This window comes from Microchirus variegatus (assembly GCF_963457635.1).
Source record: "Microchirus variegatus genome assembly, chromosome: 11".
NCBI classification, from domain to species: domain Eukaryota; kingdom Metazoa; phylum Chordata; class Actinopteri; order Pleuronectiformes; family Soleidae; genus Microchirus; species Microchirus variegatus.
The window spans coordinates 336,793-408,881 of record NC_139812.1 but is presented as its reverse complement, the minus strand read 5'-3'; the positions used below and the strand labels follow the sequence as shown (position 1 = coordinate 408,881).

General features: G+C 39.5%; 6 protein-coding genes across 7 annotated transcripts; 4 read left to right on the top strand and 2 right to left on the bottom strand.

Annotated features, from left to right (window-relative positions):
- Window positions 1–3,193: 3,193 nt before the first annotated feature.
- Window positions 3,194–8,112, top strand: sdhaf4 (succinate dehydrogenase complex assembly factor 4; the record flags this gene model as incomplete). Its single annotated transcript, XM_083897975.1, has 3 exons — window positions 3,194–3,314; window positions 6,601–6,714; window positions 7,889–8,112. 3 exons carry the CDS (start codon window positions 3,194–3,196, stop codon window positions 7,996–7,998), a joined length of 345 nt encoding a protein of 114 aa, XP_083754101.1. The 3' UTR covers window positions 7,999–8,112.
- Window positions 8,113–26,441: 18,329 nt separating this feature from the next.
- On the bottom strand, window positions 26,442–29,897 carry LOC310934280 (zinc finger protein SNAI3-like; the record flags this gene model as incomplete). Its single annotated transcript, XM_083897974.1, has 3 exons — window positions 26,442–26,653; window positions 27,457–28,056; window positions 29,822–29,897. 3 exons carry the CDS (start codon window positions 29,895–29,897, stop codon window positions 26,442–26,444), a joined length of 888 nt encoding a protein of 295 aa, XP_083754100.1.
- A 2,570-nt stretch (window positions 29,898–32,467) lies between these two features.
- Window positions 32,468–37,391, bottom strand: gh1 (growth hormone 1; the record flags this gene model as incomplete). Its single annotated transcript, XM_083897973.1, has 6 exons — window positions 32,468–32,530; window positions 33,157–33,294; window positions 33,860–34,003; window positions 35,728–35,847; window positions 37,181–37,311; window positions 37,382–37,391. The coding sequence occupies 6 exons, from the start codon at window positions 37,389–37,391 to the stop codon at window positions 32,468–32,470; spliced, it is 606 nt and encodes a 201-aa protein (XP_083754099.1).
- Window positions 37,392–38,644: 1,253 nt separating this feature from the next.
- LOC310934483 (NACHT, LRR and PYD domains-containing protein 12-like) lies at window positions 38,645–49,043 on the top strand. Of its 2 annotated transcripts, none has more exons than XM_083898216.1 (8): window positions 38,645–38,718; window positions 41,314–41,463; window positions 42,085–42,287; window positions 42,691–44,494; window positions 45,916–46,092; window positions 46,218–46,394; window positions 46,758–46,934; window positions 47,024–49,043. In XM_083898216.1, exons 2-8 carry the CDS (start codon window positions 41,333–41,335, stop codon window positions 47,199–47,201), a joined length of 2,847 nt encoding a protein of 948 aa, XP_083754342.1. In that variant the 5' UTR covers window positions 38,645–38,718; window positions 41,314–41,332; the 3' UTR covers window positions 47,202–49,043. The 2 variants fall into 2 exon arrangements, with proteins under 2 accessions (XP_083754342.1, XP_083754341.1); XM_083898215.1 differs by having other exon boundaries at window positions 42,688–44,494.
- A 2,135-nt stretch (window positions 49,044–51,178) lies between these two features.
- hells (helicase, lymphoid specific) lies at window positions 51,179–66,473 on the top strand (the record flags this gene model as incomplete). The annotated part of the gene is made up of 23 exons (XM_083897972.1): window positions 51,179–51,315; window positions 51,625–51,722; window positions 52,529–52,647; window positions 53,043–53,165; window positions 53,254–53,295; window positions 53,380–53,407; window positions 53,530–53,588; window positions 53,857–53,898; window positions 53,978–54,205; window positions 54,507–54,689; window positions 54,893–55,036; window positions 55,259–55,455; window positions 57,990–58,083; window positions 59,116–59,277; window positions 60,689–60,831; window positions 61,018–61,162; window positions 62,069–62,152; window positions 63,801–63,920; window positions 64,231–64,347; window positions 64,451–64,610; window positions 64,752–64,848; window positions 64,931–65,007; window positions 66,385–66,473. 23 exons carry the CDS (start codon window positions 51,179–51,181, stop codon window positions 66,471–66,473), a joined length of 2,688 nt encoding a protein of 895 aa, XP_083754098.1.
- Window positions 66,474–67,335: 862 nt separating this feature from the next.
- On the top strand, window positions 67,336–71,602 carry calhm3 (calcium homeostasis modulator 3; the record flags this gene model as incomplete). Its single annotated transcript, XM_083897971.1, has 4 exons — window positions 67,336–67,622; window positions 69,531–69,658; window positions 69,779–69,906; window positions 71,153–71,602. 4 exons carry the CDS (start codon window positions 67,336–67,338, stop codon window positions 71,600–71,602), a joined length of 993 nt encoding a protein of 330 aa, XP_083754097.1.
- Window positions 71,603–72,089: the final 487 nt, after the last annotated feature.

The window sequence follows — 72,089 nt, the reverse complement described above, 5'->3', positions numbered from 1 at the left end:
ATTTCATCATTCCCTCTCAGTACTTTCAACCAGGAAGTGGTTAGGTTAGATTAAGGTTAGGGTTGGGATATGATCAGTGCTTCTTTCTTCGGTCTACAGGGTTTTCATTTATTTTCTATTCATAAATAAACATCATTTGAAGTTAATATCTGTCATTTTATTGCTACTATATTATTATTATTATTATTATTGCGCATTCTCCATCAGATGACAGAGAAATCTGCATCTTTATCTGTGTTCAGCACTTTATTTGAAATAGTGCATAAGTTATTGATGCTGTGAGATCTTCAAAATATCTATTTTCAGCTAAATAATCAACACAATCAGCTGCTCTCTCACATCATGTCCTCACCCATACCCTTGATACGAAATATCATATATAATAATAATAATAATAATAATAATAATAAAAATTACAATTATAATTATTTTTTTTCATGTTTGTTTGTCTGTTTTTTCTTCTTAATTATAAATATGATTTATGGAACTGAGGTAATATACTTTTTGTCAGATTGTGACAAGACTTTGTTTTGTTATAAAATGTCATGTGTTTTTTATATGTGAAAGTGAAAAGACATGTGATCTGTCTTTTACCAGCTTGTTTCCATCTGTTGAACATTGTTTAAGACACAGCAAAATAAAATGCTTTTTTAAATGAATTATTTCTTGCAATTGTGTCCTGGAATGTAAAATAGTCTTGAGGAGGCTGTGAGAGCAGATATCAACATCTAGATTCTTGACTTTGGTTCACAGAGAATTTACAAATCTTACCACTGAAGACTGTTTAAACGTAGGCCTCTCCATAAACACATTTGATATTCAACCACTGAGATACATTATTAAACAAGTGTACCTGTTTCATCCATCATATTAACTTCAGTACATGGGGGACTGGTAAACCTGCTGTATCATTATTACGCTGTTTGAATTAATTAAAACTCAATTACTGTCTGGTTATATTGGATTCTGCACCAATGTGAAAAGTAATTGAGACTCAAAAAATACTTACGAGTGGAATAAGTATATACTATAGGTATAAGTATATACTATAGGTATAAGTATATGTCTACCCTGTGCAAGAGAAAATGATTATGTTTAAAAGTCCCTTATTGAAAAGATATTCAAAGAGATTTAATCTTTCAGAAACAAACTGTAATGGACAGAGAATTTAAACTAACCCTGAATGATAATTCATGAAAATACTAGGTGACAGTCAGGTTAGTTTAAGTTTATTTGTATAGCACCATTCTTACACAAGGCAATTCATAGTGCTTTACAGGCAGGAAATACATTTGAAATGAAAACACAATCAATTAAAAAATCAAGTCAAGAAATTAAAACCATTTAAAACATCAAACAATTTAAAATCAAGCAGAAATGAGTGTAATATAAAATCATTTGAAATTTAAGGACAATAAATACAAAAATCAATTATGAGATTAAAACAATTTAAAACATTAAACAATTTAAGATCAACAATTTAAAACATTTAACAACTTAAACTCAAGCAAAAATTTAAAATCATTATTTTAAAATTATTAAAATCATTAAAAAGGAAAGTTAAAGTGGTTAAAATGTGTAATATTAGAAAGCTGCAGTAAACAATAATGTTTTTAACCCTGATTTAAACAAGCCTCAGGTGTTCAGAGAGCTTGTTCCACAGGTGAGGATCATAGAAGCTAAAGCAGCTTCGCCCTGTTTGGTTCTGACCGTGGAGACGCTGAGTAAACCTGTCCCTGATGACCTGAGGGGTCTGGACGCTTCTTAATCAATGAGCAGCTCTGACATGTATTTAGGCCCAAGACTATTCAGAGACTTGTAGACTAGTAGCAGGATTTTAAACTCGATCCTGTGACTCACAGGGAGCCAGTGCAATGATTTAAGGACAGGTGTGATATGGTCCATTTTCTTACTGTTGGTCAGGACTCTGGCAGCAGCATTCTGGATAAGCTGCAGCTGCTTGGTTGATTTTTTACTAAGACCTGTGAAGACACCATTACAATAATCTATCCTACTAAGAATAAATGCATGAACAAGTTAAGTCCATGTCTTGTTGAGACAGAAATCCTTTGATTGGTGCAATGTTTTTGAGATGATAATAGGCTGATTTAGTGATGGTCTTTATGTGGCTGTTAAAGTTCAGGTCTGAGTCCATAACTAAACCAAGATTTCTGGCTTGATCAGTGGTTTTTAGTGTCATTGAGTCAAGTTGGTCACTGACCTCAAGCCTCGCATTTTTGGCACCAAAAACAATAACTTGTGTCTTTTCTGCATTGAGCTGGAGAACAATCTGGCCCATCCACTGATTGACTTGTTGGAAACAGAGGAGGACATTATCCAGACTGTCCTTCATCATGGACAACACACTCCACCCACTGCACCTGACTGTGGAGGGTCTCAGCAGCTCCTTCAGCAGCTCCTTCAGCAGCAGCTCCAGCACCTCAGTGTAAGACAGAGCGCTACCGAAAGTCCTTCATCCCCACTGCTGTTTGGATATTTAACTCCTCGTTTTAAATGTCCGCCCATTTACATACTAACCTCTGCTTATGGTGTAAAATTCAAATTCAGTTTCTTTATTCAGGATTTCTCTTCTGTACTGAGTTCACATCTCGGTTTAGTTCCTTTCTACACTGTGTGTACTACTTGGATATTGTGCACTCTTGTCTTATTTTTATTCTTATCTCTACTGAATTACTTACCCTACATTAGAGTGTGTAATTTAATTTTTTTTTTTTTTTTTACCATATTGTATTTTATTTTTATTCTATTTTTTACTCTTATCTTACATTTTACTTCTTTTTACTTATATTAGAGCATATTGTATTTTATTTTATTCTATTTCTTACTCTATCTTACATTTTACTTCTTTTTACTTATATTAGAGCGTATTTTTACCTTATTGTATTTTATTTTATTAGAGTCTTACTTATATTAAGAGTGTGATTTGTTTACCATATTGTATTTTATTTTTATTCTTTTTTTACTCTTATCTTTACGTTGTCTTTCTTCTTATTATGCCCTTTGCACATTTCTGCACCTCTTGTCGCCTTAATTGAGCTGTTGTAAATGTGAGGAATAAAGTCATTCAATTCAATTCAAATACACTCCAACAAAAAAAGTGAGATAGTGAGGTGTTGTGTCACCCTCTACTGGCCGCTTGTAAGTGTTGCACTGTAATCTCTGTCGCTACATGATGACGACATCAACTACGTCACTGAAGATCGACAAACACAAGGACAACAACATGTCTGCTGTGATGTTTCTCTGTAGAAGCAGAAGAGTTTGTTCTCTGTCGCTGAACCTCGTCCTCACAGGTTTTTATCTCTCTTTACATGTTTTACTCTGGTGTGATCATCTGAACCATAGACATATAACAGTAGACGCCGCATCGACCGCTTCTGCCTATTGGCGCTGACGAGCCGTGGGGCCGCCATCTTGGACAGGTCGCCCGCTCCACTCTGTCTGTTTGACAGCTCAATGCGCACTTTATCAATCGTAACTCTGAATTCAAAACTTATTTTTTTGCTGCAAACGTCATACATGTGTCTGTGATACAGAACACATGGTTCGGCGTATTTTAATAGTCATAGTGGGATTAACAGTTATAGAATATTCAGATGTATGATATATGTGATATGTAGGTATTTTGCAAACACTATATACACTTGAGTAATCATATATAAATGTGTTAATATATATATGTGTGTGTGTGTGTATGTATATAAATACACACACATATATGTATATATACATACACACACACACACATATATATATACATACATATATATATATACACACACACACACGGTATATATCAGAGAAAATGTAAATATATATAATTCATATACAGAGAGAGATACCAAATACCAGGCTCTGAGAAATGAACACTTTCCCAAAATAATACAAATACACTCTGAATTTGAACACACTACAGACACAAAGAAACTCTCATATTTACTTGGGGAGATCACAACACAGTGTTTATTGTTTTTTCACTATTATCTTGATTTTACAAATGATATCTTTCCTTTTTCCTTTTAAATTTTATGGAATCTCAATATTACTTAACAGAACAGATGCCTCTGGAGGCTGAATCGTTAACTGCAGCCCACACCAGAGACACTGGATGGAACTGTAATAAACAACTGACAAAATCAGTTTTAGGTTCAATTAATCACCTGTTCTGGATAATGTTCAATCCTACTTGTGAAAAGTAATCCCTCGAGCCCTGTTTTCAAACGTCCGTCTATTAACGCAGGAATATGCTGCACAATGTTCTGGCATCGTTTTGCTTCTGCTGCTCAACTAATAGTAGAACGACCGGTCCAAGATGGCGGCCGCATTTCTCGCACCCCAGCAGCCAATGCAGCGTCTACTGTTATATGTCTATGATCTGAACTGTGCAGCTGCTTTACGGTTATTCGATTATATTTACGGTTCAAACCGATGAATCGATTATCAAAGTAGTTGACGATGAATAATTGATTAATCGAGTCATTGTTTTAGCTCTAGTATAAGCTATTAAACAATGACTTGAAATCAGTGCAGGACCATAATACTTGTTCCATTTTAGTACTCATATTTTTTTAAGTGTTTATGTAAATGTTAGCATTTTAGCTCAATAGCTTCCATGTCATGTGACCTAATGACTTGAAATGAGTGTAAGGCCATAGTACTATATTATTACCTCATCAGGAAACACTGTGTGTGTGTGTGTGTGTGTGTGTGTGTGTGTGTGTGTGTGTGTGTGTGTGTGTGTGTGTGTGTGTGTGTGTGTGTGTGTGTGTGTGTGTGTGTGTGCGCGTGTGTTTGCGTGCGTGTGTGTGCATGGCTGTTCATCTCTATATAGTGTACCCTGCCTTTCACCTTATGCCAGCAATGATTGGCACCAGCAAACCCACAACCTTCATGTAGAGAATAAAGCAGTTGATAATGGATGGATAAATTGCTTAGGACAGGATCAGCCTGTTACTGGCCTTTTATTTTGCATTATATGAAATAAAAATCTCGACTTTTTCTTAAACTCATCACAACAATCAAAAGAAGAAACCCTTGAAAGTCCCCTTGGACGGACTGAGATGCAAACGAATCTACTTAACCTCTTCTTCACGGTTGCCCCTGGTACAGAGGGCAGCGTCACACGCACTGACAAAAGCGTCTGTCTAACTTTAACAAACACAGACATGCTGCATACTCACAGGAAGGTCAGAAACTCATATGTTATGTTCACCAAACACAGTTAAAACAGAGATGGATCAAACCAGCAGGAGCAGGAAAAAACGTTAAAGCACACACATTGAAAAGCGGCACCAGAGCGCGATTATGAAAACAAAAAAACTATTTTTATCACTCTACGACCAAGATTCACGGATCCAGCTCCAAAATAAGAGTAAAACAACAACTGACTGTCAAGAAATACAAGCAGAAATGTCGTCTTACCTTTGCTGTTTATCAAAACAAGTTATTTCCACAGGAACAAAACAGCTTCTAATGAAGAACTACACTTTCCAGCATGCTTTGGGGACAAATCCCGGTCTGATTGATCATTACAGAGCGACATTAGATCGTTCTGATTACAGAAGGGCGAATATCTGCATAAATGCGTCATATGCATTTATGTCCTTTTGACTCTCTAATGAAGTGATTCACACGCATTTGGAGACCAGGGTCTGATTCTACTGGTTTAGAGGTTTAAAATGAGCTGTCAATCACCCTAATTGACCAAGGTAAGCCAGAGCTATGGCGTTGAGTAACTGAAGACGCTGCAGAGTCACAGAGTTGTTATTACTCACCGCACAGGAAGCATCGATTTACAGCGAGTTATCTTTTTTAATCGCTAACCCTAACCCTTAACAATCGAGTTACCTTTTTTTTCCAAAACAAGTTCTTTTTAGACAAATAGTGACATGTAAATGAAATGAAATTGGTTTTTAATAATTTGGTACCTAAGAAATCTCAAATGGCACAGATGGTGCCAAACTGTGCCAAAAGAGAGAACCTCCTAGACATCCCTTTACTAAAACCTCTGTAATTTCACTCTGCTTCATTTCAGCAGCATCAGACTTTGCACAGCTCATGTCCACATGTTGTTACATGACCTCCATGTGTTTTTAAGCACCTGCTGATTTTAAAGGTGATATTTGCTTTAAAATGCAATATTTTTAGGCGAGAGAAAAAAATCCTTAATTTATTCTGTGTTCCATGTACATTTACTCTGACACAGTGGCATCTACAGTGAAACTTACACCTCTGGTGGAATCTCACAAGTGTTCTCTTCTTCATTTTGATGCCAAGATAATCCACATAGAGCTTGTAACTGCAGAGATTTACTCTATTTAGTTTGTGCATGTCATTTTCAAGCAGGGACTCCAAAAAGAGGGTCAGGGAAGAAGAGGTTAAAAATATTCACTCAGTAATAGAGTTGACAAAATTCAGTTGCAGTCAGATTACAACCTTCAACTGGAACGTACATTTAATTTTATATTGATAAACAACTTTGTCATGTCACTATTATGTCACCCAATTACCCAAAGGCCATTGACAATTATTCTGTCTTCAATCGTCCTTTCTTATCAATGTCTTCTCATGTCCTTTCAGATTGTTCTCGAGCAGCCAGTGGAGACGTCAAGGACAAGGAGACACTGAAGAAATACAAGACTCCACAGGGACGCTTTGATCATCCTGAAGAGAAGAGCAAAGATGCTCTGTCAAGTGAGTATGATGCAGCATTAGACTTTGTTTTTCTTCATACAGGCTACACAGATGTTTTTATTCCGTGTAAGTGTGTCTCCATTAGTATCATTAAGCATGTTAGTCATCATTACTTGCCCTGACATTCTCCATCAGTTCACCCTGTGCTAAAGACCTTTAATCAATTCATCTGATCAGGGTTTGAAAATGTATGAGGTTGACTTGTCTGTTTAAACATGTGCTAATCATCTTTACAGTAAATACACTGCGGAAACAAAATCCCTTTAACCCAGTAATCCTGTGGTTAATCTTTATAAAGACACCAGTGTTTACTCTGTGATTAATATTGTTCTGTTAAACCATTGGTTCTCAAAGTGCGGCCCGGGGGCCAATGGCGGCCCGCAAAAACATTTCTGGCGGCCCCGCAATGAATTACAGTTGATAGTTTTAATCCAGGAGCTACTAAGCTTGTTAAATGTTTATTGGACATTACTGGATACAGACCAATAAGTGTAAACAAAAATACTGGGTATTTACCTGGTTTCTATATGGTGAATTTTAGTGTATTATTGTGTTATAAGCTGGTAATAAGCAGGTAGCTACAGCCCCCAATTACTAGCTATTTACCCAGTAAATATATGGTAACAGAAATGTGTTACTTGGTATTAACCTGTAATTAGAAGGTAAGAACAATGGCCAAAATACTGGGTAATTACCCATTAAATTATAAAGTGTTATTATATTAATGCTTAAATAACATTATATTAACGCTTATATTACTTAACGCTAAACTGTAGAACTGCAATCTGGTCATTAAAATTATTACAAATTGGAATTTTTTCAGTTTTTTTCCCTATGGTGGCCCTCAGTCCAATGTTGGGTTCCTAAATTGGCCTCAGGTATCAAAACTTTGAGAACCCCTGTATTAAACCATATCTCACTGCGTTTCATTTAAATGTTTATATTTTAGATAAGTTTGCAAAAACCGCACAGGACTATATTATCTTTAGACTATATTTATCTCTCCACAGATTACGAGTACAATTCTGACAAAGTCTCAGTTTGATCATTCCTTTCCAAAATAATTTGAGCAGAGATGCAACACCTTTGCACTTTACTGTCATTATGTTTGTTGTTGTTGTTGTTGTTTTGATCTTCTACATTGAATCAGAAACCAGTTTAAATGTCTCCTCAGAGTTCCCTGATGATGTGAACCCTGTCACCAAAGAGCAGGGAGGCCCGAAGGGTCCAGAACCAACACGTTATGGAGACTGGGAGAGAAAGGGACGCTGTGTGGATTTCTAGTTCATTACTCATGTGTATCATAATGATGTTGTAAAACTCTGTTGGATTATTACGCCTGAATGTGTCCTGTCAGCGATGGCAGTTTTGTTAAATAAATGTAAATAAATTGGGTGACGTATTTGTATTATCACTTCACTCCTTGTTGTAGCAATAGCAGAACTTTGAAGTTCCTACTCCATCAAATTGTGTGCAGACTCTGTTGCCTTCAGAGGAAGCTGCACATTTGCAATGATGAATGTTTCTAACCCCCAACAGTTTTGAGGGGAAAAAAGAAGCAAAAATTTGAAATAATTGTATGAATCATTAACATCATGTAACAGTTTGTATATATCGCTCCACTGGCAAAACCAGCATCTATAGACATAATAATTAGAGGCTCTGTCACTTTGTAGTTACCTCAAATTCTGGACTACTTTTGGATTTCAAAATAAAGTATAACGTGGGTTTTCATTCCAAGTTGTAGCAACATTTATTGGTGTAGTTGCAGCTGATCTTTCCTCATCTCACCCTAACCCTCCCAAGTGTGTTGGGCAACGTATTTAGTCTTCACTGAGCAAAAGTGAAGGCAAAAACAATGGATGTTTTACTTTGTTCACTGTGGGCTGTTGTGGTTCAAAATGTAGCAGTCAACTGGTATTAATAGAAAAGGCGCATTCTGGGGTAATTATAAACAACAATTCATAAAATGAAGTGAATATACACACACATATATATTATATATATATATATGTATGTATCTATATATGTATGTATATGTATATATATATTCCCACAGTTTCTACATCCTATTTATTGACCCATTTATATATATATATGTATGTATATATGTATGTATATATATATATATATACATATTCCCACAGTTTCTACATCCTATTTATTGACCTATTTATATATATGTATATATATATATATATTCCCACAGTTTCTACATCCTATTTAGTGACCTATTTATATATATATATATATATGTATATATATATATATATGTATGTGTATATATATATATACATATTCCCACAGTTTCTACATCCTATTTATTGACCTATTTATATATATATATATATATGTATGTGTATATATATATATACATATTCCCACAGTTTCTACATCCTATTTATTGACCTATTTATATATATATATGTATATATATATATATATATATGTATGTGTATATATATATATACATATTCCCACAGTTTCTACATCCTATTTATTGACCTATTTATATATATATATATATGTATGTGTATATATATATATATATATTCCCACAGTTTCTACATCCTATTTAGTGACCTATTTATATATATATATATATATATATGTATATATATATATATGTATATATATATATATATATATATATATATATATATATATATGTATATATATATATATATATATATATATGTATGTGTATATATATATATATACATATTCCCACAGTTTCTACATCCTATTTATTGACCTATTTATATATATATATATATGTATATATATATATATATATATATATATGTATGTGTATATATATATATATATATATTCCCACAGTTTCTACATCCTGTTTATTGACACTTTATTTTGAAAGGCGAACCTAACTTCCTGTCACATCCACGTCATGACGCTTGAACGGCTCCTCTTGTAGCAGAGTGTGATGATAAACGTGTAAATGAGCCGCTGATTTGACCACAGTGTTCTGTGGGTGTGAGGACAGGTCCGTGAAGGCAACACGGTTAAAGGGAGAACCCTGAGACTGCAGATGAGGACATTTACAACCAAATCCGGGCGTCATCGTGTGCGGTAAAAAATAAATAAATAAATAACAGCCTTGTTTGTCATGTTTGTCCCTCTGTGATTGAAAGGGAATCTGTTTGTGGTCATGGTTGCGTTTACCGTGAACATGTGAACATGACTGACTTCTTCGTCTGTGTCTGTTATAAGTTTGATAAATGTGTGTGAAGACAGTGAGGAAGAGGATCGCCGCTGCTTTCACTGTGAGGGCGGAAGTGACGATGGTGTGGGCGGAAGTGAAAGCAGCACTCAGACGGTCTGTCGTCTGTGTTTGCTGCCATGGCGACATGAACTGTGTCAGCTCAGCTCATGAAGCTCATTACACTAGGAACATGATTATAATGCTTTATTCATCTATAGTCTAACTGTTGTCATAGTCACACACACACTCATGGTCGTTTATCCTTTTTCATAAATCTTTATTTTTTTGCAGATCCTTACAGAGACAGAATGTTTGATGATAAAAAGAAAAGACTTTGCTCAGGAAACAATGCCTTGTTGTTAACTTTGTTATTTGCTATATGGTTGTATTTGACAGGACCTGCCATCATTTCCTACAACAGAGGACACATTTCAGAAGATGCTTGAGTCCAGTTACCAAAGACAATGAACCAAACAGGACAGACTGAGAGAAACAGAGGAGAATCACACAAACATGTTTATCTGTCACCTGCATCCAGGCGTCTGACAGACAGACAGTATGTGATCAGGAAGCTGCTCTCATCCACTAAACCACATGCGTCTATTTTAAAGACGCCACAGCCAAAGATGGACACACAGGTGAGGAAGATGAAAATAAAACACTATATAGTTGACACAATAGTTGAAATACTGCAAAGAAGTGTTTTACGCTTACATTTACATTATATTATACATTTGTTTCAAGAAGCAAGGTTGTCCCAAAGTTGTAGTATAAAAAAACGTACATTTGATTTCTTTTGTATAACGCCAAATCACAACATACATTATCTCAAGGCTCTGTACATAGATCATCATGGAGCACAGAGAAACCCAACAGTTCACACAATGAGCAAACACTAGGGGTCAGTGGAGAGAAAAATAAAACTCCCTTTTAACAGAAGAAGAAATCTCTGACAGATATAAATAAATTGTGTTTATTACATCATTGCTTCATGTTATTTCCATTCACAATCATCATGGATTTATATCAGTATGTGGATGTGTTATAAATGAATATGCTAAATTATCTGAATGAATGTATTTACCTTTAACAGATACAACCAACACTGATACACTATCATTCTATTGTTCTGCCTTGTAGGTGAATAAATGTGATGTTTACAGAAGAGAGTCCAGTGATATGAGCTTCTTGACCAGACCAAGAGAGGAGCTGACTCACCAATGTTTCCACAGAGATGTCTCACCTCCCTCAGTCTCTAATAAACCCTGTGGCTCCTCTATGGTCTCAGAGCTCAGGGGAAGTCGAAGCCACGAAGAACATACTTTTAAATTACCTTTGTTTTCTAGCAGATCAAGTGAGCAAAGCCTCTCAGGTTCCATAGCAGAGTTTGAGCCGCTAAACCGTCCTCTTAGACAGTCACTGACCTCCACTGTCCTAAATCCTACATATACTCCTCAACCAGCGGACTTGAAGTCAGGCCAGAAAGAGGGCAGAGTTTGGGGGCGTTGGGGACTATGTTCCACTGGAGAACCTTCAGAGAGAGAGCTAACATCTCCTCATAAGGCAAACTACTGGGCCTGTGCCATCCCTAAAGATTTGCCTCAATCTCCAGACAGGCACTCTGCAGGATGGGACCCAGACAAGGAGTACGAGGCACTGCTGGATTACACCTACCCTCTAAGAACACATCATTTGACCTGTGAATGTGACAGTTCTGAGCACCAGAAACACTCCTTCCTACAGACAGACATGCAAGACTCGGGGATTGAAGTGAACATTTGCAGTTGGACTAGTCCGTCAGGGTTGGACTTCTCTGTGAACAGCACAAGGCAGACAGAAGAAAGAAATCATCATACTCTGGATCATGGCTTAACTGACCTGCAGGGGTTTTCCAGTTGTTCTCCCTCTGATGACCTACTCTTTCTAACAGACCCTGTGAGTTTGTACTTGAAAGATTTGGACAGCACTAAGGTCAAAGGTGAACTGAACTCCAATAGTGACGATGATCACCACCTTCAATGCCACAAATGGCCCTTTTCCATCTCCACCAGGATACTTCATCAGCCAATGTGTGCATGTGTGGAGGAAGACGATGAGTTCAGGTCTCTTCCAGAGCGTCTGAATGAGCTGCAGCTGCTGTCAACTCAGGTATGTGCTGTAGACCACACTAGTGCTTTTGCATGTTAAAACTCACCTTCAATCAGCCAGACAGACAGAGAGCCAGGGAGACAAATGTGAAATATATACATCTCTGAAGCATGATTTTTTTTTAAGATCATTCCAATTCATTTTAATCATCATTCATCCTCATTTTAAACATAATACTGCATGTGCCATGTTTGGGTAAAGAGCCGAGATTCAGTATTTACTTCACTGTACAGCTGTGTAAACTGTGCTAAAACATTTGAAGCAGAAGTTTAAATGATACTAATTTTATTTATTCAGTTCAATCAAACTGATCTGAGGTGAAAAGTGGCTCAATTTAAGACTGCAAACATGTCCCTGTGTGCAGGTCAGGGTGATCGCAGCACAGTTAAGTCAACCCGTCACAGGCAGCTGGTCAATGGATCCAGGAACATCCTCCATCTTCTCATCTGTCACGTCGCCTGAAAAGCATGAGGCCAAAAACAAAACAAGGCAGGAGAAGAGTCAGGATGACATGAACAAAGAGGAGTGGAATGTTACTCAGTCAGGTATTCATTAAGTACAAGTATACGCTGGATGGATAACGTCATGGTTTTACTTTTACTGCTTTAAGGTGTTAAGTGTTGTGCGTCCAGAGATGGTCTTCCACATTCCTAGGTTGTATTCAGTTCCCAGGAGGTGGTTTGAGTTAAAGTTGTCTTTTTTATCATCATGAACCAGTCTGATCATCCTCCTCTGAACTGCAGCTCACTGGATATTTTCTGCCATCAACCCATTCTCTGTAAATTCTAAGTCTCAGTACACAGCTGCAGTTTCTGATGTACTCAGACACGTTTATTTTAAGAAATAAAGTAAGTAAAGTACATTTTATTTACTAAAATAAATGTGTTGATCAGCAGCAGCTTCTCACAGGGACTTTGTGTCACTGAGGAGTAACGGACGCTGTGTGGAGGCAGCTGGAGGCAGATCAAGTGTGTCTGGACTTAAAGTAGAAGCTTTGCTGAAGCAGCTGTGTGACCTCACTCTGCATAAGAGCAGCCAGGAAGAACAGGAGCAAAGTCATTCGTTACTACAACACATCCAGGTAGAAACACCTTCTGACTGTTTTCATCCTGACTCACAGCAGTTTGACTCTGTGCTAAATTTAAAATCTTTATCAGTTCAGGTTGTGACATGACTGCCACATATTGTGCGTGTTGTAGGTCTTCTGTTCACACCTGGAGCAGCTCATCCACTATCTGTACGAAGTGTCAGTAAAGATGGAGCTCCTGGCTCAACCAGCTGTGGACATTACCAGACTGAAATTATCTCTGGATGAGTATCAGGTAAGAACTGGACTGCAGCACATACTCCAGCATCATGCAGAAAAGTAGACTCAAAAGCTTTCCTTTCACTGATGGTTAGTGGTTGGGTGAAGCCATTTATTGTCAAATAACTGTTTACTCTTTTTAAATCATAATTACAACACAAACTATCCAAATGACTTTGATCAAAAGTTTACATACCCCAGTTCTCACAGGTGGAAAGTAACAAAATACATTTACTCAAGTTACTGTATTGAATACTTTTTGTGTGTATTTTGTATTTTTTAAGTACAATTTAAAATCAGGATTTTTTTATTTTACTTGAGTACGTATTGACTCAACTATTGTACTTAGTTACTTTATAAATCCTATCTGTTACTGAGTAAAAATAAACATTCAGCACAATGAAGACCTACAGAGGGAAAATATACACCAGAACCAGACCAATGATGATGTGATTATCACATAGTGAACATAGAGGGCGTGGCCAAAAGTGACGTAATATCCAGTGTCGTGCCGGGCGCGTGAGCTCCAAAATAGTTTTGGATTTCTGACCCTTGTCATATTTCTACTACACTCACACCCCACACAAAGTAACTTAGTAACTTTTACTTAAAGTACATTTCAAATGAACTACTTTTTACTTCTACTTGAGTACATTTTCAGATGACTACTTTTACTTCAGTCCACAGCACCTTATTCCAAATGTGCTTTAACATACCTCAAGTGACTCTGTTTGTGACGGGTGCAGAGAAAAGGCTTTTTCTGCATTACTCTTCCATACAGCATCTCCTTGTGTAAAGTGTGGTGAATAGTTGAACGATGCACAGTGACACCATCTGCAGTAAGATGATGTTGTAGGTCTTTGGAGCTGGTCTGTGGGTTGACTGTGACTGTTCTCACCATCCTTCACCTCTGATTATCTGACATTTTCTCTTGTTCTGCCACTTCAGGCCTTAACTAGAACTGTTCCTGTGGTCTTCACATTCCTCACAATGTTCCTCACAGTGTAAACTGAGAGCTTAAATCTCTGAGATATCTTTCTGTATCCTTCCCCTAAACCATGATGTTGAACAATCATTGTTTTCAGGTCATTAGAGAGTTGTTTTGAGGCTCCCATGTTGTCACTCTTCAGAGAAGATGATAAAGAGGAGAAACATTTACAATTGACCTCCTTAAATACACTTTCTCATGATTGGATTCACCTGTGTATGGAGGTCAAGGGTCACTGAGGTTACTGAACCAATTTGGAGTTCCAATAATTAGTGCTAAAGGTATAGAAATCAATAAAATGACAAGGGTGACTAACCGTAACAGCCAACCTCATGCTTATATTTGTTCCTTGTTAGATTAGTACATTCTGACAGTATCACAGGATTGTTTCCTTGTTTTCAGAGAGAAGTTAAAAACCATCTGCCTCTGACCTCCTGTGTCATTCACAGTGGACAGATTCTACTCAGTTGCATCAACACCATGTCTCCATGTGAGTGTCTCTCTCTCTCTCACTCAATCTCAACACACACACGCACACACACAAATGAATGAAAAGCAAAACAATCATCTAATAGTGTTGTCACCAGGTCTGTGTATTCTGTTTTCCAGTTTTAAGAGACACACTGCAGCTGGTTGCGAAGGAATCTGAAGCTCTGCAGAGTTACAATCAGCACTTCTCCTCCATCCTGTCTGACATGGACAACCTGGTGCAGCAAAGCAAAGAGGAGGAGACTCTGGGAATCTAATGACCATATTTGTTGCAGAGTTTCAGACTCCTGTGACTTGTTTTTCTCAATTGTTTACACACAAATTCTGGTACTTGAGACACAATGAACACATTGGAGAAGGTAGTGAACTGTAGAGACCAGGAGGCTCAAAGCAGAAGAAGACAAATAAGTGAAGGAGAAGAGGATGTGAGGGATGAAGAGGAGGAGACTGATGCTGAGGCAGAGAGTGACAGAGAGGAAGAGGCTCCTCAGTCTTTTAAGTTTGGTTTTTAAGATTTTTGATTATTGCACTTTTTATTTTAGATTTTAATTTTGCTATTAATACTTTTACTTTTTAAGAGATTCACTGGGCTTGTTCCTGTTGTTCATGATAAAACAGTTATTAGTTTTAAAGTATTTTTATGTTTGATATGTTAAATCCATTTATTACATTTGGGGATTCTTGCACCATCCCATGTCACCCTGCCAAGACCTCCTGCCCCCGCTTTGCCACCCCATGTAGAATTTTCTAGATCCTCCAATTCAATTCAATTTTATTTGTATAGCTTCAAATTGATGCTTGTCAGTATACCGGTTCATACCGAAAACCATAGATGAATCAAATATAGCAAAGATATATTAAAAAGATTTTGGGCTTGAAATTGGGACAAATATATGTTAATACACCGACTCCCTGGGACACTGATGTCGAATAACACACACACAAACACAGGTTTGTGTAGCTATTCTTCTGAGGACCCGTTATTGACTTCCATTCATATAGACAGACTAATCAAAGCCTTATCACTGACCTTAACTATAACCGTTGAATGACTAACCCTAACCATAACCATAACCTAACCACAATTCACTCTTAGTTCTAAACTTAACCAGTTCCATTGAAATGAGGTTGTGTCTCAAAAGGACCAGGTTTTGGTCTCCACCAAGTCTACTGGTCCTGACAAGGTCAGTGTTTATGACAAATATAAGAACATATACACACACACACACTAGGGTGCAAAACAGAACTGTCAAAAAACAAACCGTTCAATAAACAGGCCACGGTTCAGTTTTGGGGTGTGAACGGCAATATTTTGGTGCATTTAAATGTTTATATATTCTCTATAAATAGATTCTGCATGTATTGTGTTTATGTAAGACTTCTTTTTTTATCTCACGTTCATGCACGCAGCATGTAGCTGTAGCTGTCTATGAACTGTCACCATAGGAACGACGCATCACGAAGCATTAGGGTGATGGAAATGAGACCAAGACAAACAATCAAACAATACAATGTTGGTGTCAGAGGAGAACGTTCGAGGTACAATCATCAGCTAAATCTGCTGTGTGGTTTCATTAGCTTCAACTGTTGAAGTCAAGTCAACACATCTATGGTGAATGACCATTTACACCAGCATCACTCAGGCATCTCTGTGGCAGGAACGAGGAGTTGGACTCTGTTACGTTTACCACAAATTCAAAGAAATAACAAAAGCTGTTGGGCCAAAGATTTAAGCACATTAGCAGAGTTCAAGTAAAGCCACTAAAGACTGAATTGTTGTTATCAATAATAATAATCATAATAATAAAATGATTATTAAACCTTTATTTAACCATGATCAAACACTTTTTGAAATTATGAATCTCTTAAACAAGTGTGTCCTGGCCAAGACAGGCAGCCGCACAAATTACAAGTCACTGACATTCACAACATCAACATCAAAACAGCACCATAATCATAACATGTAAGAAAAAAAACTACATTGCACAACAAATGTAGGCATCGTTTATCTCAATTAATATGAGTTAAAAACATCTAGAGCCAGAAAAATTTATCCATACTGGAAGTATTTAATTTCATATGAAACCATAAACATGTCTTTTTTTATAATGTGAAAGTGTGGAAGTATTTCATCATGTCTGAATGGAACATGCCGTCTTTGTACAAAACAAAATACGACACAGAACATTTCAAATGTTTTTCTTCTCTCTAAAAAAACGTAAGAACCGAACTGAACCCAAAACTGTAATATGATCAGGACTGTGGGCTTGTTCAACTGTTTTACCCCTAACACACACACACACACTTGCCTAAATGTGCTCAGATCAACTTTCTGCAGACAAACTAGTAGATGAGTCGTACTGAAGCCACCGTTCATCAACACAGACCCAATGTTCTGCTGAAAATAGATGAGTTTCCACAGAGGGATAAATTCATCATTTGCACTTTAATTGATTCATTTTTATAAGAAATACAAATAATTTTTGTATAATTCAAGTTTCATGTTTTTGCTATTGAATTTCTTTGTAGTAACATCAATAATTTGTTGAATTTTCATTTCTCTTCCAGTTTTTGTTTTCAAATTCATTAGGAATGAGTGAGAATACTCCTTATGCAACAACACTTTATATTCCTGTGCTGTGGTGTTAGCACATGATTCAAGGTGTACAGACTTTGCAGTGTGACATTACATCATATATCAAATTTCTGTTTGTATGATTTGAGTTTTATTATCTTGTACTTATGTTTTCAGATATAGATCAAAACTTCCATGAAAAGATGAGTTTCCCTCTTTGTCACGACAGCATCAGTGTTGATGTGAGACCAAATGTTACAGTAACACCAACATGAACGTAGCATTACCTCAGAATGAAAAACCTGGAAATCGGAAGTCCTTGTATATATTTTATTTTGCTATAATGTTCGGGTTCCTGGTTTAACTCCCACATATCAAAAAACATGTAGCAGTGAATTGGACACTCCAAATGCGTGTAGGTTTGAGTGTGTGAGTGAATGGTTGTTTGTAACCCTCCTTTCAACCTATGTCAGCAGGGAATGTGGACGATCTAACGTTAGGATGGAGGGATGGACTTACATCTTTTTTTTTTTTAAAGGAAGTACTTGTTCATCTTGACCACACATTTCAAAGTTGACATTGAGTCAAAATTGTTTAATGATTGAAGCAAGAGTTCTATTCGTGTAATAATATCACTTTTCTGAATATGTATTGAAGACATTTGCCCAAACAAAACTTGTTTTTGTGAAGTTGCATTTAATATCTTGTTAAACTGTTGATGTTTTCAGGGATAATTCAGATAATTCAGCACAAATGACCGCCTAAAACCCATGAGATAGACAAAGATGTGCTCAGTGGGGATACCAGAAAAAGTGAGCAGATTTCGGCCACTTAACAAAAGGCTAAACCTAATAAAATCTGTCAGCTTCAGCCGATCATATTTGATCATTTATTTTGGCTCTGGAAGGATGTGATACAATTATCACCCTTAAAATAAAGCTTCCACTTTTTTGAAGAGTCAGAGAATATTTCCCACAGAATATGATGTTTAGAAGTTGTTGGTGTTTTTCAACCTTGACTCTTAAGGGTTACTTAAAGTCACTTAATCAACATCTGTTCACAGCTGTTCATATCCTCGAGCATCACTAACTTAATAACATTATATATTTTCATTTTGTGGAAAGAACAGATGAGTTCATTGAATATCTTCAGTCTGATTTATTATGCATTTTTATTATATAATAATAATTCTTGTAAAAAGTGCTACAGAGACGCTGTAGCTGGAGATGATGATGATGATGATGATGATGATGATGATGATGCATTGGTTTTCCTGTTGTTGCACGACTTTTAGGAGTTTTATCACAACACTATTACTGTTTTTTTTTTCCTGTATCTTTTTCTCTTTTCACTTAAATAAAATTGAAAAGACTGAATACTTTTTTTTCATTATGTGCACTTGAAAACTGGTAGTAATATATATTGCAAATATATATTGAAGCACATTTAAAAACAACATTGTGTCACGAAAAGACAGATCTGTTAGTGTTTTAGTTTATGTTTTAAGTCATGTTTTTAGTTCATGTCATGTTTTGGTGTTGGTTTAGGTTCACTTTCCCTTTTATTTTGGTAAACACTCACACTTCCTGTCGTGCTGTCACTGCATCCACCTTGACACACCTTCCCTTAATTCCCTCATGCTCTTCACCTGGTGATTCTCAGTAATCACACACACCTGCTCTTGATTTGACCTTCTCTATAATGTCCTCACTTCCCTCAGTCAGTGTCTGTGCGTCGTTTATGCTACACAGAGAAATCTTTGTTCCAAGTCTGATAGCAAGTATTTTTGAAAGCTCAAGTGAGAATAGGTTTTATTTTTTGTTACGAACCAGTTCATTGATTCCATGGATTGTTATTTCATTCTGTCAGAGGAGCAATAAAGCCTCACCGTCATTCATTCATCCTGATTCCTGTCTCTTGCATTTTGGATCTGAGCATTGCTACACCTTCCTAACATATTGTTGACCAGTGCTGTACAGTTATAGAGACATTTCACCCATAACATGTTACTAAATGTATTGTTAGCCAGATATTCAGAAATATTTGCCAGAAGATATTTAAAGCCCTCCAGTCCTGTTGGAGCTTTCCAAAAAAATAAAACAAAAATACTACACTCAACAAAAATATAAACGCACAAAGAAAAACTTGAACTGGTGAACTGTGGCTGTGGACGTGAATCTTGTTTGTGTCACGAACGAACTGACACACAGAGAACTGTGGCTGAGGAACGAACTGACACACAGAGAACTGTGGCTGAGGAACGAACTGACACAGAGAACTGTGGCTGAGGACATGAATCTCGTTCGCGCTGTCACTCACTCACTGACCCTCGACGTGAATGCACTGCACTTAGGGAGGACGTGAGTCACGTAGCAGGGCACTGGGCTCCTGCTAAGCACTGAACGATTCGGTGAACAAATCTTTTGAACGAATCATTTTAATGAATGGATTCTAGTGATTCAGTACACTCATATGAACTGCCGATCCCTTCACTAAACAGAGTAACTTTCTAAAAATAACAGTACAACTTTATCAATAAAGTGGCTTTTATTTGCGAGCATTAGGATCAATTTCAAAACAAAAGTCCTGGAGTGATGGCAGGAAGAACACAATGGAGATCGATGATCCAAGTTCACAAACTTCAATAACGTGTGTGTCCACCATGAGCCTCACACAGAGCGATACACCGGCAACGCATGGATATCACCAGGTTGTCGATCGTGGCCTGGGGGATGTTGTTCCATTCCTCCTGCAAAGGAATTGAAGTTGGCAGCCGTTCTGGGGAACTGGAACTGGAACCCGCTGGCGGACACGCCCATCCAGAACATCCCAAAGGTGTTCGATGGGTGACATGTCTGGTGAATACGGCGTCATTCAGCTGTGTTGCCACAGCGTTTATATTTTTGTTGAGTATATACATCTGAAAAAAGATCATCTGGCCTGGCTTAGCTCCTACTCCTAGATTTTTTGAGCTATCTCCAGTTGTCCAACTCTGGAACGTCCGACCGGAACTGGTGTAGTGTGAAAATTGAAGATAGTGTTACTGACCCTTGTTGTTCTTCCGCCATATTGGATTGAATAGAAAGCAAAACTAAACTTTCACAGGTCACAAATTTTGTCCGATCTTCACGAAACTTGACTTACATGATTCCATGAATCCATTTACATGACCAACAACAGTACAGACGCTACTGATGGACGTCCTAAAAACCAAAACCATTTCTGTATGAGACTAGAAAAGAACTCACTAAACAGGTTTCTTTATCTTTTTCACAGTTCTAGGCTCTGCTACAAAACAAAGGAGATACAATGGTAGAGAAGTTCACTTGAAGCACTTAATGCACCAAGCTGGTATAGGGTTTATAAGTTCATGGGAAATAGAATACAGCTAAAGTTGCATTGTTGTCAAGTTAATAGTTTTTATTGTTTACTTTTTACCAAAAAGGGACGACAGCTTAAAAACCAATACATTATATAGGAAAAGTACTAGTATTACCTCCTTACTTCTTCTATCTTCCTTGACCCAATATGTCCCCCCATGTTTATTTCTTTCCTCTCTCCATTTCTTCTTTCCACAATCCCTTTCCCTTCCTTCCTTCCTTCCTTCCTCCCTCCCTCCCCTCTTTCCTTTTGCCTTCCTTGCTTGACCCAGGAAGCAAACAGATTCACAGTAGATTTTTTAAAAAGCTCCTTCAAAAGGAGCACTGATCAGAGAACAGCTCGCCAGTTCCATGCACTGTGAGAAAGCAAGTGCTGTGTATATTAGAGAAAGAACTCTGTGAAACAGGTTATAGTTAAAATACCTCTGCTCAGCTGTGATGAAACATCAGACGCTGGGTCGTCCTCTGTAGTTGTCCTCTCAATGTGTCTGTTCTTTTTCACAGGTCTTTGACCTTCATTGAAAAACACAAAGATGTAATGTTAGAAAAGCTTCACTCCCTAGGAGGAGGTGCCCAGACCCCGAGAGGAGAACCTCTGGTTCAGTGAATGTACCTGATGAGTTAGAGGATGGACTCAACATCACATCTTCATCTTCGCTTCCAGATAGAGAGCTGTCTTCAGCCACTTCCTCTGAATAAACACGGCAAAAAATGTTGTTAACTAGCATGACAAACTCATGTGTACGTGACACATTTAAACCATCACAAATTAAAATGATAAAAATAGTGTGTCTGCACGGTGAGGTTTTACCATATTGATCAACGTTGATCTCGTCCAGAGTCATTATATTGTGCCAGCTCTCCTCTCCCACAGGCCATAAGCAACTTTGCAACTTTGGCAACCTGCAACGTTCCTTCGGGGAGCCGGTAATATTGTCGATGGACTCTAATGTTGTGACCCATAAACCCTGCTAGGCAGTCCTCTTCATTGTCTCTCAAGTTTAGTACTTGTGACATTGTTGCCATCTGTTTCCTGAGTCTCGTTGACGTCAATGTTTGACGGTCCTTCGCCCCACATTCACATGCCATTGCACGGATAGCATCAGATCCTCTGAGGTGACTTTCTTCCCCTGGTCTTCCAAACAAATACAGATTGTCATCCGGCACATCACATTTTCGCCGATAATTCACCAGCATCTGTATGGAGGACACCATGTCTGGGCTGAGTAAGACAGGAACCTTCTTGTCCCGCTTACCTTTGATTTCCACACGCTCAAAATATTTGCAGAGCTTCCTTTCCACGTCGGTCAAGGCAAGGTCAAGATCTGGATTACTGGCAAAGGTGTTTCTCAACATGAAGTCATTCAAGGACATCTTCGACACTTCGCCCTCTCTCCTACGATTGAAGACGATCACTTCGCAGAGCGTCAGTCTAGCAAGACTTAACCAGTTCCTCTTATTTGGTGCAGCTTCAAGACTGGATTGACACTTAGGTCTTTCTGCGTCAATATGGTTGTGCAGTTTCACAACATCTTCACAGTAGGTGATAAGAAGAGCTTTATTCCATCTTGACTCTCTGAGGTTCCTCAGTGCGTGCGACGACACCCACTCGTCCCATTTTTTTTCTTTCAGTGTCCTGAACGTCATCACATTTTCAAGAGCCTTCTTGTTCCCAGACATCCTTCTGTCAAACTCTGCAATATCTGCTATTTTGGTTTGGCTATGGCCTAGTTTGAGTGCCAAGGATGGAATCTTGAAGCTGCAGGTATTTTCACTTCATCCACAGACCATCTTCACAGTGTTCACAACATGGCAGAAGTTTGTTGGCAGAAAGAAGTCATCTATTGTTTTCAGCTTACTAAGGGTCTTTGCTTGGAGAACTAATCTTCCCATTTCCCGCATCTTTTGTCTGATGTATTGGTGTTGGCTTTTGTCTGTGCCTTTTTTGTTGTAGAAGTGTTCTCCTAACCACAGAATATATTTTTCTTGCCGAATTACGTGTGTTACGTTGTCTTGATTCATGTCATTTACGAGGTCCCAGACTTTTCCATTTGTCTCCTTTGGGACAGGCTGTCCAGCAGCACAAAGTGACTGCACTCTAGTTCTGCCTGGCTTTACAGCGTTTCTTTGCTTTGCCAGTTTGCATCTTTTCACGTGGCGCCACATCGCCTTCCTTTTGAGGAGTGCCTCACAGTATACGCAGTGTAAATACTCTTTCACATTCACTGGTTCACTGCTTTGCTGAGAGGGAACCATCACCCCTTTTCTCTCCTCCAGGAACTCAAAATTGTGACGATTGCCTTTATTTCGAAGTAGATTTAACTGCATCTTTCTGTCCGCTGATCCTTTTGGATGACTAAACGCTTGTGCTACCTCCGCCAAGTTGCTGCGTTTCCTTTCCAGGTGCCGTGCGATTTTGGCATATTGTTTAAAACAGTACAGACAGTAGTGCCTCTTATTGTACACTCTACAGCCATTGATTTTCTTTTTCAGTGTCAGGATTTTTACATCCTTGTCACTGGAGGATTCTGATATCTCACAATCTGCCATGGAATGGGAAGAGGATGATGTGTTCTGTCTCTTATTTGATGAACTGTACCGTCTTATAGATTTCCGCAGCTTGATTTCTTCCTCCGATTCTTCTGTAGAACTAGAACTAGGCACATACTCATCCTCACTTATTTCACTGCTCGTCATAGATTCATCTACAGCGATCCCAAGCATTTTCTTTGTAAGCCAAAGAAAAGAAACAGTCAGATGGAAGTCAGACTCAATTACTACATTTTTAAAGAATATTTCCTATTTAATTTTCCAATTATGCCTTTCCCATCAACAATAATATAGTTCATAATTTAGTTTTTATCTAAAACATTTGTTTAAAGAGCGCCTATTGGCATTTTAACACGGCCCTTTTAGATGACCAGGCTTTTAGAACTGCTTTTAAGTTGTTTTGTGAATCCCACAGAGAGAGCAGACCTGCCTTTACCAACATACAACAGTGGTGGGACTTTGGTAAGACCCAGACAAAGCAGCTCTGACAGCAGTTCACTCGCGGTGTCACTACAGACTTAACCCGGTCCATGAAAGATCTGGAGACGCAGGTGGTGGAGCTGCAGTCTTTAGCAGACTCTACAGCAAATCAAGGGCTTTTAGACTCCCTCAAGTCAAAAAAGTCGGCCATAGCCAACCTGCTAGGCATCTCAGCACAGGGTTAGGGTAACCCTAACCCCTCTGGTCAGGTCTAGGTTCATGAACATCACGCAGATGGACGCCCCATCTCGTTTCTTCTTTGGGCTGGAGCAGAAAAACGGACAAAGGGAAAGACCATTCATTCTTTACGAACGGGTAGCGGCTCCCAAGTCTCAGACCCGTCTGAGATCAGGAAGTTTGCTGCCAGGTTTTACAGAAACCTCTTCAAGAGTGAGTGGACACATAATCCAGATGTGCACAGCAGCTTCCTCAGCCGTCTCCCTCAGGTCAGCGAGACTGACAACAACAAACTGGCAGCAGAGGTAACACTGCAGGAGCTCTACTCTGCCACTATGACCCTTCAGAGCGGCAGAGCTCCGGGCATGGACGGCCTTCCTGACGATTTTTATAAGTCTTTCTGGTCCACAATAGGACCAGATCTACTAGAGGTAGTCAATGAAAGCCTGAAGTCAGGAAGACTCCCTCTGAGCTGCAGGAGGGCCGAAATAACCCTGCTGCCAAAGAAGGGAGACCTGCAGGAACTAAAGAACTGGAGGCCAGTGTTGCTGCTGTGTACGGATTATAAAATCCTCACCAAAGCTCTGGCCCTCAGGCTGAGAGAAGTGATGGTCTCCATCATCCACCCTGACCAGACCTGTTGTGTTCCTAGCAGGCTCATTAGTGACAATGTCACTTTAATTCGTGATGTTCTGACAGTCTCCAGTGAATTGGGTTTAGATACTGGTCTGACTTCAATAGACCAGGAAAAGGCGTTTGACCGGGTCGAACACCAGTACCTCTGGCAGACTTTAGGCGGGTTTGGCTTCGACCCTGGATTCAAAGGAAAAACACAATAATAAAGTTGTGTTTTAAAAATCAAAAATCTCATCACCTTCAAATATTTGGACATTAGTGAAAAGCACATATACAAACATATACATGTTCCACAGGCTCAGGTACTGGTGTGATTTGCAGGCTGTTATAGATGCTTGTGATGAGGGACCTTATGGAAAAACTCTGAGACTCACTGTGGAAAATGCCAACGTAATCTACTGGTCATTGTGTCTATTTCTTCCCTTGCCCAGCACACACACGCACGCACGCACGCACGCACACACACACACACACACACACATTTCACTGTATCTGTTGACCTATTATTGTTGCCAAATAATAGGCCTCATGTCTTGACAGCAGCTAAATGTGGCAGTGCAGTCTTGTATTACTGACACACTGATAACCAAATATAACAACTTTCTGTGTATTTATAGGACGGTAGTGAGTCAGAATAGCACGTGTGAACTGAAAATGAACCTGACTGAATAACTTTGAATATTTAGACCTTCTTCCACAGACGGTTACTATTCATATCATTCCATGATATCACAACAGAGTCATTCTGGAGGGCAGGGAAAATGTGACAACAACCTAGTATCTTTATTACTGGTGGAAAAACTCAGATCATGTTGTTCGTAAACTGAACGTCACTGTATAAGACTGTTGTAAGTACAATATTCATACACTATGTGGGCTATTAATGAACTGAATAGCAGTCACCAATTAAAAACCCCATAGAGACTGTGTCTGTCCCCCGACCTACTTAAGTAAATAACTTGATAACAAACAGAAGAGGAGTTAGACATTCTAATTTCATAGTAGCTATTTCACCTTCAATGCTCTGCTGTTTTATAACATTATCATTTGCTTATGTCATGTCAGTCAAAATGAACTATACTTGTGGATGCTGAATAGTCGTTGCCAATAAAACTAATAGTCTTTATTTCATTGCTTGAGTCATTACATACAAAACTGTTGAGCTAGTTATCAAATTATCTCAAGCAAATGTTATACCACTTTTTTCCTGGAAATGTCTCCTAAATTGAACAATTGCTCTCAGGAGAACTTCAGCTTTCACTCATGAGGAGATGTGTGAAGTATTAGTTGTAACCAATGACAAGCCACTTGTTCACAGTCACTCAGGGATGAATCCCATGAACCCTCACTTGGCAACCGAGCAGGACATAGTGTCTACCATTTCTACAATGCTTTTGACACTGAAATAAGTGTGGTTCAATTAGAATTGAATATCTGTTGGTGATTTGATACAATTCAATGTGTGACTCTTCACGTCACCTGCTGTACAGACTGTAAAGCCCTTTACGGCAATTGTATTTGTGATGAGAGGCTTTATAAATAAAAGTGACTTCACATGACTTGACTTCATCTGTTCCAACTTGGCCTCTGGAGAAAAACTGCTCTTTGTTCACTGGAAAAAAACCCTACAATTTCAAGAGGAAATAAAAATGTTTAATTCACAATATTGTCAAGTTTATTTTCATAAAGCTCAGTCACCAAATCTAAGTGGCTTTGTGATCCACAAACCAAATGATAAAAGATACTGTCAGTGTTTAAATGACCCTGTTGTTGAGTCAGCAGTGAGATTGTGGATCAGTTTCAAGGCTGTCAGGACACGGACAACCTGCCTCCTGGTGCTTGGATAACAGTGAGATCCTGGAGAAGGTCTTGAAGCAGCTTGCACACTGGTACTTTTTCACCTCAGAGTGGGTCTGGAGGTGAGCTCGCAGGTTGGATCGATCAGCAAAGGCTCGGCTGCATTGAAGGCATGAGAATGGTTTCTCTCCTGCAGGAGGAAATCAGTGACAGAGGTCAATCATTATGATAGATGGTTATGTTCACCTGAGGAGCTACTGGAGAAATGATTATGAGTGACATGTTTGGAGCAGAAGTAGAAGTAGCAGTAAACTCTGCTGGCTTCAGGAACGCACTATTCCTGTACTACATGACCAGTTTGTAAATCATCTGAACTGAAGATTCCCGTTTGACTCTTTGTCTGCCTTTAAAAACAAAAACAGCCTTCTTCTATCAGATTTAAAAAATAATCAAGTCAAAGTTTTTTATGTCCCAAACAGACCAGTGGAACTTCCGGTCTAGGTTCGCTTTAAAGTGTGAAAATAGATTACTCAGTCATGTTTTTGTGGTGGTTTTTATGTTTTGTGGTCTGCCTCAATCTAAGTACAGGAGTCTGACGTCAGGGTATCTGATGCCAGACTGATACATTCCTGGAATTGTTGTCTCGCGGAACTCCGCTTTTCCCTGAAAAACACAAGACTGCAAGCGAGGACTATAGTATCCAAGAGTGGAAGTATTCAAAGTGTTCTATTCTTGGCTGCACAGTGCAGCACAGAGTTCTACACAAACTTCCAGCCTCAGAAGATTCACATGTCAAGTGGAAACATTTCATATATGATGCCAATGTGATGCCAACAGTGTTTAAGCCTCAGCAAAAGTTTGTTCTCTGCGTTCTCTTGCTAAGTTCAGGTTATGTTGACGTTAAAACAGACGATCAGTGACACTGTCTCACACTGCATTATGCATCCAGTGACCAAGGGCGTGAATGTGTGTGTGTGAGAGACAGAGACTGACCTGTGTGTGTTCGTATATGTCCCTGAAGCAGCCATGGTCTGGAGAAGGCCTTTCCACAGAGTTTGCACACACACGGTAATGTGTGTGTCCTGATGTGCATCTTCAGTGCTCCCAGGCTCACGTACTCCTTCTCACAGTACTTGCATTTGAAGTACTTTTTACTGGTCCACTCACACTGGAGCTGCTGGTGGTCGTCCAGGCCTGAGAAGTTCAAGTACTCCTTATGACAGTCCAAATAATCAAAGCTCACCTGATTACTTTTCCCTGTGAGGACAGTTGGAAAGAGGTCCAGGAGAGGGAGGGATGGAGGAAAGAGGCTTTCTTTCCTCATATGGTCTCCTGTGACACATTGAATTTCCAAGTTGATTTTAGTACAGGAGTCTGCTGTTTCACAGGCTTCTACAGGACTTCTACTGTGAGCCTCCATGGACCTGCCCAAAAGGGAAAGAGTGGAGGTGTTTGGAGAGGGTGGAGCACCAGATGAAGAGGAGGTCAGAGACCAGGCTTCCTGCTGTAGCCATGGGCTTTGTGTGAGAAGATGATGATGAGGGAGAATGTCAGTGTGCAGCAGAGAGACTCCATGTACGATACAGGAGGTTTCTGTGGAGGAAAAAGACATGTTTGTACCACTATCACTAGGGTATCATTAGGGTTAGGGTTAGGGTTAGGGTTAACCCAGACTTAAAACTTTCCTTTTTAATAAAGCTTATAGTTAGAGCTGGCTCAGGGAAATCTGTACCATCTCTTAGTTATGCTGCTATAGATCTAAACTGCTGGTGGAATTCCTGTGGTGCATGAACACTCACTCTCTCACACTCAGGATATGAATATGACTTCATTATATGTCATTAACCTTGTTCTTTCTCTACCTAGTTTGTGTCTTTGCTTCCATTCCTATCTCTCTCTCTCTGTGTGTGTCCTCATCTTTCAGGCTGCAGGATCCACATCCAGTTTCGAAAGCTACAACTATTATTATCATCATACGTCATCACCATTATTCTACTATAATTATCAGTAGATATCAGTCAATTTTTTATCATCAACTGCTGTAATAACTTTATACAGTTGTTGCATATCTGCTCCTGGTGTCCTTCTTCTGTCTCTATCTCAACTCCCCTCTGTCCCACATTTTCCTTTCACCCTACTGGTCGAGGCAGCTGTTGCACATCGATGAGTCTGGATTTCTTCCTGTTAAAGGGGAGTTGTTTCTCTCCACTGACGCCTAGTGTTTGCCTCATTGTGTGAATTGTTGGGTTTCTCTGCTCTCCATGATGTTGGCGATGTACAGGGCCTTGAGATGGTGTATGTTGTGATTTGGCGCTATACAAATAAAATTTAATTGAACTGAATTGAATTGATGCTTCTAGATGAGTTGAGACCAAAACAATGGTGGTGACAAGGCCACAGACCTGTTCATGTCATTCTCTGACCACAGACATATTCAAATCACTGGAGACCCACATCTGTCATTTGTCATTTTTTGGTTATAGTGCAATAAATTAATTGTAACATTTTTATTGGCTTTGTATTTGTTCCTATTCACACACACACACACAACACACACACACACTTGAGTAATTTGCATAGTTTATTTTTACTGATGGTGATTTCTGGCTTATTAGCAGCTCCTCTTTCTGTTGCTCCTATTCTGATGCTAACTGAAGTTTATCAAGGGGCTGAAGCTTGCTTTCAAACTTGTGCTGAAACATATACAAAGGTTAGTGGAGGGGGGGGTTTGTCGAGACCAGCCTGGAAGAACTCTACACAGCCCCTTGAGGCTGTTTGATGGGGCCCCTCTCCTCTCTTCAGGACCTGTGTGGGAACAATACTACACTCCTTTGGGATGAATTTTGCACCTGTTGGTGTTATAAAGGCTGCTCTGACAGTTAGCACTTGTTTAAAAAAAAAAAAATGCAGCAATGAAGTGTGCTCAAAAGTGTTCCATTTCTGTGAAACAAACATGAAATGACTGTGAATGACAAATCAGTGCTTTTCTACTTTTTATCTCTATATCAAGTTAAAATTCAACACCATTACTTAAATTGTGACAAATGCTGCATTTACTGTTCTTGTTAAGTAAAAGTCTTGCAGAGAAGCTTTTAAACAGTTAAATGTAGCCAACATGAAACTCAATGAATGAATCACACCAATGTTTTCAGTCACTGATTAACAAGCAATGTTTTATCAGATACTGATGTATCATATCATTAATAAACACTTATATACTAACTTGAACTTAGCAATGGTAATGGATGTTGTGTTTCTCATCATAATCAGTGATCATACATTGATTTTAATCAGCAAAGCAGCATAGGTTATTTAAATACATTCTACAATAGAATAACACACTGGTGAAGTGTCTTACCGTCAGTAGAAGTCTTCATACCCACAAAGTTCTTTTTACTGCTCTGATGTGTCTTCACTAAGAACGACCGAGGCATGTTGTCACCTCTTCACAGGGGTCAGTGTGCACTGACAGTGCTGCTGTAACAGCAGCTGTTTGTGTTTGTGTTTGTGTGTGTGTGTGTGTGTGTGTGTGTGTGTGTGTGTGTGTGTGTGTGTGTGTGTGTGTGTGTGTGTGTGTGTGTGTGTGTGAGAGAGAGAGAGAGAGCGAGAGAGAGACTGTGGTGTGTGAGGGGGGATTCCACACACACACACGCACACAGAAAGAGAGTGCATTGGCTTCCATTTATTTGGACAGCCCTAATAACCATGAGAATCTTAACTGAACTAGTTCCTCATTATGACCAGGTTGAAGTCAGTGTACGTGGTAAAATTTGTCGCAGACGTCCACCTCTATCCTTTCTGGCTCCCAGGAGCTCGTCATCCTTGTCAGAGGAGGGGTCCACGGAGCTGACGTTGTAGGTATCAGACTCTGCACTAGATGGGTCAAGCAGAGGATGGCGGCTTTGACTCGCTCCTCCACCTCCCAGGTGAGTGTGGCGACCAAGCGAGAGGTTGGAAGGATGGTCTCAGGGCCAACAGTGTCCCCCTCCTTCTCCTGGAACTGCAGAGACAGGGCGTCGGGCTTGATGTTGTGGGACCCTGGCCGATAAGAGAGAGTGAAGTTGAAGTGGGTGAGGAAGAGTGAGCAGTCAGCCTGCTGGGAGTTTAGCCGTCTGGCAGAGTGGATGTACTCGAGGTTCTTGTGGTCAGTCCATACCAGAAACGGCAGCTTTCAGCTTCCTTTGAGCCAGTGTCACCACTCCTCCAAGGCCAACTTGACCATGAGAAGCTCCCTGTTGCCAATGTCATAATTTCTTTCGAGGGTCAATCGTCTGGAGAAAAAAGCGCAAGGGTGCAGCTTTTGGTTGTTAGTGGCCCTCTGAGAAAGGACAGTCCCGACTCCAAACTGCCATTCAGGATCCGGCATGACAAGAATGTGGGTTGAAGTGAACCGTTCCTTAAGGACTTGGAAGGCGTCCTGGGCGACCTTTGTCCACTGGAAGGACACCTTCAAGAAAGAGAGGGCCACGAGGGGGGGCTGCTACCGTGATGCAACCCCTGATGAACCTCCAGTAGAAGTTGGCAAAAACTGTTTCTCTCAAGATTACACATAGGTCTACTTTGAATAGATGTGTGACATGTCCTCAACATGTTTTATCAATCAGTAAATAATCAATAAATAAATAAAGTGGATCATCACAACGGCAGCCACGGCACGACCCAGTCCATCCCTGGTTTCATCTGTGTTCATTCAGTCAGGCCGAGTTTCAAAAAAAGGGTCATATGTTCCCCTGTCACATACAAAGTGGACCTTTTTTGGGAAAAACGGGGAACATAGGACCCGGGGAACATAGGTACGACTCCCTGTGCATCACCTGCAGAACTAAATAAAGTACCGTGTTCACTACAGACAGAGTCCCGCAATTGTTTTGTGGTTACCATAACGGGCTAATCCGAGCGAAGGAGCTAACGGATCCCTTCACTACGGTTCAGGGATCTGCCCGCTCGGTTTTGGTAACAACAATCAGGAAATGTAGTTTTTGACTGGAGACATGTCAAGTCATCACAAGTCAAAGAGGCAAATTTTGAGACAAGTCTCGAGTGAATCGTATTCAAGTCCAAGTCGAGTCGCAAGTCATGGCAAATGTTATCAAGTCAAGTCTGAAGTCATTAAAATAATGACTCGAGTCTGACTCGAGTCCAAGTCATGTGACTCAAGTCCACATATCTGTTAATTGGCAACTAAGGTGTGGTACATCTTAGGTGATGTCATGGAGTAATCCAAAAGTAATGTAACTAGTAGTGTAACTAATTACTTTAAGCAACGAGTAACAAAGTAAAGTAAGGCATTACTTTTTTTTAAAGTAACTAGTAATGTGTAATGGATTACTTTTTTTCAGTAACTACCTGGTGATTGGTCTATATAAAGAAAATTGACTTGACTTGACATTATATCAAGGCACCTTACAATATAAGAAACCAAGAGAAAACAAACTGCTGTGTCTAGAGTGGTTAGCTTGTCCACTTACTTTCCACTTGTCACTCAGTTTCTTAAAATGAAACCTTCTGCCCAACAATCCCTCACCTCTCTATATGGACACATACATCTTCTCTTGTGTGGTTTATTCTCTTTCTAATCTAACCTAATGGTCCTCTTCTGACACCTAAGGAGAGAACAATAGTGTCCATCCCTAGTCGACAGCTAACGTTACCATAAATTATAATACATCTTGATCTTTACTGAGAGAACAGAATTATGATCGCTCCTCGCTCGTTGCTGACGGAGGATACGCCAAACACTCTGGCAACCTGGAGTCTGGAGGAGAGGGGCTGGAGGCGGATATGTTGAGGTTTTAGGCCACAACCTCGATGGACAGCAAACACATGGAGACCGAGTTTGAAAAATAAATGTGTTCAAATAAAGAGGAAAGACACGTGAATGAACACTATTTATTATTTATTTCACATGCTAAACAAGTGAGGTTAGCACTGGCAGCAAACATGTGACAGTGATATAGAATGTACAGAATGCTATCATCAACAGGGGAGTGGGGGGGTCTCACTGTTACAGGGTACAATTAGCTTCTGGAGAGAGTCGACATTTGGCCACTGTCAGGTATGTTTCCACCTGTAAACACACACATCATTATTATTAGACCATCACTGCTTCCGATGATGTCATCATCCTTTCATCATCAATACACACAGATACACAAATATTACATTCAAACCATTGTCAAATTAGTCCTCACAATATAATATGGTAGTTTGTGGTGACAATACCACGCAGAGTGATGTATTTTACATGGTGGAGGAAACACACAATGCAAGTAAAGAGAGACAGTCTCCTATAGCAGCACTATAGCTGAAGAGGAGGGCCGAAAGGTTTCAGAAGTGGATTATACTCCTAAAAATAAACCTAGATGTTCTGTCGGAAAATTGAATTGAAAAGTGCTGCCTGACTCTGACTATGTCCCTGCTCGTGCCAGTCACAGCTGCTGCTGTTGCCTTCATCCCGCAGCTCCAACTAACTTTACCTGGATGCAGTCTGGACAAGTAACACAACATTTAAGGACAGATACACAACGCATAACTCACCAAAGAAAGAAACATCAAGATAAAACATGAGAAGATTAAAGTTGTACAGTTGTAAAAAAACAAATTGTGAATCACAATTGTTGTGATCAGGATAATTCATACCATGTCATGTCACAGTCAGCGCGCTCTACATCATCATTACATCATCAGTTGTACCTTGTGCATATCCTTCTTGAAGCAGGCGAGCAGTTTGTAGTTTGATTCATCACCTCCCAGACTCTGATAGAAGTTTCCATAAGGAGCCAACTGGAAGGTGGAGCTGTCAGAGAACACTTCTGCTACATCCTGATTGGCCTGAAAGGTCAGGTGACTGGTTAAATCACAAAGTTATTCCAGAAAATGTTATTTTCAGAGGGAAAACTCTTGTTCTCCCTTCCAAAAAGAGAGAATAACTAAACCTTAGGATATCTTTCCAAGGTAACTCATTCTGTCACCTCAGCTCTTCACTCTCAGGTTTGCTTTAACAAAACTTCCTCCAGTTTATCCCCATCTCTTTTCTGAGGCTGTTCCCAAAGCAGCTGTTGAACATGTGCTGCCCTTTCTGGACTGACAAGTCTCCAAACTGAGTTAATGCGTGGTCATATAGTGAAAAATGATTTTGCGACTGCATTTAGATGTACAGTCATTCATTTACTCTTTGATGGCTTTTTTAAACAATATTTTCTGGCCTCATGTAGCCATTTGTGTCCTGCAGACAAGCGGTTTGGTTGAATGACATCAGATAAGTATTCAGCAATGGGTTGCTCAGTATTCATAGACATTCATTTTAATTTGAACTTAGTACTTCATTTAAAGCAAGACAGTAATCAGCTGTCTGGAATACCACCCTGTGTCTGTGTGTAGATGCATGTGTTTTTACCTCGATCAGCATCCGGATTCCTGTTTTTAGTTCTGACAGTTTGTGTGAAATCTGGTTCCTGGGAAATATACTCCATGTGACGAAGCGACTGGAGAATTCCCAAGATTCAACCAACCGAATAGAGATTGATAAGAGCTTCAGAACCTGGAAGGAACATGGCAATTATCAACAAGCTGAGCATGTGGATGTAGGCTGATCAAAGAACTGCTCTGTTGTCTTTTCTGAGCTGTAGTATGTCGTACAGTTGTGCTCATAAGTTTACATACCCTGACAGAATTTATGATTTCTTGGGCCTTTGTCAGAGAATATGAATAATAGGATGCAAAGAAAAACCCACAAATAACTTCAGGTGAAATACAGGACTCTCTGAAAAAATGTGTTGTGGCTGTTTCAAGATGCACAATAAGGAGGCACTTGAACAAAGATGAGCTGCATGATCCAGTTTTCAGAAGAAAGACATTAATACGCAAATGCCACAAAGTATAAAACTTACAATACACCAAACAGCACAGAGACAAGCCTCAAAGTCTTTTGGAGTGATGAGACCAACATTTAAGTTTTTGACCACAACCATAAACACTAGATTTGGAGAGTAGACAACAAGGTCTATGATGAAAGATGCACCATTCCTCCAGTGAAACACGGTGGTGGATCACTGATGTTTAGGAGATGTGTGAGCTACAAAGGCACAGGACATTTGGTCAGAATAGATAGCAAGATGAATGCAGTAAGTTATCAAAAATACTGGAGGAACATTTGCACTCATCAACCTGGAAGCTGCTCATGGGACGTACTTGGACATTCCAACATGACAATGATCCTAAACACAAGGACAAGTCGACCTGTCATTGGCTACAGCAAAATACAGTGAAGGTTCTGGAGTGACCATCTCAGTCTCCTGACCTCAATATCATTGATCCACTCTGGAGAGACCTCAAACATGTAGTTCATGCAAGACAGACCAAGAATTTTTAGGAACTGGAAGCTTTTTACCAGGAAGAATGGGCAGCTTTACCATTCTGAGAAGATAAAGAGCCTCATCCACAACTACCACAAAACACTTCAAGCTGTCATTGATGTTAAAGGGGACAATACACAGTATTAAGAACTGGGGTATGTAAACTATTGATCAGGGTCATTTGGGTAGTTTATGTTGTCATTATGATTTAAAAAGAGTAAACACAGTTGTTTAACACAATAAATGGCTTTAGCCAACCACTAACCATGAGTGAAAGAAAAGTTTTTGTGTCATCATTCATATTCTCTGAAAAATGGTTAAAGCTATACTTACCTTTCTTGCATGTCTCACATCACTTAGTAAACATTTGAACATGAACACCTCCACCTCCCCTCAAAGTCTCACCCTCCAGGGCAGAACAGCAGTGGCTATGGGTGATTCATCATCAGCCTGGACACAGAGTGCTAAGGTTGTCTCTGCTCTGACTGTAGACTGAGACTGTGGAGGTTTGGGAGGTGATGACCTCAGTAACTGCAGAGTGATACGTGCTTTCACGTCAGAGTCTCCAAACACCACAAAAAGTCGGTAGATTTAGGACAATTATTTTGTTTGGTCCGAATATTTTAATTGGTCATACTTATCATAATAATAATATGAATTAAATAATGATGAGTTTCAAAACCTTGTGGGTTTATCTTACATTATAGAGTGCCATACGCTTATTAGGAGCAATTTAAGATTACAAAATGTAAGAAAGGGAAGTATAGCTTTTAAGAAATGATAAATTCTGCCATGGTCTGTAAACTTATGAGCACAACTGTATATTGACAGCATTGATGATGTTGTGCACACACTGATCTGCACAGTGTATCATGGTTATTAATGACTTGTTGTTGTTGTTGTTCCTCACTGAGCTGCGTTGAGTCTCATGTTTATCGTTGGGACTGATGATGTCATCAGAGTTACAGTTATCTTCCTGCAGGAAGAGTTTGTTGAACTGACGTTGATCCTCAGTCTGTAGAGAGCTCTCCTAACACACAGACAGAAGGTTCAGGTTATAGAGCTCCTCAAGGTTTAAATCATGTTTCTACAAATGACTGTGGGAAACACTGTGATGCTGTTCACTACAATTGTTATTAACATTAACAATTATTAAATGTTAATATTTGCATAGGGTTTGTGGCAGCTATCATTAACATAATCATATTTGACCCTTTTTAATGTTTCAAATTGGAATCGGGCAAGTTTGTAAAATGTCATCCAATGTTATTGATTACACTTTGTTACGTTGCTCAAAACAGACAGACTAACCTGAGCAAACAGGTGGTTCTGTGGTAGCAGTGCCAGGTGAGTTGCTTGTTATAGTTGTAGCAAGGTTCTAATTATGCCTTTTAAAGGTCTGTATTATAATAATTAATGACATTTAATAGCAAAACTGCAGATTGCAACAAATGAGAGACTCCTCCACTCTCCCTTCACTTTTTTTAACAAAGTACATTAGGAAACTATGATGACCCTTTCTTTGTTCCCATTGTAAGCTTCTACAAATCATGAAATACATGCTCTGACTGGTTTGTCCATTTCCACAACACAGCTGCCACCATTAATGCAATACCCTAGATTTAAGTATTTGACATTATAAAATGCTTATTTCGAGGCTATGAAAACCAAACAACTTTTACTTTAAACTGACCATACAAACTAAACATACTTATGGGTGGTATAATAAATGACCACCAATAAGCCTTTGTAAATGTTAACCAGTGTTGCATGCTGAGCTTTGTGTGAAAAAGAGCTTTTTTTATGCAACTTTGTGGACCAAGATGGAGTTGTGAGGATCAATCACATATGTAAAGACCAAGACAATGACACAAGATGATGCTGCACACAGTATCTATGTATCTTAGAGTGAGCTGAGCAGGTGATCCCCAATAAGCAGATGTGCCTCAATATCAGCAGTTTGGAAATATTTTAAGAAAAGCAGTGATGACAAAAGTAGATCAGACTGTAACCCGTGCTCTCACAGACATCATTATTAGGTCATTATCTCCTCACCCACTATCAACCTAAATGCAACCTGAAATCCTCTAGCTCCATATTGATCATTGCTTGATTGAACTAAGGTTACTGGCATTATCTGATCTGCTTGAGGAGATCGGGGAGGCAAACACAAAATAAAAATAATGCACGATAGTAGACTTCTGGTTTTTTGTTACTTTATCTTTGCTGCTATGTCTTAAACTAAATGTTAAGTGCTTTATCGCCTGTTTTGAAAAGTGGTATATAAATATTTGGATTTTTATATTTCTGGTTAGCGATCTCAGTGATGACTCGTAACATTTTTACCACGCACACACACTTACGAAGTCTGAGAAGTATTTCTGAGCGAGCAGGTGAATGTGTTGAACTCTGCTCACAGCGATGGAGAAACGACGCTGGTCGAGGATTGACTGAGACGATGCAGCCACAGTCAGGACACACAGCAGGATGACAACTGAGACAAAGTGGAGACAAGATCACACATGTGCCATAAAAACAAATGGTTCTATTGGGAAAGGACTTACCTCTGTTCATGGCTGGTTGTGGTTCAAGTTCTGGTTCAAGTGAGTCTGATCTGAGCTCAGATGTTTGTGGTTTTATAGCATCAAAGTTGATGAGTACATTCATCAACAGAAACATGAAACTAACAAACAGCTCCTGTCTATATGTATTAATGGGTGTGTATGTTTTGTGTGGGCGTATATTAATGTGTTTAACATTAAAATGTGACAAATACATGAAGGTTTGTGGGGTTAGTATCCTCATATTAATATGTATTGACCATTAAATGTAACATTTAAAAACATGTAGTATCAGATTTTAGTGTGTGTGTGTTTACCTGTTTTTCTTACCTCTTTAGCATAAACAATGACCTTGACAGAACAACTAGTCCAATTGTCCGCAAAATTGTGTGTGTGTTTTCTGTCACTTGACACAAACAGGTGAGGTCAGAGTGTGTTTTTAAAGTAAAGCTGATGTATAATGTAAAAGTGTTTTATAGACACAATGTGAATTTATTTAGTGAAGTCACTGATCTGAGGTGAGACAACAGTCACATAACAGGAAGCTGAATAAATTCAATGCTACGCGACACTGAGGCACCAGTCAGTGATTACACAAGGACAACAACAGCGAGACATGGACAACAACAACAGGTACTAACGTAGATCAGTATGGGAACTGAATGTTAATGCTTTATATCTGACGTGAATGTGAAAATGTGAAAAGTGACAATTGAAAGTGATTGTATTGGTTTGAAAGTGTATTACGATAAAGTGAAGGACACACAATCTGAGTCAAGAGTCCAATCAAACAATCTTTAACTTCTAAAAGTGAAATCAGTCCAAAAACAACAAAACAACTGACAGTGAATGAGTGAATGAGTGAGTGAGTGAGTGAGTGAGTGAGATTAAGTGAGTGAGTGAATGTAACCTTTCCTTAACCCCTTGTATGTAATTATTATAAATTTACTTGTCTATATTGTTTTATTTTTATTGTTATTTTCATGTATTTATCTTTCTATTTTGCACTTCTCTTTCTTTCCTTCATTTTAAATATGTTGCATGTCTGTTTTAGAATCGTGATATATCTCATTGTTAGAATTTCTTCAATTTGGTTCTTCATATGAGGTGTGATTGACTTTGTGGAATGATGATGTTTTTATGTGAGTTTGTCATCATTCTTGTTATGTTAAATAAAGCATTATAAAAAAATATAAAAAACTTCTAGAGGAAGCTCCATCATGACTGAACAGTTGTCATTTCCTGTCCAGAGGGTGAAGAAGTGAAAGTGAAACTATTCTGTGACCTACTTGAGACTTTCTGCTTCAGAGTCGCCATTTTAACTGCGCAGCAGAAAGATGGTGAGTGTTGACGTGATTATAATAATAATAATAATAATAATAATATAGGGTCTTATATGATGATTTAGTACATGTGCAGTACCGCGGGAAGTAGCGGTGCAGCAAGTGATTATAATAAAGTGGTTAAAAAAAAAAAAGTTAACTGGAAACTAATTCTAAATTGTCTCGGATACTCGCTCACGGTCATCATCAGAGAAGACGTGTTTATGTACAACTTCAGAGTCTCAGAGACAGTGTTGAGTAGAGACATAACGTTTTTACTTCACTTGAGTTGGCAAAAACATCACAAGCCAAGAAAAGAATCCTGTTTGTCTGAGTCTGAAGAGATTCTCCTGTGCGTAAAGACTTCTGTACAGTTGGAAAGATATTGGCAGATTCGGACTTTCGGGTTCAATAACGTAAACGAAACGTTCTATAAATACAAGCGGCAGTTCAGTAGCAGAGTTATAGAAAATTATTTCACATAAAAAAATCACCAAAATTGCTAAAGGGCAGATGTCCAGTAACAGTGTTTTGTAATATCCTCGACCTGGGGAAAACAAACGCCTCAGTTCTTTATATATATAAAAAAAAAAAACATGCATTTTGTTTCCCCATATTTACTATCACCTATATTCACATTACACATCTATTTATTTTCACTTTGTATTTTGATCATTGCAATTATATCCAAATTGTTGTTGTTGTTTATTTTGGAGAGCTACAGCGAGAGACTGTCACACTTCATACTGTTGCTTGGTTATAATAATGTTGCCCCTTTATGAAAGAGTCTCTTTGTACCAGAGAGGCTGTGCATCACCCTGCAGCACTGGAATAAAGTGCCGTGTTCAACACAGATGGAGTCCTGTAGTTGTTGTGTTGTTGCTGAACGAGCTAATCCAAGCTAAGGAGTTAGTGGTCCCTTTACTACGGTTCGGTAACTATACATTCTCGTGCTCACCAGATGATGTCTGTGAGATCATCTACTGCAGTCATTACGGTTTGTGTTTCTGTGTGAAAATGACAGTTAGTTAGTTAGTTAGTTATATTTTAACCTGGGACTCTACTTGCTCTCAATTGCAAGTCGTCACAGTCAGGTTATGTCTGAAAGACATTTAAAACGTATTTTGAAGTCTGTTTTGGCACAAGGGAAACATCACTTTGGACCGTGTTCATTTAAAGGTGAAGTAAGTAGTTTATAGTGCCATCTAGAGGAGAGGCTGAAATGTACAACAAAGAACTGCTCCTCTGCTCACCCCCTCCCTTCCCTGAGCGCTACGGTGTCCTCAGAGGGTCAAATGTCGTCCTCGTCGTCTTTCTCCGTGTCAACAGATGAGGTTCTAGTATTTATTCAGATGTATAAGTGTGTCTTTTGTATATCGTATTAGCTCCGTCAGTGGAGGCGGGACTTCAGCTACAAGTAAAGAGACGCTTGATTTGTTCTCTCGCGTTTGTCCTTACAGGCTCCTGTAGAAACATGGCGTCTCTCTGCTAACAGTGGCTATGCAACCACGGCCCGCGACCATGTTATTTTACATGACTTTTTGAAACACTACGAAAATGAAACAACAACTATTATACAGCGACTAGACAATGCAGGAGCACATAATATGTATAAAAAAGTGGATTTTGGGTTATATAAACCCATAAATACTACACAGTGTCCCTTTAATTCATGAACAGTTACAAACATCAGGTCAACTCTATTGTGGTCACACCAGCCACTCCAACATTTCAAGTGCACCCTTACTGTCAACACTATGGCAAATACTTTGAGACAATTGGGAAAGTCAGCACATTGGCGAGCTTACTGCAGCATGTACAAACTTCCGGTTTTCAAAATGAAAACGTGGGTATTGAATGTATGAAAAGGTTGTTTTGTTCTTCTTTTTTTTTTTTTTTAAAGAAAGAAACAAAGAGGTGTGTCTCATTAAGCAAGTGTGATCCTGCACTGGTTTTTGGCCAGCAGCTGAAATAACCTGGAGGCTATTGAGCTAAAATGCTAATTAACATTAAACAAATGATAAAAAATATGAGAAGAACTTAAATGGAAGAAAAAGAGGTGTGTCTTGAATAGACAGTCTAGTACTATGTTTCTGCACTGATACGGAGTATTTAGGTCACATCACCTGGAAGCTATTGAGCTTTAATGCTCATATTTACTGTATTTTGTGTATTCAAAATTCATTAAAAAATAAAATAAGAAAAACGTTAAAATGTGATGAGAAGAGGTGTGTCTCATACACCAAGTGTAGCTCTACTGCCCTACACTGATTTTGACCCACTAGGTCACATGACCTTGAAGCTCTTGAGCTTTTATGCTCAAATTTACTATATGAAAATGATATGAGCTTCCTATTGGCTAAAAATTAGATTAAACAATTAAATTAAAAAACAAATGTCACTCAATCGCATTCAGTTTCCTCTGGTGTGATTGGTCACTGGACTGAACACTGTGATGCTTTCAGTGGAGCAGTGACAAGTAAGTGAGGAGCTCATTAACACAAACTAATGAGAACAACAAAGAGAAAACATGCTTTTTATATATTAGGTTATATAAGTTATTTTGTAAATATGTGTGTCTGTCAGTGTCAGCTCAGTCTGTTTCTCTCTCAGAATAACTGAAGTCCAGCAGATGAGTGATCGTGTGGATGAAGACGAGGACGGAGCAGAGACTCCAGGACCCAGATGTCTGTCTGTGAAGACTGACCATTCTATGGACGCAGATATAAACTTCAGGAATGAACCTGGAGCCTCAAAGACAAAGTAAGAGATAGTTTTTGATTTTTTTTTAATATATATAATTCTTTATTTTTGGACTGCATTAATTGCAGTAAACATAAAGAAAATAATATATTGTACGTCAAGGGGAGGTTAGAACAAAACAACTACAAAAAAAAAAACATACGTACCTACATATAAAATACTTATACATAAATGTTAATAAAATGAACAAACAAATGCAATAGTACAAAGTAAAGGGAAATAGGAAAGCAGGGAGACGAGGCATTACAAGATCCTTTGCTTGGCATTTCGACAAAATCTGGACGCAAAGGCCATACATATTTAACCCACTGTTGTCCCCTCCATAACATAAATATAATCTAATCCATTCCTGGATTGTGGGAGGTTCAGCGAGCAACCAATGCCATGAGAGTGCCTTTTTTTTTTTTTTAAACCTGTCCTGCCCAGAACCTGGCATGTAACCTGGTGGACTACATGCCCTGTGGTGTTGAACAGATTTGCTCTACGCAGGGCAAGTCTCTGATACTTGGCCTGCAGGGTTTTTATTCTTATTTAATTCTTTTTAGTTTTATGATCATGTGACGGCAACCTGACATGTCCACCTGTCCCTGACATGTCAGTAATAAAGAAATGTTTTCACAGACAACATTTTGCTGTTCCTGTGGACGAGCAGACGTCCTGCTGTCCTCTGTGTCAGGACGTCCTGAAGGACCCAGTCTCCACCAGCTGTGGTCACTGGTTCTGCAGAAGCTGCATCTCCTCATACTGGGACCAGTCTGATCCACCAGGAGATTCCTGCTGTCCTCAGTGTGGGAAAAGACCCAGGACAGGACGTGGACCACAGGGTAAGACTCATAAGAAGAGCAGCTCCCATCAGCATGAGCAGACTTTAGAAATGGAAAAACAGGAGAAAAATGTTAGTCATGTGATCATGAAGATGATGGAGTTTAACTCTCTGCTGCCCCCTTCAGGTTGAAGAAATGAAGGTTTGCCCTCATTTTCCTGCTTTTCTATCATTATTGTTCTCTTGTATGCAGATGATACTCTTTCCTTCACAATCATCACAGTTATTCTAGAATGATTCAGTCTTTCACGATAAGGTTTTTCAAGTCATTACAGTGAAAATGACTGTAGTTTTTCATTTTGACAACAGACAATAAAACAACAACGTCACAGAAAAACATGAAAATAATCCTCAGCTGCTCAGATTCTTTCTTCAGTCTGACTTTGTCTTTTGTCTTTCAGCAGATGTTGGTCTGCAGGAGGTTCTAGATGAACATAAGATCAGTCTGAGGAGGAGATTTGAACATGTGACTGAAGGAACTGAAGGAAGAGGAAGTAGAACCCTCCTGAACAGGATCTTCACTGAGCTCTACATCACAGAGGGACAGAGTGAAGAGGTCAATACTCAACATGAGGTGATGCAGCTGGAGACCACCTCCAAGAAGAAGATGGTCCAGGACACTCCCATCAAGTGCTGCCACATCTTTAAAGCCTTACCTGACCAGCAGGGGCGCATCAGAGTGGTCCTGACCAACGGTGTCGCTGGTGTTGGAAAAACCTTCTCGGTGCAGAAGTTCACTCTGGACTGGGCCGAGGGTTTAGAAAACCAGGATGTGAATCTGCTGATTCTGCTTTCGTTCAGGGAGCTGAACCTGATCAGAGATCAGCAGCACAGTCTTCTCACTCTGCTCCATGTTTTCCATCCAACATTAGAGAAGGTCACAGCAGAGAAGCTCCTCGTTTGTAAACCTTTGTTCATCTTTGACGGCCTTGATGAAAGCAGACTCTCACTGGACTTCAACAGCAGGACGCTGGTTTCTGACGTCACACACATGTCATCAGTCAACGTGCTGCTGACCAACCTCATCCAGGGGAATCTGCTTCCCTCAGCTCTCATCTGGATAACTTCTCGACCTGCAGCGGCCAATCAGATCCCTCCTACATGTGTTGACAGGGTAACAGAAGTACGAGGCTTCACTGAGGACCAGAAGGACGAGTACTTCAGGAAGAGATCCAGTGATGAAGATCTTTCCAGAAGAATCATCTCACACATCAAGACGTCCAGGAGCCTCCACATCATGTGTCAAATCCCAGTCTTCTGCTGGATCAGTGCTACAGTTCTGGAGCACATGTTGACCACAGAGCAGAGAGGAGAGCTGCCCAAGACCCTGACAGACCTGTACTCACACTTCCTGCTGGTTCAGACAAAGAGGAAGAAGAACAAGTACGAGAAAGGACATGAGACGAGTCCACAGGAGCTGATGGAGGCCGACAGGGATGTTCTTCTGAAGCTGGGGAGGCTGGCCTTTGAACATCTGCAGAAAGGCAACATCATGTTCTACCAAGAAGACCTGGACCGGTGTGGTCTTGATGTGACAGAGGCCTTGGTTCGCTCAGGAGTTTGTACAGAGATCTTCAGAGAAGAGAGTGTGATCTTCAAGAAAACAGTTTACTGCTTTGTTCATCTGAGTGTTCAGGAGTTTCTGGCTGCAGTCTACATGTTCCACTGTTTCACCAACAGGAAGACAGAGGTACTGCAGGACTTCTTCAGACAAGAAGATGGTGATGATGATGATGGTGGTTTCACTTCTCTTGATGTCTTCCTGAAAAAAGCCATGGGGAAATCACTTCAAAGTGAAAATGGTCACCTGGACCTGTTTGTTCGCTTCCTTCATGGACTCTGTCTGGAGTCCAACCAGAGTCTCTTAGGAGGTCTGCTGGGTCAGACTCAGAACAGTCCAGAAATCATCCAGAGAGTCATCGAGAACCTGAAGAAGATGAACACAAAGAACATCTCACCTGACAGAAGCATCAACATCTTCCACTGTCTGACAGAGATGAACGACCAATCAGTGCATGAGGAGATCCAAGAGTTCATGAAGTCAAAGAACAGAGATCAGGAACTCTCTGAGATCCACTGCTCAGCTCTGGCCTACATGCTGCAGATGTCTGAGGAGGTTCTGGATGAGTTGGATCTGAGCAAGTACAAGACATCAAACCAGGGAAAACAGAGACTGATTCCAGCTGTGAGGAACTGCAGGAAGGCCAAGTAAGTTCAGACATGATCAATAACATCATAAATCAGTGATGGTTGATTCTTCTCATATTATGAGTCAGCTGTGTTGTTTTTTATGTTTTAAATCAGGGGTCTCAAACTCAAATGACCTGGTCAAGAGGGGGCCGGCCTAGAGAAAAAAAGTGGGATATAAAACAACTGTTCACAATAGTTCAATATTGCACACCACCGTATATAATTAATAATAATAATATTTATGATGCAAAATTAATGTATTAATATCAAAAACAGACATTTATTTCAAATTACATTAAAAATAGTGTGGACAACTGTAATTAAAATTTGTGCCAGGAGCCGTTTCCGCCAATGCCATTCCTAATTATGACCAAATGTCTTATTATTACTGTTATAAAAACATTGCTAACAAACTTATATTTTATTCTATCACCTCCCTGGCAGCTGTGCCTCAGTTACACACTGTGTTTAAAAGATGGTGGGGTTGTCGTCCATGTTTTCATTATAACATGATATTAAGTGGGGGGGCGCATGTGGACCCCTGTTTTAAATGATGCAGATTTATCAGCTGCTTGTGATTCTTGCTTTGGACGTCATTTACTGTTAATGTTTCATTGTTAATTTTCTCTTCATGTGACTTTGATTCTTTTTGGTTTCACCTAAACCTGATTAGACTCAAACACAGGTCAGAGCAAACCCAAAGACCTGATCAGAACCAGTCCGTGTTCAGATCCAGAGAAGTCTGCTGACGTTACATTAAGACACAGAGTAGTCGAGTGATGTTAGCTTGTTAATAACCATCAGCTGTGAAGTCGCTGCTGATCAGGTCTGTGTCTCTGGACCGGGTCGGACCAACATGCCTGAGTTTGACATGAGTCCAGGTCCATCCATTATCTACCGCTTTTTCCTCCACCAGAGGGTCACGGGGGGTGCTGTGCCTATCTCAGCAGACATAGGGCGATAGACGGGGTTCACCCTGGACAGTTCACCAGTCCATCACAGGGTCACATATAGAGACAAACAACCATTCACTCACACACTCACACATTCAATTTAGAGTGACCAATTCACCTAACCCTCATATCACATGTTTTTGGACTGTGGGAGGAAGCTGGAGAACCCAGAGGAAACCCACACACACACGGGGAGAACATGCAAACTCCTTGCAGAAAAGCCCTTGTTCCGAAGTTGTTCCAAACGGGGCTCGAACCAAGGAACCCGGGTCTTCTTGCTGCAAAGGCAAGAGTGCTAACCACTACACCAACCATGTAGAAGTTGTTGATGAAAATGTCAACATCTGATATTTTTCTATAATCACAGACTGGATTATTGTGAACTCTCAGAGACTGAGTGTGAAGTTGTGGTCTCAGCACTGAACACATGATCAAACACTTTTAGGCTTTCGAGCAGCAACTTCTCATCTTTTGTTCTTTATTCAGGTTGAAGAACTGCAGTTTGTCAGAGATCAGCTGTTCTTCTGTGGTCTCAGCTCTGAAGTCCAACCCCTCCCACCTAAGAGAACTGGACCTGAGTGATAACTATGGTCTGCAGGATTCAGGAGTGAAGCTGCTGTGTTCTGGACTGGAGAGTCCACACTGTAGACTGGAGACTCTGAGGTGAGTTCACTGACTGAAGCTGCTGTTTTATTAAACTTTAATTTCATTAGCATTAAACTCATTCACACACACTCTCACACACACACAGTCGTTGTCTAAAGTCTCATCTTTTATTCTTTATTCAGGTTGTGGAGCTGCAGATTGTCAGAGATCAGCTGTTCTTCTCTGGTCTCAGTTCTGAAGTCCAACCCCTCCCACCTGAGAGAACTGGACCTGAGCTACAACTATGATCTGCAGGATTCAGGAGTGAAGCAGCTGTGTTCTGGACTGGAGAGTCCACACTGTAGACTGGAGAGTCTGAGGTGAGTTCACTGACTGAAGCTGCTGTTGTTTTTTTTAAACGTTCAATTCATTAACATTAAACTCATTTGATTCACACACGTGAGGTTTCATTTCATTGAGAATCATTTCCTGGAGACTTACTCTAAACTTAACCATAATCACTACTGACCTAATCCTAACCCTGACCTTACCCTCAACATTTCTTCACCTTAAAATATAGTTGTTTACATTATGGGGACTTGCTTTTTGTCCCCACAAAGCAGACAAATCCCCACAATGTGAGAACAGTTTTATGTTCCCACAACATTAGTAATACACAGGCACACACACACACACACACACACAGTTGTTGTCTAAAGTCTCATCTTATATTCTTTATTCAGGTTGAGGGGCTGCAGATTGTCAGAGATCAGCTGTTCTTCTCTGGTCTCAGTTCTGAAATCAAACTCCTCTCACCTGAGAGAACTGGACCTGAGCGTGAACAAGGATCTGCAGGATTCAGGAGTGAAGCTGCTGTGTTCTGGACTGGAGAGTCCACACTGTAGACTGGAGACTCTGAAGTGAGTTCACTGACCGAAGCTGCCGTTATTTTTTTTAAACTCATTTTATTCACACACACTCGTCGTCTAAAGTCTCATCTTTTATTCAGGTTGAGTGGCTGCAGTTTGTCAGAGATCAGCTGTTCTTCTCTGGCCTCAGCTCTGAAGTCTAACCCCTCTCACCTGAGAGAACTGGACCTGAGTGGGAACAATCTGAAGGATTCAGGAGTGAAGCCTTTGTGTGATCTTGTGCAGAGTCCAGACTACAGACTGGAGACTGTGGTGTAGGTTCAGAGTCAGAGTCAGAGTCAGTGTCCACTTTGATCAGTGTAAGATCCAGTGTTTCCTCAGTGAAACTGTGAGAGCAGAATAGAGACAGACTTCATGATTGGACACAAAGACACAGTCGGCCAATCAGACGAGCTGCTGGTGATAATGTGATCACAGACTAGAGCCGACTGCCTCACATGACTGTCCATCAGCTGTTTGACTTAATCAGTGATAATAACGCTTTACTCTAACCTTAACTTAAGGCCTAACCCTAAAACCAGGTCTTAACCCTGAAAAAACCTTTAAAGCTCACATAGAGTGGTCCTGTTGCACATATATGTTAGTTATGGAGGTCTACTTACATACATTAACTTGTTTTTATGCTCAAAAACCTCCTAGTTTCTGTAAACGAGCCGATAGAAATCCTCTTTTCTGACGCCGTTTTTCTGCTGCGAGATTTCAGAGTGAACTTTCACCCCCAGAAGACAGAGTCTTGTGATTGGCCAGTAATATTTAGCACACCCAGCTCTCAGAAGCACAGCGCCCCCCTCTGGAACGGTGGATGCACTGCTCCTCATTATCAAAACATTGTTTTAACAGTGTTTAAAAATAGCTTCTTCACGACTCCCCGCCTCAGTCCCTTTGACGACCTTTGACCCAGAGTCAGACCCAGAGTCAGAAGACACTGTCGCTCGTGAAACACCTCCACAACGGACGTTATTCTTCTTCTGTGGTTCAATGTACGTAACCGGATGTGCCCGGACTAGTGCCCGGAGGAGGACGATCTGTTGTTCAGGAGAACCGCTGCTTACGTAACTATTACGGGATTTTCAGAGATCTCGTTGAGCCCCGAGATTACAATAAAACACAACGTTCTCAGCAGTGACTGAACTGTTTGTTTAGAACCTTCAGGGCTTCATAAACAAGGTAATGACGCAGATACACACTAAAAAAAAACAGCGTTAATAGGAACTTCCGGTCTAGTTCCGCTTTAAATATGCGAGGAAGAGAAGACATTTAAAGTCTTCACTCTAGTTTTCACTCTTTCACACAACACAGTCTCAGCATGCTTCACTTCAGTTCTACACAGTGTGTTGGCTTTCCATTACTATAGCTCCTCAGAGTGGGCGGAGTCATCATATCACAGCTGCGTGAAACTGTGGTGACATGGTTAACCAGAACGATTAGAGAGAGTTGGACCCGAAATGCAGAGGAGACGGAGTAAGAGTATAAACAATATTTAATGGCGTTTACAGAGAATAATGCGAGGCTACAAGGAAAGCTGCAAGGAGGGACGCCGATGCAGCTGAGCCGGGAAGGGTGTGAGCTCAGGGCGTGAGTCAAAAACCAGGAAGTCGGCGTTGAGCAAACAAGAGAGAATCACAGACGTTACCACTGGAGGTGCAAGAACAATCTGACGCTGGTGAACGTGCTGCTCAGACTTAAGAAGCCTCCTGATTTCTAATCAGGAGCAGGTGGAGCCGCCGCAGGTGTAGTTGATCACCAGCGTCCTCAGTAAGTAGGTCAGCCACGCCTCCTGCAGAGAGGGGGGAGAGAGAGCAAAAAGGGAAAAAACCCACAAATGCCAGTATAATAGGTATAGTGCTGAGGGAGTGTGAGTTTGTGACAGAAACACAACAATGTTAACTGAAACACAACAACTAAAACACAACAACATTACCTAAAACACATTCACTGAAACACAACAACATTAACTGAAACAAAACTTTATTAGTTTATTTTAATAGTTGCACTGAGTGACATTCTCATACTTATACTAACATTTTAATTGTGCTTTTGATATTTATTAATCTACATCTACATAATTGAATAGCTTTGTTGAAGTTACTGAATTCATATTGTGTGATGTGATTTAATAAATTGTTACTTTTTATTCACTTAAAGGAACTCTCTGTGTCTTTTGTGCATGTATACTGTGGGGTTGAGAAAGCCAGTGCATGAATTCATGACTTCAGTACTGTTTAATTGGAATATCTTTTCATATTAAAGTGAATTACAGTGATTGTGTAGACTGATTTAAAATGCATAAATTGATTGTCTTGTCCCTATTCTCATGGTGGATGCAATTAATATTTAATAAAAAAAAATCTAAAATATCTAATACATAAATAATTATTCATCATAATTCTTAAATTATTTTTAACAATCAAATTATTGCCATTAACATTGATGGTACCCTGTATGATGGGGGTAGAGTTGGTCATTTTATTCATCATTGTGTTAATTGACCACAGTTTTAGTTAATACATCACGTATTTTGACTTTGGTGTTTCATCACTAGTTCTTGACTGGAGTAGACTTCGGTTGTACATGAAATACATTGTGATGCAAATTATATGTTATATTATTTAATTTTACTACATTTTACTAAATACCATTTTGTAAGATAATAATTGTGAACCATTTTGATTCATATGATTTTTAACTTGCTGTCCATCTTGCTAATGTTGCTAACTAAGTCTTTAAGTAGGGTTAGGGTTGATATTTGTGTGATAAATGTTATTAAAAACATTCAACATAGCCATTTATTAGTGTTTTCAGACATACTCCAACCTGTTTACATTAGTCTTGTTTTACTAGAGCATTCTTGCTATCGCAAAATCCATGAGCAGCTCAAAACCTTTTGCGAAATTTCGCAGTCTTGCCATTCTTTTCGGAAATGTCCCCTCCGGGGCTCCGTACCTTCCCCCTTTTCCCCCACTCCTTCAAATCGCGGGAAATATCAGATGACTGGATTACTGGTGCTGGACTAGGGGTGTGTGTATGTGCTGTTGAATGCAAGTTTGGCTTAATAAAATAGATTTTTATCCGACACAAAGACTTTTACATGACTTTTATAAGTTATTGCCTCTTATGAGTGATCAGAGTTTGGTATTTACCCCTAAACACAGTGAAGTATTTACGCACAATAACGAGAAGCAACCCTCCTGATGAAGTAGTGGTTCAGTCAGATTTGGCGCGAAATGAAGTGGCACCGCCCACCATTAAACTCATACGTCTGTGATGTTAGACGAGTTTACGCAGGAAGTGGTGTGAAGTAGAGTGATTCTGATTTCAAAATAAGACATGACGAATACAATTTCGGATCAAACATTTTTTATTTTGAAAGGCGTTTTCCGGAAATGCGCCACATCTATGTCCTGTTGAGGATAAGTAACCTGCTGTGGACTTTATTCCACATCAGTGTGAGAAACGCGTGTCCGCTCCGTGTGTATCGTGGTACGTGCGGACTCGTGTGTTTACAAACGATTTGAGTTAGTTTGATAAAACACTTTTGTGTTTTTGAGTGAGTGTAACTTTGTAGCAGAGAGTTGGACACGTTTCCATTGCTGAGGGGAACAATGAGCTGGTGAGTTTTAATGTTTTAACGGTGTGTTTTGCAGAGACGTGGTGTGTGTGACAATAAAGACTGAGTTATGAGCTGTGTCAACACACTAACCGTTCAAATGTAGCTCTATTGGTGTTAAGTAAATACATTTCCTGTATTGATACATGCACCCTGATGAAATACTACATCTTGTTAGAACGCGTATTTTATTGCTGTTTTCATCTTGCATTAAAATATGCACATTTTTAGAGCTGAAACGATGAATCGATTAATAGATTATTAACTATTTTGATAATCGATAATCGGTTTGAAGCTTTTTCTCATCAGTAAACAAGATTTCTGATTGTTTCAACTTCTTAAATGTGAATATTTTCTTGGTTTCTTTGCTCCTCAAAACAAAGAAATCATTAAAACTGAATCATTTTGGTTTGTGGACAAAACAAGACTTCCAACAACATCATCATTTTCAGCTTTGAAAAACACTGACCAACGTTTTTTAACATTTTTTGACATTTTATGGACCAATCGATTAATCGAGAAAATAATCGACAGATTAATCGATTACGAAAATAATCGTCAGTTGCAGCTCTACACATTTTAATGACTCTGTGTGCGTGTGTCCTCTTCTGTTTAACCAACTGTCTTCATGTCCTCCTTCATAACATCCATGAAGCTTCTCTGTGGTCTTCCTCCTTCCACGTTCAGTATAATCACTATTCCTCCTCAGCGCGAGACTCTCTCAGTTTATTCGAATATAGGACTGTCCATCCTAGACCAAACATGGTACAACTGTCTTGTAAAACCTTCCCTTGCACTTTTGCTGCCCTCCTTCTGTCACACTTCAGCCCTCCACTCTCATCTCCACCTCTCTTATGCTCACTTTCTCTACCTCTACTCTTTGTGTTCTTAGATACTGCAGCTCTTAAGTCCCGCTGCTCACATGCACTTTAGGTTAAACATGCTCTACAAGTTTAACCTTTTTTCAGATTCCAAAAATGTCAGACATGTCTGTAGAGTTTGCCCTCCTTCTATAAAGTCATTCATGTTACGTTGTGAGTTATGAGTAACGTCTGTTCTTTTTGGTGCTAACAGTGAAAAGGACGAAAGCCGCAGTGCTTCACCTCACTGTCCTAAACCAGATGAGTCTGAGGAGCCGCTGGGCACAGCCATGGAGACTGTATCTTCCACTGGTCAGTTAAAAAAGCATCTTCATCTGTGACCTTCTGGGACCTCAGATAGTTTTGCTTGGTTGTATTTTTTCTTTGGCTATTCCAGTTTCAGGAATGATGTTAAATCAGTGCTGAGATATTGAGGTCGTATTCACACCTAATAGTCTGCTGGACTCTGTACGATTAGGGACTTGGTTCATTTGGGGGTTACAACATTCAGCAGGTCCAAGTTTGCTGTCATGCTGCACTTTAGTAAAATGACCTGAACCTTTTGAATAACACATTCCCCTCCTCACCTGAGGCGGCGCTGTGTCAATGAACAAGAAAAGTGTCTCATCTGTTGGTTAATGCAGGACAATAACCACATCAGAGCATAGGAATTGATGGAGCCTCATCAAATCCTATGGTTTTATGTGAACATACGAGACATGTATGTTGCAACAATGGCCTCAGACATTTCTCCCAGCTATCATTCTACACATGCATATGTTCTGGTTGTGTTTACCCCAATGCCCTGCTTTGTACCCTCAATTCCCTGGGTTGTAGTGCACTTCCTGCATTTGGTTCACTTGAAGGGAATCAAGACCTATGTTATAGGCAGAGCAGAGTTCGCTTCTTTGGTGCGAACTCTGGTGCAAACAAACCGGAATTTCCGACAAACTATGATTCGAATTAGAAGGGCTGGTGTGAATACGACATACTTCATCCCTCGTTTCTGAGTTTGTCGTTATTACGAGACTTGACCGCCTGAATAAGACTGAGTAAAACTTACTGAGAACGTACTGAGCCGACTACAGTCTTCACTGTCACTGTTATTTTCTTTTAAGACGTTGGTGTGAAATTGGAGAATGTGATGCCTGAAGTGACCATCACAAAAGAAATGGAGGAAGAAGAGAAGCAACTGATGGAGGAAGGGGAGAGGAAAGAAAAAGATATGATGGAGAAGGTATGTTTCTCGCTCTGGATCGTACCACTGCACATCTCACCTCTGAGTTCTAGCTTGCCCAGTAATTTCAAAGAAAGATATATCACCCCATCTCTTCTCACTTCATCATCCCACCCCACAGGAAAATGTGTTACTAATCACATTGCCAAATATAAGTGATTTGAAAAGTGTTTCAAATTGTGCTAAACAACCCCCCAGCCCCCCCCCCCACACACACACACACACACACACAGGGAGACCATGCAGAAGGGCAAAAAGGCCCCAGTCTATTGACATATTCCAACTAAAAATATTGTTATCCTGTTACACAGACCTTGTTTTGGAAAATGTGTGTATTACAGTATGTATCAAATATTTAAAATGAATATAACTGTCATTTTTGTGTGACACTTCAGGCCCGAGAATCGTGGGTGAGAGATTCTCAGGACATGCGCTTCAAGAGACTGCAGCATCTGCTTCAGAAGAGCAATATCTACTCTAAATTCCTTCTGACTAAAATGGAGCAACAGCAGAATGAGGTAGTGTGTTTGAACAGAAACTGTCAACTGCTTTTGCTTTGTGTCTTGTGGCAACACTCACTTTCCCTTTGTGCTTCAACTTTTGAAGGAGAAACAAAGGAAGGAGAAGCTGGAGAAGAAGACCAAAAAGGTGAGAGGCCTTTTACTCAGGTGTTTAACTTGTAATTACAATGTTGTTGTAATGATTCATACAATCAGTTATTTTTACACACAGAATGCAAACAGTGCAGAACCTGACAAAGGTGAGTCATTTTTTCTTCTATAAAATACAGAGTACAGAAATGTTTCAGTGAGTAAAATCAACTCTGAAATCACAAAAGGCAAAAGATTGTGTGACTTATTTAACTCTTTGTCATTGAACTAGACACAAAGAAGAGGAGGAGGAATGAAGATTACAAAATATCTGATGTCCTGACAAAACAAGTAAGGCCTCATTTGTGGGGATGGGTGTCATTAAGATTTTAATGGTACTACATATTTATATGATCCAGTGCTTTAATGTTACTCTTATTGGTTCTACTGAAGACAGAGAATTAAACACAGACAGCAGGCCTATTACTGATATTAAAGTAGTTCAGGATGTAGCCCCACAGCCCATTTAGCACTGGGTTTCAGTACACATCCCTACTAATTTGCCTCTATATTGTTCATTTGCCTAACAGTAGTTCTGTTGGGGTTTTTTGTCTTTCAGGAAATCATGTCTCAGGCAAAGAAAGCAAAAGTGGAGCAAGTGGTAAGGACTTTTTTTCCCACTATGGTCAGATGTGATCTTAATACTTTTAACATACAGAATATTTCAAACGTCATATTAGGACAAGACTCCAGCCCAGAAAAAGCTTGAAGCTGAGGATATAGAGAAGATGAGCGACTCAAACCAAGACATCAAGAACCGTCTCTCAGAGATGATGCGAGACGATGCCAAGCACCTTCTACATCCTCACAAGATGGTAGAAGGTCAGCTGGTCCCTGCCCAACAGCCACAGTTCTTCACTGGAGGGGTCATGAGGTGGTACCAGATTGAAGGCATGGAGTGGTTGAGAGTGAGTGGTGTTTATGTGCCTTGGTTATTCATTAATTAATCTATATATTCAAATTAATGCTACACCATTTTCCCAGCATGACAAAGAATAAAACAGGAGTAGAATGTAATACTAATGAATGAATGTAATACTAAAATGTTTTGTCTTTATTGGCATTAACAAAATTGTATTTTATTAGCTTATAGGAGGTCTGTGTCTGGAGAGTGCATATATATGAGGGGGGTATTCTGTAGATTTTAGTGAATACTTGGTGTTCTTTATTTGTGTTCAAACATCTACTGTGATCTCTCTGTGCTGTCAGATGTTGTGGGAGAATGGTATAAATGGAATCCTCGCTGATGAGATGGGACTTGGAAAGACCATCCAATGCATCGCCCACATCGCAACCATGGTAGAAAAGAAAGTGATGGGCCCGTTTCTTGTGGTTGCCCCACTCTCCACTTTGCCCAACTGGATCAGTGAATTCAAACGCTTCACACCCGAGGTGAGAGAACGGGTTTCCATCGTCTGACTTGACCCTGAATGAAAAACATAGTGCTCACAAGAACACATGTGTTGTACTGTTGACCAAACTGATGTTAGTATGCTTTACCTTATCAAATAGCTGTGCAGTGTCACATAATAATAATAATAATACCATACATTCTCTAACTCACCCATTTGACAAGCATCATGTCTTTGATCCAGGTTTCTGTGCTGCTTTACCATGGACCCCAGGCAGAGAGGGCCAAACTGCTGAAAGAGATCCGCAAGCCTCAAGGGCCCCTAAACATGTGTCCCGTGGTCATCACCTCCTTTGAGATCTCCATGAATGACAGAAAATTCCTCCAGGTGTGTTTTTAGCTCATTTCAGCTGGTTTGTTGATGCTGTGTAATCGCTGCAATTTTTTTCAGTTTTTGAAAATACTATTAACTCGCACACCTAGGTTAAAAAGTCCTGAATTTACCTTTAAAATGTTTTTGTTGTTTTTTTATTTTAAGCTCCATACGTGTGTTTGATTGTCGTCATGAATATTATAGTTAAAGACAGGTCATCCATGTTTTCTGCTACAGCGCTTCCGGTGGAAGTACATGGTAGTTGATGAAGGTCACAGGATCAAAAACCTCAACTGTCGACTGGTGCGAGAGCTAAAGCTGTTTCCCACTGACAACAAGCTGCTGCTGACAGGAACACCACTGCAGAACAACCTCGCTGAGCTCTGGTCTCTCCTCAACTTTCTCTTGCCAGAGGTTTTTGATGACCTCAAGAGGTAACTGCTCTAATAATAATAAGAAAAATTATTTATTCATTCATATTCATTTATTCACTTTATTCATATAACACTTTTCTTAACAGATGTTACAAAGTGCTGTTGGTATTGATTTCTGATTCCTAATTGCAGTTGTAAAGACAAAATGCAAAGTTAGGGCCCTTCAAAGAAGTTACCTGTAAATTATTCTAATCAACTTTCTAATTTAGTAACTTACCACAAAACTAGATAAGAGTGGTGTTTAAAGTTCACATAGAGTGGTCCTGTTGCACATATATGTTAGTTATGGAGGTCTACTTACATACATTAACTTGTTTTTATGCTCAAAAACCTCCTAGTTGCTGTAAACGAGCCGATAGAAATCTGTCTTTTCTGACACTGCTCAGCCGTGATATTTCAGACTGAACTCTCACACCCACAAGACAGAGTGTGTTGTGATTGGCCAGTACCCGGAAGTGACATAATCACCACACCCGCTCTCAGAAGCGCAGCTCCCCCCTCTGGAATGGTGGATGCACTGCTACTCCTTATCAAAATATTGTTTTGATTGTTTAATGAGATCAATGTGAGCGAGAGAGCTGTCATTTTATGTGACAAAGGGATAAACTGTTTTCATGAGGCAAGACACGCATTCAGATCAGAATCACATTAACACAGTGGAGAAAACACCTTTGGTTGTGAAATGTGTGAACTATGGAAGCTTGGAAAATGACTTGCTCTTCAGAGAACCATGTGGAGGTTAGGGAGAATGTTACTGAAGGGAGAACTGCATCAAAGAAAGTGGTCTCATGGAGGACAAAATGGTAGACGATGAATCTAGCATTAGCTGTTGTGTATTCTGCAATGTTTTGTGATATCGCCACAAGGGGGAGCCATCTGTCCAGTCATCCCAGGACTTCAAGATTATTAGCAATCCTATTTAGAATACTGTCACTTTTAGTTTATTGTCCCTTTTCGAGAAATTGTTTTTTACAGATTTTTTACACATGGGTATGGATTGCCTCACTTACATTGGTGCATACCAGAGAAAGAGTGCAACATGTAGTGACATCTCTTGACAAAGACTGTTAAATGTCCTTCACATAAAGCTGGATTCCCTACTGAAATAGCACTGTGATGGTTAAAGGCTGTGTTTGTGATGTCTGTGATGGCTTTTGTAGTTATTTAGCAGGAGGAGATTTGATGAAACCTTTAGTCCTTTTATTTTGTGAATGCCTGATAGTCTTTGTTTACTTTTCTTTTGAATGTCCTGTGTGTGTTGATCAAATCTGAATGTATTGGCTAGGGCTGGGAATTTCACACATTTTTAGAGTCGATTGTCGAGGTCCACGTGTCGAATTTTTTGTCAAATTTTTCAGCAGCAACAGCAGCAATGAGGGGGTGTAATCTATTCTACAGCGTACTACTTCCTTTAGGCTCAAAAATGGCTGTAATGTCCATTATTGACCATCAGAACAGCGATAATAAAAATGAGGGGCTCGTTAGGTGTCCAACAGAGTGAAGTACAGTGATCCTGACTGGGTGAGATGCCTTCTTCATTTAGCGCTCGAGTTATGTCCCCCACCCCCGTCCTAAACTTAAGCACAACCTCGTTTGCACTGCACACACACACACACACGCTTGGATGTGCACAGCCACTGAGCGAACGAGCCGGTGACTCATGTGAGAGAGCAGAGAGTCTGGACAACAGGATCACCTTCTCGTGCACATCTTCTTTAACCTCCATGGTCGTGAACTTTACGTGTTTGTGACACTTTGACTTTTTTTACTATAAATGTTTTGTCCAGGTGCGCACGTGTCGATTGTCGATCAATTTGTTGACAAAAAAGTCCCATCCCTAGTATTGGCTCTTGTTAGTATTTGAAAGGATCCATTGTTACTATGATGGCATTGTTGATGATGGTTGGATGTTGATGTGGAAGTCCCACAAAACAATTATTTCACAATTATGACCGTAATATAATGGATATTTAATATTTGGCCAGAATTACTGTGACGGGAAATGCCCATCTCTTTCCTAATAGCCACTATGTTATACATGTGTGAATCTGTATTTGTCTTACTCTAGTGATTCCAGAGCACCCCTTGCATCCTTGGCACGTTGGTTCCTCTCGCTGGAAATGTTCCTGCTGCAGAAAAGAAATAATGGAAACACAACCATGTGCTTTCATTCCCAAAAAAATGGAATGTAAAGCTTATTAACAATCTCCACTGTTTGTCGATTGTTACTGTTTCACCAAGGGCGTGACAATGAGGTTCCCACAATTGCATTGTGGGTTTCAGAATTTTAGATTTACCACCTTCTTCCAAAGATCATAAGATCATCCTGAAGTTTACCAGGGGATCACCAAACGAATGCATGAATGCAGTATGACGTCAGTAGCAATCATCATAGAGTAGTTTTCACAGTCAGTAAATCTAATCCTTATGAAAGGATGGGCACCACATGTAATTATCGTATATGTTGGTAAGTACTGATAATTCAATTGGATTAGTGGCTCAGGTGTAACCTCTTTGATGTGTGTACTTTGCAGCTTTGAGTCATGGTTTGACATCGACACCATTGAGGAGGCAGAGAATGTGGTGGCAGCGGAGCGTGAGCAGAACGTCCTGAGCATGTTGCATCAGGTCAGTCCTCCAAATGACCTCCACCATGCTATAATGTTATAAAGTGCTTCTTAATATGATTTTTAAACTTATTTATAAAGCTCAGTTATCTCTCTTTATAAAGTCTATAAGACTCCTGTGTTCTTAACTATGTGCACTGATCTAGTGCATGATTCTTTTGTGAACAAAACTGACAACAGCGAATAGAGGAGTGATTAGTTTTATCTGCTGTGTCATGGCTTCTTCTCTCACAAGTGACAGTGAGAGAGTTGTGTAAACTCGGCTGTTCCAAGAAAAGCATGCATCAGTCCACAGATATGAATTTTTTTTGAGACACTTATTTTCTAGTATTTTCCAATGTGGCATTATTCAGCAGTTGTGCACATGCCAGATTGAGATTTCTGTTTTCCGGCCCACGCCTCTCTCACGCCGCTGAGAAATCCAGGAATGATGTAAAAAGCAGTCGATACTAATTATCCATTGAACATCCAAATAATATCCAACAAATCCAGTGCTGAGAGGAGTTATTTATACCAGTTTTATTTTACGGATCTAATCCAAATGTTACAGTAAACATAAATTCATTTTAAGAAGGCAAAGCTATAATATCAAAAACATGACTATAATTTAAACAATATAATCTATAATAAGCAAACTATTCAATTAAATTACCACTAAAAACAAAACTAATAAATAGCTCCAACAGAATCTAATAGATTATTTATGGTTATTGCGCTTTGGAGAAGAACAACTTTGTTGTTTGCTTAAAAAGACCAACAATAATTTAAAAACATTAAAATGCAATTAGAAATTGGACTAAATGAGGGGAGAAGTCCATGATTTAATCATAATGTAATATAAGAAAATTCAATCATTTTACATTGTTTCTTGCGTTGCACATCTCTAGAGCTTAACTTTCTGCAAAAAAAAAAACAATACAGTGCTGGACACTGTACACTCACTGGTTGTAAAAATGTGTATTCTGAGAGTAGAATCACTGGCCTCAGTGGGTTTTATAGGTGACACACATGTAATAAACGTTTTCTGTTCCAGATCCTGACTCCTTTTCTGCTGAGGAGGCTGAAATCAGATGTCACCCTGGAGGTTCCCCCTAAAAAGGAGATAGTAGTTTATGCTCCTCTGACAACCAAACAGGAGGCCTTTTACACTGCTGTGGTAAACAACACCATCACCAAAATGCTGGGACAGGAAAAGGTAATGTCATGTTGCATTCACTTTGCTTTCATTAAAGGTGCATTATGTAATAAATCTAAAGCAACTGGCTATAAAACCCTCCTAATATGTCACAGAGACTCAGGAATAATGTTCATATAACAAACTGAACTCACCAACAACAACAGTACAGACAAAATATTTGCATTAAAAATTTTGCAAAATATTTTGCAGACTGCAAATCATGTTTTAGCATGTGGCGCCACCTACCGCCGTCTACCAACCATTGCAGTCAGTAGAGTCTCAGCTGCTGAGCGACCACGGGTTGCCAGTTACGTCAGAAAACGAAACCTAAAAGACCTCTGTATTTTGAATTTGAATGTAGTAACTGTTTTTGGCCACATTCTTACATATGGCACCTTTAAATGTAAATGTATAATATTTCTAGGTGTGACTGCAACTAATGATTGTTTTGGTAGTCAAGTCATCAGCCAATCTTTTTTCCTGTAGTCATGGTTATTTCTGTTTATTCAGAATAAACACTGGTTATGTTATTAACATGGAGATAAAATAGGGAACACAATTTCTGTAATTTATTGCACTCGACACATAAGCAAACATGACTTCTGATGGGGCTTGGTTGAATACTTGATTGCAATTGGTCAATAGTACGGATCCCCAGACCTGTCATGCTTATTTCTGTGGCCACGAAATAACTGTAACTGTGGGTTAATCATCCCCATGTCGTGTCTGGGCCTCTGTACAATAGAGCTGATGTCACGCAACCAAGGTAATGCCCCCTGGCAGGATACTACACTATTCACATTTTATTTATATACTCTTCATTGAAAAAGGAAATAACTGGCAGCTCATGGGCCAAGACTGGCACACCAGCATCAATATCTGGCCTGGCAAATTTCAAAAAATGTGATCATCTGATTTAACTATTTGCACAAATAACAATTTCATACAGAATTCAGCCTTTATTCTGACAAAAAATAACTGATTCAAAGATATTTTGTTGCTAGACTTGGTAGTTAAATCAAAATATGCTGTTATAATGTCCTCAGTCTCCTTTATGCCTATAGACATGGGCCTGGTTTTGGTTGTTCACATTCGGTCAAGTTTTTGTTTATTAAGTGGTCCTACATTAGTCAGAGTCAGAACTACTTGGTTAATTTGGTCTCTATGGGTTCATTATTCATCAGCCTTACAATGTCGTGCTCCCACGGCTTCATGACCAGTCTATTACTTTGCCTGTTGGTACAGGTGCAGCTCCAAAAATTGTAGGGAAAAGGAAAAAAACTTTTCATTCCTGGTCAGTTTTGCACAGTAAAGAAACATTTACATGATGGCTGAACGTTGGTGCATGATCTTTTCAGTTTAATCTCCAAAAAGTTGCCAGTAAAAGCTAAATACCTGAAATGGCTGACTTCTGCTGCTGTTCATTTAGATGGAGGCTCCTGTAGAACTGACATCAAGTGGCAGACCAAAGCGTCGCAGTCGGAGGAAGGTGGACTACAGTGAAACAGAGGGAGAGACGCCTCAGGACCTGGACAAATATCTACAGAGCGTCAGCATGGAGGCGGAGCAGAGGTTGGAACTATAACCACATTTTACTCATAGCTGCTTATTTAAATGACTCTCAAGTCTGTTTTGATTCTAAACTTTTAATATTCCCTGAATGTATCCTATGGTCTGAAGGCATGTTATACACAAAGTGACTCTCTGTGATGGCATAAGACATGCAGCCTAAAGTGTATTTCCTCTGGCCTCTTCCAGTTCCCGTACAGTGTTGGATGTCCAGAGCCCGTTGGATGCTCAAATCAACCTGAAGATGCAGAACATCCTCATGCTTCTAAAGAGATGCTGTAACCATCCCTACTTGGTGGAATATCCTCTTGATCCTGCCACTCAGGAATTCAAGGTAATCACACCTCAGTCTTTGTGCTGCAGTAATGCAGGTCATTGGTTCTCTCTTTATTGAGGTATATACTGTACATAAAGTCTCCCCCACCATCACCACCCGTGTATATTCAGTTTAAAAAAAGGCAGCCTTTTTAAATCTAGTGCAATAAATAAAAATGGCAACATGGAACAATGAATTGTTTAATGGGCCTCTTGATAAATGTTAAATAAACAATGTTCAATGTCAGTCAGTTTTCTGTGGAATAATGAATTATTTTTTCCCCTAATTTTAAGAAAGACATTTTCCTCCATATCATTATCTTTCTTTACTCCACTCGTATGTTACTGCCACTTGTTTAGTTGTCCGTTCATCTTTTACCGCTTTATCCTCCGCACCAGGGTCATGGGGAGCTGTGACCCTGACTTATCTCTGCTGACATTGGGCAATAGGTGCAGTCACACCCTGGACAGTTCACCAGTCCATCACAGGGACACATGGAGACAAACAATCATTCACTCTCACATTCACACCTATGGTCAATGTAGAGTGACCAATTCACCTAATCCCCATATCACATGTTTTTGGGCTGTGGGAGGAAGCTGGAGAAAACCCACGCACACACGGGGAGAACATGCAAACTCCATGCAGAAAAGCCCTTGTTCCAACCAGCAAGAGTGCTTACCACTACTCCATCTGCGCGGCACTATATTTGTTTTATTTATTCTTCTGTACAGCACTTTGATTTACTGTGGTTGTTTTAAAGTGCTTTACAAATAAAACTGGATTGGATTAGTTGTTTCCTTGTGAATATAATACTAATAATGTTGGTTCAGAGTCAAAGGAAAGGTTTTTCAATTGTGATTGTGAAGTACACACTGCTAGAGCAGCTTGTTGATTTTCTCTTGTCTTCTGTCCTCGACCCAGATTGATGAGCAGCTGGTGCAAAGCTCAGGGAAGTTTCTCATCCTTGACAGACTGCTGCCTGCTCTGAAGAAAAGAGGACACAAGGTGAAAAAGTTGCACCAGAAGCTACATTTACATGCTAACGGCCACTAGGCAACACCTTTATGATTATTGTTGCTGTCATTGATAGTGTCAGCAATATACTGTATTTTAGTCTCTATATTTATATCTGCGAGAAATGCGGATATTATGGAATCGGTCTTTGCACGTCTGCAGATTTTAGCCGTTAACGCGATAACTGGATTAAATGTTCTTATTTTTTTATGGGTCACATACCCCCTGTAGATGATCCCTATTGATTTTGAGCTGTCTACCATTATTATTAGTTTATTAGTTAGTTAATTAATTAATTAATGATATAAAAACCATATTTTGGCCTGTATCTTCCAAAGTATTGCAGGTATTGGCTTCAAATTTTGCATGGGCATCACATACCACCTGAGAATTATCCCTATCTTTGTAGCTTTATTATTAATTAGCAAATTAATTAATTTATTATGCTAAAAACACATTTTGGGCTTTATCTCCAGACTGATGGAGATATTGCCTTCAAATGTTGTACAATGATTCATGTAACAACTATCTACAAGTACAATCATTATTACTTTGGCTATGATTGGTAATAGTTACATAATAAGTTAACTGGTTAACTTATTAGTGAACACAGAAAAAATATTTTTTTCATTTTTTCTTTATTATTGAGCTCATTTGGACACATTGAGGATATCATGGGTTTATTTAGCACTTATTCATAATATTTATTACATTATAATATACATTTATTAATTATCATATAAAAATAGTTAAGCCTCCATTTCTGAATGCATTGAATGGAAAGTTTGAGCATATTGTAGCTTTTTCATGAAATGTAATAAACATAGTGTTTGCTTTTTCATGACATTTGGACACTTTGAAGATATGGCAGGTGTGGTTAGCATTTTAATATTCATAATATTTAACAAGGTATAATAGGTTAACTAGTTTGATTAAAAACTAGAGAGAAATGTATGAGTTCAGGTATTCTGTGTTCAATATGGAGTTTATATGGATACTTTGAACATGTATAAAGTGTAGTCAGCATTATATCATAATATTTAACTGTTATTTTGTTGAATTTATTCATAATTAATTAAAACAGTTAGTGGCAGGTGCGAGTGCGTATACTTTGGGTATATTGGAAAGTTTGCGTATATACCCCTTGCTGTTGGCCCCCGACAGCGTAGGCTAGTTGTAAAGTGTAAACTGCAGATGTGTGTTTGCAGGGATGCAGCAGTTCTCTACTGTTCTCTCTTCACAACACTGAAATTGAAATGCCCTTTTCATCTTAGGCTGTTTTAAAGCCCTCAGGTCTAACTACTAAAACAACTACTGTGTGCAAGATGGATGAACTTGGGAGACTTTTATGGGCCTCTCCATCTTTATAGAAAGGGCAATGTGGTCTCCATCCAAGAAGTATGATGACTCTATGCTGAATAAGCCAAGTCAAAAAATACAGTATATTATGTATCAGGTCACACATTCAGAACTGTACTGTCCACCTCGAGTAGATGACGCTGTGCATCAGCTGTGATCATGTCGATCTGTGTGCGATGATCCTGTTTTCATGTCTGCTTTGTGTGTGTGTGGGGGTGGGGGGGGGTGTGTGCCAACACAAACTGCCCACTAATATGTATAATTCATTGTTGTAATCCAGGTACTGATCTTCAGTCAAATGACTTCCATCCTGGACTTATTAATGGATTACTGCTATTTGAGGGGTTTCCAGTACAGCCGACTGGATGGCAGCATGTCTTTCTCCGAGAGAGAAGAAAATGTGAGTTTTTATATATTTGATTGGTATTGCAGAAGCTTCATGATTTACGATGTTATTGCAATATTATTGCTTTTCTCAGAGCAAGCCTCCCGTAACTTGCTTTCTTACACTTCCATGTCTGAACATAAAGATTGTTTAAGCGAATTGAGCTTGTGCACGTTATAAGGAGATTCTCTCTGGACAGGAAGTACATCACCTCTCAACGTTACACAATGTAGAACATTTTAAATATATATTTTTACTGCAGACTCACTAACTCAGAGACGCATCCGTTCCATGCAACCGCTTCATCACACTTGTATTTCCCCAGATGACAAAGTTTTCCCAAGATCCTGAGGTGTTCCTGTTCCTGTTGAGCACCAGAGCAGGAGGACTTGGGATCAACCTGACGGCTGCTGATACAGTCATTATCTTTGACAGTGACTGGGTGTGTGCACATAAAAAAACAAAAAAAACTACATGTTTTTATATTTCTTTGTTTCCTGTCTAGTTATTATTCCAGTTAACATGAAGTGATGTTTTCCTCTCAGAACCCTCAGGCAGACCTGCAGGCACAGGACCGCTGTCACCGCATCGGTCAAACCAAACCAGTGTTGGTTTATCGCCTCGTCACTGGAAACACCATCGACCAGAAGATCCTGGAAAGGGCTTCAGCCAAGAGGAAGCTAGAGCAGATGGTCATTCACAAAAGTCAGTGGCTTCATTCCATTCCACGACGTGCATTTACTATTTAAAAGATAAAAAAAAACATGCATAATATTTTGAATGAAGAACAATTGGTATGATTTATTTACAATTTATTGTTCTTTGTTTTTTGGCTGTTCTCTTCAGATAAATTCAAAGGTGTAAGGTCAGAGCTGAACCAGAGTAAGAGCTGCCTTGATCTGGATGAGTTGATGGATCTACTTAAAGCCAGAGGCACTGAGAAGTAAGACATGGTCCTTTGTTCATGGACTGTTCTTCAACGTGTGGCGAGAGTAACGCTTTTCTATAACGTGTGTCTAACCCAGGGAGGTGAAAGCATCGAGGGGGAAAGTCATCAGTGACAAAGACCTGGAGATTTTGTTGGATCGCAGTGACATGCTGGGTGAGTAAAAGAATCACTGCTCCTCCATCCACTTAAAGGGGACATATTATGCAAAATCGACTTTTTGATCATTTAAATCAAAAACACTAAAAAAAATCATTTAAATGTGTCATATGTAAGAATGTGGCCAAAAACAGTTACTTCATTCTAATTCAAAATACCGAGGTCTTTTAGGTTTCGTTCTCTGACGTAACTGGCAACAGTGGTTGCTCGTTAGCTGAGACTCTACTGACTGTGACTGTGACAATGATCGGTAGACGGCGGTAGGTGGCGCCACATGACGCCAAAACATGATTTCAAAACATAAACATGATTTGCAGTCTGCAAAATATTTATTTTTAAGTAAATATTTAGTCTGTACTGTTGTTGTTAGTGAGTTCAGTTTGTTATATGAACATTATTCCTGAGTCTCTGTGACATATTAGGAGGATTTTATGATTTATTACATAATGCACCTTTTCAGTTTTGTTTTACTTTAAAAAAAAATGTTTTATGTTCATTAGGACAACAGGGAACAGGTTTAACTTGGAGAAACGCGGTATAATATGTCCCCTTCAACAGTAAACATGGCTATTGTCAAGTAGTGGTCAGCCTTTGTGTTCTACTCTACAAGTAGGGCTGAATGATGTGGCCAGTAGGTTTATATTTAAAACATTTTCAAATTAGTCAATTGGTGTCAGATAATCAGTTTGATTTTTGCTCTTGAGTGAATTTTAAAATAAAAAGAAAAACCCATAATTATGACTTCAAACTTCTTTATGGGCCGAAAACCAGACACACATTTAGGTTTAAACATTCAAGCAATTGTGTGATATTTTAGTTTTGTTTTCACTATACGTGATGACATAAAATTAAGAAAATAATATCCTCAATTATATTCAGTGTTCAATAGGTGACTGTGTTACCTGTTTAGTTAAATCAATTGACAGAAGGAACAGTGAATTTGGAGGAATCTTTGGGTGAGATTTGGCTGTTGTCGTTTGATTTGTGTCACGACGCCAATGCTAACGGATGACGGCAAAACCAGACGCATAAGTAAAAGGCTGCATGAGTTCTCCTGTGACTGTTGCTACTCGTGTTGCTGATGTATCTGATGTAGGGCTGCAACTAACGTTACTTAGTTAACAAGTTGTGTTAAAGAGTAATCTGTAGCACAGTTGACATTGCAATATAAAAAAACATATGACAGGTGATTGTTAATATAATCACGTTGATCAGATTTGTGAAAAAAAGTATACAATACACAATAAATAGTCCAGAAAGCAAAGCATTTTATAGTTTTAACATTTGTAGCTGCCTTTCTCGACTCCAACATCACCAGCTTTCATAAGCCTTGCAGGTATGAATATGTGTTTTGTGTCTTATTTGTGTTTTCAGACAAAGAAAAGGGGAGCGTGAAGACGGAGAAGGTTGGCGTTTTTAGAGTGATTGATGCCGAAGAGTCGTCAAAGATCACACTCGCCTGAGAAAACATCTGCAGCAAGATGATGTTGTAGGTCTTTGGAGCTGGTCTGTGGGTCGACTGTGACTGTTCTCACCAGAATAAAAAGAAAAGGCATGAACAAATGGTTCATATCTGGACACTTATAACTTGAACCTATAAAAAAGTCCTTCTTCTTTTGGCTTCTGTCTTTGTGAGTCGCCAAAGTGGATCGTCTCCCTCCACCTTGTATCTTGAAATCTTGATAGTTGTGTTTTAAGTAAAAAAGTTAGTTACACCTTTGGTGTATTAGTGTTCTGTTGTGAGCTTTGTTTCTAATAATTTGATATTGATCTTTGGTTTCCATGTGCTTTGAGTTCTTATATCTTTTAAGATTCGTCTGCATTGGTTTAATATGAGAACGCTTGGTTCGGCCTCTTCTCCCTCATTTCAAGAGAGGAAATATTTGTCCTGAACAATACTGTCAAAAATGTTTTCTTTCACTTTCCTTTAATGTTCTTTCGAATCTTTTAAATAAATAAATACATATTTTTGACTTAACTTAGTTCAGTCAAAATAAAGCTATATTACCAAATCCTGCCATCTTGTGATCATGTCATTGTTGCATGCAGTGTGTGTTTGTGTGCAGCGAGTACAGGCTAAAATGTCAGAACAATCCAGGAACTGACTGCCTTTAAGCCTTAAACAATGATTCAGGGTGTGGCCACACAGCTCTGTCTCAGAGTGTCTCACTGTAGGACTCACTCCACAGCTGCGATCTTCCCACAAAAGCACAGGTGTATTGAAAACTAGTTTGTGTTGCGAAGCTGTTTTTTTAATTTTAAATACATTTTTAACGAAGCAGCATTTAGTATTACTAAAATTTGAAGAAGAGTGTTTTTAACACTATGGAGCGTCTGAAGTTAGTCCTGCAGTACTTTCAGTCCAACTCTGAGTCCATCTCAAACGGGATCTGTATTGTACTGGCCTTGGTCAGTGTCAAGCTCTACACCAGCTTTGACTTTAAATGCCCGTGCCTTCCTCAGTACAACAAACTCTACTCTATGGGAGTTATGATCATTCCACCCATCATACTTTTCTTCCTTGGCGTCCTGATCAACCGACATACAGGAGTCATGATGGACGAATGGATGAGACCTGTTGGGAACAGGTCCAAAAATCCTGCTGTGGTGAAGTGAGTGAAAGTCTGTTTGCATTCTTACCACAACAGCTGAGTTCATGTTGAAATAGCAGGTGAAATGGCAAGTTTATATGATTTACAGTATGCAAGAATTATTTAAACAAAAGTAGACTTGTGCATAAGTTTAGGCACCACAAAAGAAATATATTGTGCATCCTCCTTTTGCAGAAATAACAGCCTCTAAACACTTCCTATAGCAGGGGTCACCAACCTTTTTGAGACAGAGAGCTACCTTAAGGGTAAAAAATAATATGGAGGGCTACCATATAATATTTTTTTGTTTGTTTACCATTTAAATGATTAATATTATGCATTCAACTGCATACACATTAATTCCAGTGCTTACTCCTAACGATTACCAGTTTTTATAAACAATATCAAAGATATTTTACTGAGCGATCATACGAATACATGCAAGTGAGGTGAAGTGAAGTGAGCCCGCGGGCACCGTATTGGCTGCCTGCGGGCTACCAGGTGCCCGCGGGCACCACGTTGGTGACCCCTGTCCTATAGCTTCCAATTAGAGTCTGGATTCTGGCAGAAGGTATTTTGGACCATTCTTCTTTACAAACATCTCCAGTTCAGTCAGGTTTGATGGTTTCTAATAATAATATTCAGGTCTGTGGACTGAGATGGTCATTCCAGAACGTTGTATTTGTTCCTCTGCATGAATGTCTTAGTAGATTTTGAGCAGTGTTTAGAGTCGTTGTCTTGTTGAAAGATCCAGCCCCGACACAACTTCAACTTTGTCACTGATTCCTGGACATTGTTCTCCAGAATTTGCTGATATTGAGTGGAATCCTTGCAACCCCAACTTTAACTTTAATTCCCAGTCCCTGCACTGGTCACACAGCCCCACAGCATGATGGAACCACCACCAACTGTTACTGTAGGTAGCAAGTGTTCTTGGAATGCTGTGTTCTTTTTCCACCATGCATAACACCCCTTGTTTTGCCTAAATAACTCTATTTTACTTTCATCAGTCCACAGCAACTTATTCCAAATGTGCTTTAACATACCTCAAGTGACTCTGTTTGTGACAGGTGCAGAGAAAAGGCTTTTTCTGCATTACTCTTCCATACAGCATCTCCTTGTGTAAAGTGTGCTGAATAGTTGAACGATGCACAGTGACACCATCTGCAGTAAGATGATGTTGTAGGTCTTTGGAGCTGGTCTGTGGGTTGACTGTGACTGTTCTCACCATCCTTCACCTCTGATTATCTGACATTTTTCTTGTTCTGCCACTTCAGGCCTTAACTAGAACTGTTCCTGTGGTCTTCACATTCCTCACAATGTTCCTCACAGTGTAAACTGAGAGCTTAAATCTCTGAGATATCTTTCTGTATCCTTCCCCTAAACCATGATGTTGAACAATCATTGTTTTCAGGTCATTTGAGAGTTGTTTTGAGGCTCCCATGTTGTCACTCTTCAGAGAAGATGATAAAGAGGAGAAACATTTACAATTGACCTTAAATACTCTTTCTCATGATTGGATTCACCTGTGTATGGAGGTCAAGGGTCACTGAGGTTACTGAACCAATTTTGAGTTCCAATAATTAGTGCTAAAGGTATTGAAATCAATAAAATGTCATGGGTGCCTAAATGATATATGCACATGCCTAATTTAGTTTAAATAATTTTTGCACACTTTCTGTAAATCATATAAACTTTATTTCACTTCTCAATTATCACTGTGTTTGTCTCCTATATGATATATTTAACTGAAAATGAAAATGTACAGGGGTGCCCAAACATTTGCATACCACTGTATATATACATGATGCAAAATGAATCTATTGATGAAAAAAGCAGAGAAATAGCTGATAACCAAACATCTGATCATCAGATTTGTGTTATTGTGTGTTTGTATCATTACAACAAATAAAATCTTACTTTCCGCAGGTACCTCTTCTCAGCTATGATCCAAAGAGCTCTGCTGGCCCCGATGGTGTGGATCCTGGTCACTTTGCTGGATGGAAAAATCTTTATCTGTGCATTTAGTGTGAGCGTAGACCCTGCCCTTTTCTCAGGTGTGTGTGTGTGTGAACTCATTTAAAATACAGTAAACTGGGAAAAACTACTAACTATAAGTGAAACCATGCTGTAGTATATGAACTCAGGATGAAATGCTTCTCATCATCATTCCTTAGGTTTACCCAACAACACAGATCTGGATGTGATCATCATCATGTCCAAAGTTCCCTGTAAGGAGGATATTATCTTCAGGAACAGCTCCTTTCACAAAGCCGTCTCTCGTTACGTTCGCTGCTATTCACAAGTAAGCTGTGACATCCTCAGTATATACACGCACACTAAGACCTCATAGTGAACCCTGACACAGAAATAAGATGGACCATAAATCATTGCGTTAACTGGTAAATGTGCAAGCGTAATACAGTCAAGCTTTACATTACATTTGGAGGGATGTCCTGCCATAACACTACTAAATGTTCACTTACATTTGCTGTCAAGTCACCTGATATGAAAAACTTTTTAAGATCTTGAAGATCCAGTAGTTGAATATACTGGCCATAAGTATGTTTGTGTAAGTGAATAATTGCTTTAAAATAAAAGTTGTTGAGCTTTTGTTGCATTAGAATTTGCTCCCAATTCAGACCTGTGTCAGGAACAACCCAGAACCAAGGAAATTCCAAGGTCTGACTAAAAGTTTTCTACAGTGGTACAAACAGGCAAACGTACATATACAGTATACATTTTGAGCTCTCCCACAGTTGATGATGATGAATGGCTCCGCCCACATAAACCTGATTCACAAACCAACAAAGAATAACGTGGAAATGGCAGAGAGAATTGTGTGAGGCTGTTTGCCTTCTCTCTGGTATGCAAAGCTGGAGTATAAGTATTGTTGTGGCCAATTTGGATCTGTGTGCTTGTGTGAGTGAATGTGTGTGTGTCAGTGGTGAGGCACTGGTTGTTATGGGTTACTTGCACACCTGTGAGCATGGGTTGGGTCATTAGTCACACAAAAGTTAGATAGATGAGAGACAGCTGAGGAGGTGGAGGGAATTAGGATCAGGAAAGACACACAGTTCTTCAACCGTGTCTGTGTGTGTGTGCAGCAATTTAATTGTTTTGTGTCACAGTATTAGTATTTTTAGTCTTTTATGCACAAGCCTGGGTTTAAGTCTTGTGGGATCCAGCTTTTGTAATTGACTTTAAAAGATTTGCAAGCTAATAAAAGTGTCAAACTCAAGCCAATGGAGGACATCATTGTTGTACACCACCACGCGTTGGAAATGGCTTCAAATTCCCTAAAGTGACCTTTTGGTAGCAAGAATGCCACTACAAGTATAATACAGGAGTCATGAATTCACAGTGGGATCGTTTCATTTGTCCTACACCATAGCATTCTGTTGGTTGGGACAGCAAGCAGTGCTGACTGAGTTTTACATGAATTAAAGGCCATCCATTTGAGCATTCACACACTACTGTATATACAGTATGTGTGAGTAGTAACCATGTGATAGCTTTGATTGTCTCTGTGTTTCCTTGCCCCCGCTCAGGCAGTGGGCTGGTCCATTCTCCTCTTCCTGATTGTACTGGGAGCACTGGGACGTCTCTTCAAACCCTGTTTTGATGACCACGCCAGGTTCCTGCAGACACGGTACTGGAGCAACTACCTGGACGTGGAGCAGAAGCTCTTTGACGAAACGTGTGTTTTGCACGCTCGAGACTTTGCACGGAAATGTGTTGTGCAGTTCTTTGAGGACATGAGGGAGGACACCATACTCCGTCTCTCCCACCCATCCGTCATCAGCCACTCCCTTGTGGAGTGGAGGGATGAAGAAGAGGAGAGACTTCATGGAATAACGAAGCAAGAGCAGATGGACAAGCTGCTGAACAAATGGTACCATAGTAAACCGGAACTTGATGTGACAAGGATTGCCCACAGACCCAGAACATGTGTCACTTGGGAAGACCACAAAGGAAAAACGTTATACACAGATCTATAGGACACAGAGTGTAGTTACAATACTGTGATTGAACAGCCAGGCTCTATTACTGCTTTAGGAAGAAACACCCTTACTGTACGTGATTTCATAATTAACTTTGCTATTAGCTCTATAGCTTTGATCAAAGTCACACTTTATTGAATATAAAACACTTTGTATACTCAAACAATCATTTGTTTTCTTCAACCGTATCTCGCTCTGAGCCAGTGAAGTGGTGCCAAAAGAACCACATTAACATGAAATAACTTTAAAGAGCAACAGAACCGAGTGATGATTTTCAAGTATAATTTATTAAAGCGGTGAACTGTCCAGAGTGTAGCTGAGATTGGCACAGCACCACCACCACCCTCATGTGGCGGATAAAGAGGTAGAAAATGGATGGATTCATTAAAGTGTAATTAAACCCCCTTATCTGAAGCCAACTCCATCCAATGTCTGATTTGAAAAATGCCAAAAGAAGTGGGCTGAGCCCTGAGGGAGAGAGCGC

Bases quoted from the DNA above. Each gene is read 5' to 3' on its own strand.
- LOC310934483 (XM_083898215.1), top strand. From the start codon at position 41,333: ATGAGTGATCGTGTGGATGAAGACGAGGACGGAGCAGAGACTCCAGGA. The intron at 46,395-46,757 runs GTGAGTTCACTG...TTCTTTATTCAG, and splicing joins TGTAGACTGGAGAGTCTGAG to GTTGAGGGGCTGCAGATTGT. The intron at 46,935-47,023 runs GTGAGTTCACTG...TCTTTTATTCAG, and splicing joins TGTAGACTGGAGACTCTGAA to GTTGAGTGGCTGCAGTTTGT.